The sequence below is a fragment of the Pteropus alecto genome, unplaced genomic scaffold (assembly GCF_000325575.1).
Source record: "Pteropus alecto unplaced genomic scaffold, ASM32557v1 scaffold173, whole genome shotgun sequence".
Taxonomy (NCBI): domain Eukaryota; kingdom Metazoa; phylum Chordata; class Mammalia; order Chiroptera; family Pteropodidae; genus Pteropus; species Pteropus alecto.
Genome location: NW_006433940.1, coordinates 408,364 through 480,452, shown reverse-complemented (window position 1 = coordinate 480,452; position 72,089 = coordinate 408,364). Strand labels below are relative to the sequence as shown.

The 72,089-nt window shown below is 35.6% G+C and overlaps 1 protein-coding gene and 1 pseudogene across 1 annotated transcript; both read right to left on the bottom strand.

Annotated features, from left to right (window-relative positions):
- Positions 1-36,079: 36,079 nt before the first annotated feature.
- On the bottom strand, positions 36,080-69,614 carry ZBED9 (zinc finger BED-type containing 9). Its single transcript, XM_025044336.1, is given in 20 exon segments — positions 36,080-36,483; positions 36,486-36,729; positions 36,731-37,014; positions 37,017-37,095; positions 37,097-37,254; positions 37,257-37,574; positions 37,577-37,678; positions 37,681-37,945; positions 37,947-37,979; positions 39,911-40,167; positions 40,170-40,397; positions 40,400-40,477; positions 40,480-40,522; positions 40,525-41,114; positions 41,117-41,246; positions 41,248-41,381; positions 41,384-41,398; positions 45,765-45,912; positions 68,505-68,921; positions 69,330-69,614. Coding segments are annotated over 20 exon segments (4,212 nt in total).
- LOC112477027 lies at positions 44,497-44,615 on the bottom strand (annotated as a pseudogene).
- Positions 69,615-72,089: the final 2,475 nt, after the last annotated feature.

Here is a 72,089-nt window from a genome sequence, read left to right as displayed (position 1 = left end):
TATCAAGAAATTAAAGGAAAAAAGTTATGTTCATCTCAGTACAGGTAGAATAAGCATATAATAAATTTCAATGTCACTTATGATACAATAATCTAGAAATAGAAAAAAAATTTCTTTAACCTGATTTTTAAAATGCAAAAAAAAAAAAAAAACCTGCAGAAAACTTAATACTTAAAGGCAAAAATTCAAAACATTCTGTTTGATGTTAGTAACACATGGAGTATACCAAGAATCAACAATTCTATTCCTTTCTAGATAAAAGGAAAGAAAAAGTGTAATAAAAGAAAGAAACAAACAGAACTGTCTTTAACAGTTTGCAGGCTCGTGTACAAAGATCGATTAATCAAACAAAAATAAATGATTATAGTTAGTAAAAGAGTATTAACACATTTTCCTGACAACTATAAAAATTTTCATATACTATAGACTCTTTTTATGCTTTCACTCGACATCGTTGTTTTGAGATTCTTGTGTCTCAAAATAATGTTGTTTGTATTGAGTTCATTTTTTTAATTGCTAGAGAGTATTCTGGGATAAAATTTCTCAGGCAAAAAAATTTAAGCAAATTTGTGGCCAGTAAACCTGCCTTGCAAGAATTGTTAAAAGATTTTTTTATAGAGGGAAAATAATATAGATCAGAAACGTGGATCTACATTAAAAAAGAAGAGCATCCAAGAAGGAATAAGTGGTAAAATAAAAATTTTTGTTTTTTTAATCTCAATTAATCCAACAGATACGTTTGCTCAAAATAATAATAGCAGCATGTATTCAATTATATATGCTTATGTATATATGTGCTTCTGCATGTTTATTATTAAGTAAACTGATTGACAGCAGTGATACAAGGGATATGAGAAAGGAATTAGAATTATTTTGCTCTTGTAGGGTACTCACATTATCTATGAAGTAGTATTGCATTATTTGAAAATGTACTTGGATTAGCTGTAATACATATGTATTATGTACTCTGAGGAAACCACTAAAAAGTGCTTTTTTTTTTTAATATAATCAATATGCTAAGAAAGAATAAAATGCAAACATATAAAGTGCTCCATTAAATACCATAAACGGCAAAATGGAGTGGAAGCCAAATTTAGGAACAAAGAACAAAGACAACAAAGAGAAAACAGTAATGAAATGGTTGATATTAATCCAACTACGATTGGCCTTTGAACAACATGGGTTTGAATCCACTTACACGTGAATTTTTTCCAATGCATATACATTTGGCCCTCCAGGTTCACATAGCAGATTCAATCAACCTCTAATTCAAAAATAGCATTTTTGATCCGTGGTTGGGAATCCAACTGTATGCATTGTTCTTTGCCATTTTATATAATGGACTTGAGCATCTGAGGATTTGGGTATCTGTGATGGGAGATAGGGGTGAATCCTGGAACCAATCCACTGTAAATACTGAGTGACAATTGTAGTTAAGTTTTTAGAGAGTCAAAAGTTGTATGCAAATTTTCAACTGCACAGGAAGTTGGCATCCTCAACCTCTGCGTTGTTCAAGGGTCAACTTGAACAATAATTATAGTATATCAATAATTAATTTGAATGTTAATGGTCTAGCTGCATCAATTAAATGACTAAGATTGTCAGGGTGGATCAAAAAACATGACCCAATTTTATGTTCTCCTCAAGAAACCCACTTTAAATATGAAGACGCATATGATTAAAAACAAATGGATGGCGAAAAATATACCATGCTATAACACTAGTCGAAAGAAAGTAGGATTGGCTATATTAATTTTGAACAGAGCAGAATTCAAATAAGTAAAGTTATCAGGGATAAAGAAAGATATTATCTAATGATAAAGAGGTTAATTCTCCAAGACATAATTCTTTACCTGTAAGCACCTAACAACAGCGTCAAACTATATGGGGCAAAAATTCATAGAACTTCAAAGAGAAACAGATGATCCACTATCATAGTTGGACGCTTGAACAATTCTCTCTCAGAAATGGACTGATCAGCAGGCAGAAATCAATAAGGATACACTTGAACTCAACAACTGAATATAATTAACATCTATAGACTAATTCATCCAACAATAGCAGAATGCACATTCTTCTCAAGATCACATGGAACATAACCAAGATAGACAATATTCTGGGCCATGAGAGATACCTTGAAATTTTTTAAATAATAGAAATCATACAATATCTGCCCATAGACTATAACAAAATGAAACTAGAAATCAATAACAAAGAAAAGTGGAACATTCCAAAACACATTGATATTAAACACATACACATCTAAATAACACATGAGACAAACAAGAAATCTCAAGAAAAATTAAGAAATATTTTGAACTAAATGAAAATGAAAACATATCTTAACAAAATTTAGGGGATACAGTAAAAACAGTGCTTAGAAAGAAATTTATAGCAGTGGATGCACATATTGGAAAAGAAAAAGATCTAAAATTGATCTTCTGTTTCCACCTTAGGAAACTAGAAAAAGAAGTGCAAATTCAAAGTAAGCAGAAGAAAAGAAATAAGAATTAGTGCAGAAATCAATGAAATCAAGAACAGAAAATCAATAGAAAAAATCAGTGAAATGAAAATCTGGTTCTTTGAAAAGAGACATAAAATCAAAAGCCTCTAATCAGATTAACTAAGAAAAAAAGAGACAGTACATTAATTACTAATATCATAAATAAAGGAGAGCATCACTATAGATCCTATGGACATTAAAAGGGTAATAAAGAAATAGTTTGAAGAACTCTTTACCCACAGTTTGGATAACCTAGGTGAAATTAAACAGTTCTTTGAAATACACATTCTGCCAAAACTCACACAAGAAGAAATAGACAATTTGAATAAGCTTACATCATTAAAGAAATTAAATCAATAATTAATAACCTTCCAACAAAAACAACAAGCCCAAATGGATTCACTGGTGAATTCCATCAAACATTTAAGGAAGAAATTATATCAATTCTCTACAGTCTCTTTAAGAGGATAGAAGGAGAGGGAATACTTCCAAACTTGTTCTATGAGGACAGCATTACCCTAATACCAAAACCAGACAAAGACAGTACAAGAAAAGAAAACTACAGACCAATATCTCTCACAACCACGGATAAAAAAATCCTCAATAAAATATTAGCAAATCAAATCCAATAATGTATAAAAGAATTACAAACCATGACCAAGTGGTATGCAAAGCTGATTTGACATTTAAAAATCAATTAATGGAATAATACCTCAACAGGCTAAAAAAGAAAAATCATATGATCATGTCAATAGATGCAGAGAAAGCTTTTGACAAAATACACCTATTCATGATAAAATAAATCAATAAAACTCTCAGTAAACTATGAATAGAGGGTAACTTTCTCAACTTCATAAAAAATATCTACAAAGGACCTACAACTCATACACTTATGGTAAGAAACATTAAGATCAGCTACAAGGCAAGGATATTCACTCTCACCACTCCTTTTTGACATTGTACTGGAAATTCTAGCTAATGCAATATAACAAGTAAAGAGGAAAAAAGTATATATATTGGAAAGGAGAAATAAAACTGTTTGCAGATGACATGATAATTTGTGTAGAAAATCCAAAAGAATTGACAAAAAAATAAAACCCTCTTGAAACTAACAATCAATAATAACATGTTCTCAAAATGCAAGATTAATTTACAAAAGTCATTTGCTTTCCTATATACCAGCAATGAAAGTGGAATCTGAAATTAGAAATGGGTAGGAAAAGTTAATATTGTCAAGATGTCATTCTTCCCATTTTTATCTATAGATTCAATTCCACTTGAACTTCCAACAAGTTATTTTGTGGATGTTGGTATCTAATTCTAAAGTTTATGTGAAGAGGTAAAAGGCCCAAAAGGGACAACACAGTATTGAGGAAGAAGAATAAAGTTAGAAGACTGACACTACCTGACTTGAAAATTTACTATAAAGCTACAGTAATCAAGACAGTGTGGTAATAGCAAAAGAATAGACAAATAAATTAATGGAACAGAACTGAGAACCAAGAAATAGACCCGCATAGACAACTGATCTTTGACAAAGGAGCAAGCAATACAATAGAGCAAAGAGGGTCTTTTCACCAAAGAGGGTCTTTTCAACAAATGGTGGAACTAGATATTCACTTGCAAAAAAAAAAAATGAACCTAAACACAGACTTTATGTCCTTAACAAAAATTAACTCAAAATGGATCATCGATCTAATATGTAAAATGCAAATCTATAAAACTTCCAGTAGATAACAAAGGAGAAAACTTAGGTGACCCTGGGTATGGATACTACTTTTCAGATATAACATTAAAGTCATGATTCATGAAAGAAATAATTGATAAGGTGGACTTTATTAAAATTAAATACTTCTACTCTACAAAAGATAATGTTAAGAGAACAAAACAAGCCACAGACTTATTTTGCAAAACACGTATCTGTTAAAGGACTGGTATCTAAAATATATAAAGAAATATTAAAACTCAACAAAATACCCCACCAAAGAAGGTATACTGATGGCAAATAAGCATATATAAAGATGCTCCACATCATAAGTCATTAGGAAAATGCAAATTTAAATAATGAGATACCACTGCACACCAATTAGACTGTCCCATGGATCCTGAGAAAGAAGATACCTGCTAAGAAGGGTGCCTGGTGGCTAATTGGGCTCAAATTTTTAAAAAATGATAAAATAAACAGAGCCTAGCACCCATTTCTGCACACAAATCGCAGGTCAGGGAGAAGTATGCCTCCTGCACTGTACTGCCTGCCTACATTGTGTTCTGCCACCTGAGCCAGTCCTTATAAAGGAGTTCCTGCAATAGTACTTCAACTACTAGGACTGAGGCTTTCCCCAACCAATTAGAGCTGTGCAGCGATATTCTATCAACATCTTCACTAACCAATCAGAGTGGCTCCATTCTGACCCATCAGGACAGTGCCTTTTTGACCAATCAAACTGTGAAGATTTGGAGCCCTCATTTCTGTGACCATGGACCAGTCAGGGGCCAGGGCCAGGGACTTCTGTCTATACAAGTCAACTCCTCTCTGGCTTATAGAGTACACTTTCTCTTTCAATTGAAGACCAAGCTGGAGCTGATACAATGAAGATATCTCGCCAGAGTGAAGCAGACCAGAGCAGAGCAGAGCTATCTGGCCAGACAGTCATCTGACCCAGGGCCATTTACAACCATGCTACTTCATAATTAAGTCTTAACACTATTGAGCTGTTCCACAGCTGTGTTGTTCTTATAGATGTGCTATATCACAATTGAGCTATTTGCACTGAATAAAGTTTCCTTCATCATCACACCCCAAATTGGGGATTCCTGTTGGTATTAAATTAAAGCCAACAACCATTGGTTGACAGGCCAAAACCCAGAACACTGACAACACCAAATGCTAGGGAGGATGGAGAGCAACCAAAACTCTCATACATTGCTGGCTAGAATGCAAAATGGTACAGCCACTTTAAAAGACATCTTGTTGGTTTCTTACAAAACTAAACATACTCTTACCATACAAGCCATTGGTATTTACCCAAAGGAGCTGAAAACATATGTCCACATAAAAACCTGCACACAGATAGATGTTGATAGCAACTGTATTCATAATTACAATACTTGGATGCAACCTACTTGTTCTTCAGTAGGTAAATGGATAAATTAGCTGTGGTACATCCAGGCAGTAGAATATTATTTAGCACTAAAAAGAAATGAGAATTCAAGCAGTGAAAATACATCAAGGAAACTTAAATGCATATTACTAAATGAAAGAAGCCAATCTATAAAGGCTGTATATTGTATGATTTTATCTGTATAACATACTGGAAAAGGCAAAACTATGGAGACAGTAAAAAATTCAGTTGTTGTCAAGGGTGGTGGGTAGAGTGAAGGGATAAATAAGCAAAGCACCAAGGATTTTTAGGGGAGTGATAGTACTCTTATGATACTGTAAGGATGGATACATGTCATACATCTGTCCAAACCTGTTGAATATACAACACCAAGAGTAAATCCTAATGTAAACTATGAACTTCAGGTAGTAATGTGTCATTGTAGGTTCATAAAACAAATGTATCACTCTGGTGGAGAATGTTGATAATTGGGGAGACTATGCATGGGGTGGAGGTCATGCACATATGGGAAATCCCTACCTTCCCCTCAATGTTTCTGTGAACCTAAAACTGCTCTAAAAAAAAATGCAGTCTTAATTTTAAAAAAGATTACTTCTCCACAATATTTTTCTGATGTACTCTCGTTTATACCTATATTATTTGTTCTTCATAACTATTTGTTCATAAATTATTTGTTCATTCAAATAATTCAAAGTAGTGAAATTTCAGTCTTATATATGCTTGATAAGATTAATTATATTTTAAAAAGTAAAGTTTAAAGCCTATATAATGTTATTCTGTATTATTATTTAATATTAAATATTTTATATACAATAAAATACATACAAATCAAAGTATATCACACAATATTTTATTTTTAAAAGTTTATGCATACGAGAGAGAAGAGAGCTAGTGACTCAAAATAAAATGGCAATTGAATGTTGCTTTCTGCTCTTCTACATATGCCAAGGTTTTGGTCTCATCTGATCTGAATGTGTACTCTCAAAAAGGACAATCACTTCCACGTTTCTGTGCTGCTTTGTGCATTGTATAACCATAGATATTGTAAAAAAAAAAAAATAGAATAATATCGGGTTCCTCACCATTTTTTGGCCCGCTTTTGTTTTCATTCTCTTCTACCTCTTAGAGCTTTCTATTCTGAATTTCATAGTAAAATATTTTCTTCTTGCCTAGAAGCCATCAAGCTCCAAATGGTCCTAACCTCCAGTTACTGACCTATATCCCCCAAGGATTCGCTGGGACCCTTAAATTCAGTTGGACAGGCCTTCTAATTACTTATCCCTTCTTCCCTCCCAACACAGAGCAAGGGTGGGAACTCTGAATGACCACTGCTTTTTTTTTTTAGGAAATAGTTACAGAAGGTTGTTGTCACTCCAAAACCTGAAAGATGTTAGAATTTCCAGTCCTTGATGGGGTCATGACAGAGTAGTTAGATAGGTAGAGATGAGCCAGAGAGAGAAGGACAATGAGGGGTTAACGAGGCCCCAAGACTGGTTTAGCAGGAAAATATACATAACAGGACATTGTAGTTAAACATATACCCAAAGCTAGACAGAAAAATAAAATATCTGATGACTTCAGGTGACTCCCTCGTTTTCCCGTTATCAGAAGCTAGATAGGAAAACAAGATATCTGATGGCTTCAGGCACCTCCCTTATACCCTCATAGTCAATTAACTACAGATGACAACTGTATGACCTTACTCTTGGGGCACTCAACCGATATAGGCAAAATTAGTTAACTGAGCCTGCGTCTACCCTCAAAATTACCATGACGCAGGCATATGACTTCCTATCTATGGGCATACACCACAAATGCCTGGACCAGGAATAGGACATTCAGAAGAATGAGCTGGGAATTCATCCATTCAAGGTGGGAGAGACGGAAGGAGAACAAAGAAACGCTATTGCCCATATAAACCCCCAAGACTGAACTTCTCTAGGCACTCAGTACTCTATAGAGGCGCCCACTTGGCTTTTCTCCCAAGTGTAATTTACTCTCTTTACTTAGTAAAGTTGCTTCTGCTTGCTACTATCTGTCATTTCTATCTTTCATCTCAGAGCGAGGGATCTTTACACAAATCTTTTGTGAGAGAACCAAGGACCAAACCCCAGACTCACACGATGCAGACGTTTAAGTGCCAGTAACAGTTTTCTGTTTTTAAATGTACAGAAATGAAATCATAGTGGAGAAATTGTTCTAAGTTGCTGATTTTCTTTCAATGTTACATTAAGAAATATATCTTGTTCTTAATATATTATTATTGCTGTTTTAAAACAAATTATTATTACTTAAAAGGAAACTTCTATTTAAAAGAGCAGCAACTCTGCTGACAACCATAAACTCATTCTGCCTCTGGGCAGTGAGAATCAGTTGAAGATGGAGAGGACAGCAGCAGGCAGCAAGTTAGGTAGTTGATGCCAAAAGAAGTGTTAGGCCTCTGCTTTCCAAATGTCTGCCAGTTTCTGAAACTGGAATTTGTGATCCCTTCTTGAATTTTGTGTACTTGCACCCCTAGACTCTGGGCCCTTTTCACCAAGTAGTCTCCAGCTTGTCAGTCAACAATGAATTATGTATGATGGAAGCAGAGAATAAAACCACCAATGAGAAGTGATGTTACAAGTATGACAGAGTGAGAGATGTTCCCAGATCTATCCACTTGAAACAAAAATAAGCTGAATATCTAAAACTCAATGCAGGGGCAGTGCCCAGGGATAAGGGCAGAAAGAAGAGAAGAGGTGATGGCAGAGAAGTAGCAGTTGATTATTACCAGCCATGGGTACAAAAATCAAGGCCTTCATTCCCCAAACCAGGCAGTACCTGCCCACATGTCATCCAAGACCAAATACCACAAAGCCCAAGGGGAATCAAAGCAAATGCTACCAAAACTGTCGCTAATGCTGACAGGGACTGAGGTTGAGGATAGTGAGCATGATTGAATATTTATAAGAAAAAAAAGGACATTTTTAAGACTTTAGATAAAACAGGTATCCAAGAGACTCAGACACAACCTACTGGAAAATGCCTTATACCAACAGTCTAAAGAGAGACCTTTATATAATAAATCCTCTTTCTGGAAAAATTATTTTAAAAAGCAGAATACACTTCCATTATTGCCCAGGCAGAGAAAAAGTCCATAAACACCATGAACAATCAAGATGACAAAGCATCTCAGAAATAAAGAGAAAAATATCCAGAAAATAAGCTTAAAGACATAGAAATTTGCAAATTAAATGACAGAGAACTCAGGATGGTGTACTTGCACCCAAAAATGCCTGAAAAAACTCAGTGAGATTCAAAATAATTCATATCGACAATTCAGAATTTGAAAAAACAACTAGGTCAGCAGAATGAGATTTTAGTAAGGAGATTGAAGACTTAAAAAGAACCAAATAGAACTTCTGGACATGAAGAACACACTGAAAGAGATAAAGAATAAAATAGCAAGCTCGTGAAATAGAGTCTACCAAATGGAGGGAAGGATCAGTGATATCAAAGACAGAAATATAGAAATAAATCAGAAGGAAGAAGAGAGAAACTGAAGAAGGAAAAATAATGAAAGAGAAATATAAAATCTAGCTGATACCATCAAGAGAGAAAATATAAGAATAATGGGCATTCTGAAGGGAAGGAAAAGGAGCAGGGATTAGAAAGCATTTTCGGATGAATAGTTGATGAGAATTTCCCCAATCTAAGAAATGAGCTGGAGCTTGAAATTCCAGAAGTCAACAGAACACCTAATTATTTCAACCCAAAAAGGCCTTTTCCAAGGAAGCTTGTATTAAAATTATCAAAAATCAACGACAAAGAAAGAATTCTCAGGGCAGCCAGGGGAAGAGAAGACGGTAACCTATAAAAGAAAACCCATTAGACCGTGAGAATTCTCAGCACAAACCTTACAAGCCAGAAAGGAGCGGAATCAAAAATTCAAACTATTAAGTGACAGAAACTACCTCTCCTTTAGATATGAAGGAGAAATAAAGACCTTGCCAGACATACAAAAACTGAGAGAATACTCTACTACAAGGCCTGCATTACAGGAAATACTGAAAGGGATCACCTCACCTAAAACAAAATGACAAAAATATGTACAACTATGAGTAAGACCACTAGCAGGCAGATACAAGCAGAGAATTGCAACCCTTAATAAGAATAGGGCATTATAAGCTTAAACAATAAGAAGAGATTTCTTAGTGCAAGATAGTAATGAATGTGCAGCATACATAGGAACAAACTGACACAATAATACCAGAAAAGGGGAGGATTCAAAGATCAAAATTTGCAAAGGGGAATGGAGATAAGGGACACAGAAAAAAATGGAATATATATATTATATATATTTATATTTACTATCCTTTACATATTTATAATGGTAACCATACACCAAAGTTTCAGAACTGAAACACATAACATAAAACAAAAAGTACCTGAGGAAAAATACAAAAAGCCCAACCAAAAGAAACAAAACAAAGCAAACAAACAAACAAACGAAACAGCAACACAAGGACAAAGAAGCAATGGAAACACTGAGCTACCAGAGAGACACATCTCAGCTCCAAAGAAAAATATAGACTCAAAGTGAAAGGATGGAAAATGATATTTCAAGCAAACGGCATTCAGAGAAAAGCGAGAGTAGCGGTACTAATATCAGACGAACTAGACTTCAAAATAAAAAAGGTAAAGAAAAATAGTGAGAGACACTTCATAATAATAAAGGGAATCATGCACCAAGAAGACATAACACGTATTAATATCTATGCTCCCAATCAGGCAACCCTGAAATATGTAAAGCAATTACTAACAGAACTAAAGGGAGAAACAGACCAAAACACTATCATAGTAGAGGATCTAAATACCCCACTGTCGGATATGGACAGATCATCCAAACAGAAAATCAATAAGGAAATAGCATTCTTAAATGACACATTAGACCAACTGGACATAATTGACATTTACAGAGCCTTTTCATCCCAAAAGAGCAACTAATACATTCTTCTATAGTACAAATGGAACAGTCTCAAGGATTGACCATATACTGGGACTCAGAGATAGCCTCAACAAATATAAGAGGGTTAATATCATACCATCCATATCTCTGATCATAATGCTTTGAAGCTAGAGATCATTTGCAAAAAGAAATCAGGAAGAATGAATACATGAAGATTAAACAACATGCTACTGAAGAATTATTGGGTCAGAGAAGAAATAAAAAGAGAGATCAAGAGATATATAGAAACTAATGATAATGATAGTACAACATATCAAAACTTTCGGACACGGCAAAAGTGGTCATAAAAGGAAAGTTCAAATCATTACAGGCCTATCTCCAAAAACAAGAACGAGCCCAAATAAACAACCTAACGCATCATCTTAAAAACTAGAAGAGAAAGAACAAATGAAGCCTAAAGGCAGCAGAAGGAAAGAAATAATCAAAATTAGAGCAGAATTAAATGAAATTGTAAACAACAAAAAAAAAAAACATAGAAAAAATAAGTGCAACAAAGAGTTGGTTCTTGAGAAGGTTAATAAAATTGACAAACCTCTGGCTAGACTCATCAAGAAAAGAGAGAAAAGACATAAATAAACAAAATCAGAGATGAAAAAAGAGAAATTATGACAGACACCATAGAAATACCAAAAAAAATCATACAAGAAAATTATGAAAGACTACATGACACTAAATTTAATAACCTAGAAGAAATGGACCAGTACTTAGAAAGATACAATCTTCCTAGACTGAATCAAGAACTAGAAAATCTAAATGGACTGATCAGCAGTATGGAAACTGAAACAATCATCAAAACCTACCAAAAAGTAAAAGTCCAGGACCCGATGGCTTCATCAGTGAATTCTACCAAACATTGAAAGAAGATTTAATACCTATTCTTCTCAAACTCTTTTAAAAAATCAGAGTTGAGGCAATATTTTCCAACTCATTTTATGAAGCCAATATTAACTCGAAACCAAAACCTGATAAAGATAATACAATAAAAGAAACTACACACCGATATCTCTCACAGACACAGATGCAAAAATCCTAAATAAGATACTAGTGAATTTAATACAGCAGCATATTAAAAGATTATACACCACGATCAAGTGGGCTTCATCCCAGGGGCACATGGATGGTTCAACATACATCAATCTATTAATGTGATACACCACATAAACAAATTAAAAGATAAGAATTATATGATCATATTGATAGATACAGAAAAAGCCTTAGACAAGATACAGCATCCATTTATGACTAAAACACTTAACAAAATCAGTATATAAGGAAAGTACCTTAACATAATAAAGGCCAATTATGACAAATCCTCTAAGAACAGTAACAAGACAAGGCTGTCCACTTAATCACCATTGTTATTCAATATAACATTGGAGGTCCTAGTGAGTGCAATCAGACAAAAGAAAGATATAAAAGACATCCAAATAGGAAACGAAGAAGTCAAACTATCGCTATTTCAGGATGACATGATTCCTTATATAGAAAACCCTAAAGACTCCTCAAGAACACTACTGGAAACAATAAACAAATACAGTAAAGTTTCTAGATACAAAATTAATGTTCAAAAATCCATAGCATTTCTATACTGTAATAACCAAGTGTCATAAAAAGTGGAAAAATAATTCTTTTTCAATTGCAACAAAAAAGAATAAAATACCTAGGAATAAATTTAACGAAACATGTGAAGGACCTATATAATGAACATTGTAAGACCTTATTAAAAGAAATTGAAGAAGATACGAAGAAATGAAAAGATATTCCATGTTCTTGGATTGGAAGAATCAACCTAGTAAAATTACCGTATTACCTATAGCATTATACAAATTTAATGCAATCCCCATCAAAAGACCGTCGGCATTTTTTAAAGAAATAGAACAAAAAATCATCAGATTTGTATAAAAGCACAAAAGGCTCCGAATTGCCAAAGCCATGCTGAGAAAAGGAACAAAGCTGGAGACATCACTCTTCCCAACTTCAGATTATACTACAAAGCAACAGTAATCAGAACAGCGTGGTATTGGCAGAAAAACAGACACACATACCAGTGGAACAGAACCAAGAATCCAGAAGTAAACCCATGTTTATGTGGGCAAATAATTTTTGACGAACCAAAAACATACAGTGGAGAAAGAAAGCCTCTTCAATAAATGGTGCTGGAAAAACTGGAAAGCTACCTGCAAATGAATGAAACTGGACTGTTGTGTATCATCATACACCAAAATTAACTCAAAATGGATTAAGGACCTGAATATATGACCTGAAACAATAAAATGCATCAAAGAAAACATAGGACCTAAACTCAGAGACCTTGAATTTAATGAGGATTTTATGAATTTGACCTCAAAGGCAAGGGAAGTAAAAGCAAGAATAAATGAATGGGACTACATCAAACTAAAAAGCTTCTGAACAGCAAAAGAAACAAGGTAAAGAGAGAACCATCCAAACTGGAAAATATATGTACAAGCAACGCCTCTGATAAGGGCCTAATATCCAAAATATACAAAGAACTCATACAACTTAATAACAACAATAACAACAACAATCTAATTTAAAAAATGGACAGAGGATCTGAACAAACACTTCTCCCAAGAAGACATACAAATGGCCAACAAACATATGAAAGGATGCTCAGCATCACTAGTTATTAGGGAAATGCAAATCAAAATCACAATGAGATACCATTTCACACCTGTTGGTATAGCTGTTATTGACAGGATAAGTAATAACAAATGTTGGAGAAGATGCAAAGAAAAAGGAACGAGGGTTCATATACTGCTGGTGGGATTGCAAATTGTTACAGCCACTATGGAAAACAGTATGGAGATTCCTCAAAAATCTAAGAATTGATCTGCCATATGATCCAGCAATCCCTCTACTGCGTATTTACCCCAAAACTTGAAAACCCATATCCAAAAAGGTATTTGCACACGAATGTTCACAGCAGTATTATTCACAGTGGCCAGGACATAGAAGCAACCAAAGTGTCCTATGATAGTTGATTGGCTAAAGAAGCTGTGATACATATATACAATGGAATAGTACTCAGCCATAAGAAGAGATGAAATACTGCCATTTGCGACAGCATGGATGGACCTCGACATAATCATGCTAAGCGAAATAAGCCAGACAGAAAAAGTTGAAAATCACATGATATCATTTATCTGTGGGATATAAACTTTAAAGCAACAAATGAACAAAGGACAAACAGAGACTCATGGGCATGGACAATAGACTAGTGGTTACCAGAGGGTAGGGGTAGAAGGACTGGGGAGGTAGGTGAGGTAAAAAGTGTCAAATATGTGGTGACAGAAAGAAATATAACTATGGGAGGTCAACACACAATGTAAACATATATTCCTTACTGTTAAAATGTACAGTTGAACTTACCAAATTTCATTAACCAATGTCACCATAAAAACATTAATTAATTAAAAATAAGAAGTTCCTGAAGATAAGCATGAAAAAAATAAAAATAAATAAATGATACCTTTGCTTAGTAGGGTTATCCTGGTTGTAGGTCCTTGCTTTTCATCAGTTTGAATATTTCATGCCGAACCTTTCTGGCCTGCAAAGTTTCTGTTGAGAAACCAGCTGACAGCTTATGGGAGCTTCCTCATAGGTAACTAACTGCTTTTGTCTTGCTGATTTTAAGATTCTCTCTTTGTCTTTAACATTTGACATTTTAATTTTGATGTGTCTTTGGGTGGACCTCTTTGGCCTCATCTTGTTTGTGACTCTGTGCTTCTTGGGCTTGTATGCCTATTTCCTTTACTAGAGTAGGAAAGTTTTCCATTTTATTTCTTCAAATAGATTTTTAATTTTTTGCTCTCTTTCTTCTGGTATCCTATGATGCAAATATTGATAAGCTTGATGTTGTTTCAGAGGTTCCTTAAACAATCCTAACATTTTTAGATTTTTTCTTATTGTTGTTCTAACTGGGTATTTTCTACTTTCTCTTGCAAATCACTGATTTGATTCTCAGCTTCATCTTATCTACTATTGATTCCCTCTAATGTATTCTTTTTTTCAGTTATTGTATTCTTCATTTCTGTTTTTTGTTGTTTTGTTTTGTTTCTATTTTTATTTTTTATTCATATCTTTGTTGAAGTTTCTCATGGAGATCACTGAGCATCCTTTTAACTGGTGTTTTGAACTCTGTATCTGGTAGATTGCTTGTCTGTATTTTATTTAGTTATTTTTCTGGAGCTTTGTTCATTTTTTCTTTGGGAACTTTTTTTGTCTCCCAATTTTGTCTCTCTCTCTGTTTTTGTTTCTATGTATTAGATAGATCTGCTATGTCTTCCAGTCTTACAGAGTGGCATTATGTAGTAGAGATCTTGTGTGACCCAGTGACACAGTCTCTCTGATATCCTAAGCCAGGTGCTCCTTCTGTGTTCCTTGTGTGGGTTACGTGTGCCCTCTTGTTGTAGTTGAACTTTGATTGCTGTTTGTACCTCAAAGGCAGATTGATTGTGAAGACTGGCCATAACTATAGTGAAGGAACTGTAGTATAGGCACTAACCATATGGAGCAGGATTTGTGTTAGCAGTGTTTTGGTGCCTGCTCAGTCTGACCTTTGGATATATTGTTTGTGTAGGTGGCTATGTGGTGCTCTGAAGCTGGCCACTGGGTGTTTGGGTTCTGGGGCCTTTGGCGGGGGGCGCTCTTTGGCCGGCCAAGTTCAGCTGCTGCCTGTGTCCTGCCCAGGGTCACCTGGTATGAGCTATAAAGTGATTTTCAGGTAGTTGGCACTTGTGCTTGGCTTGGAGATGCCTGGAAGAGGCTAAGCTGTGAAACTAGGTTGGCTGTCATGAGTACTGTTCTTGGGGCTGCTTAGCAAATGGTACAGGGCATTCCAAGGTTAGATGCTTCTTGTTTGGGGTTTCTGAACCTTTGAGAGATTTTATAAAAGTCTTTAGGAGTAGCCAAGATAGGCCATTTGTGTGGAAAAGCCACTGGAATCGGCTTGGGTGGGCCCACAATTTGGGGAAGGGTTTCTGGGAATCACCGGGGCAGGGTGAAAGGTATTAACCAGGTTGATGGTGACTCAGATATGGTGCCCAGCTGGGTGGTGGGAGGGCTCAACAAAGGAACAATGGAGAAACTGGGAGAAAGCCATCCCTCCAGCTGTTGCCTTGAAGCCAGACAATTCAGATCCTTCCTGCATATCCTTGGCACCTTTCAAGCTGCTGCCCCAATACTGGAGCTCAGAGTGACTGAGTCCGTATGCCAAGTAAGTTCATGAGTGGGTCCTTTAAGAGGAATTACTGTGACTCAAGCAACCTTCCATCTCACTCAGCCACAATATCTGCTGATTTTCACAGCCAGAAGTTTTGGAGAGTTCTCTCCAAGGCATGGAGCTCTGAGCAGGAGTGCCTAGTGCGGGGCTGGGACCACTTTGCTTCTCACAGTAGACCTCAGCAGCCAAGATATCCCTCCAAAGTTTTAATGGCCACACATAGGTGTGATATCAGCTCGATCGGAGTCTCAGCCCCTTTTATTAGTCTGGTAGTGGCTTCTTCTGTATAACTTTTGTTATAGGATATCCGTTCAGCTAGATTTCAGGTGATTATCAGTGATGGTTGTTCTATCGCTTAGTTTTTGATGTGGTCATGAGAGGAGGCAAGCACAATGTTAATCTACTCTATCTTTACATGAAGCCTAATCTCTCCATGGTTAAATTTATTCCTAGGGATTTTATTTTTTTGCTGTTATATTTTTTGGCTTTATTGAAATATAATAGACAATTAGTTGCTCACATTTACATTGTACAATTCAACGAGTTTTTGTTCAATTATAGTTGGCATAAATTAATATATTAGTTTCAGTTGTATAGCATAGTGATTAGAGATCTGTATAACTCACAAGCGATCACCCCACTAAATCTAGTACCCCTCTTCCCCCTTACATATTTATTACAACATCGTTAACGATTTTTCTTATGCTACACTTCACATCTCCATGTCTGTTTTGTAACTATCCATTTGTACTTCTTAATCCCTTTGCCCTTTTTCACCATCTCCCAATCCCCCTCCCATCTAGTAGCTCTCGAAATATTCTCTGTATCTATGAGTTTGTTTCCATTTTTATTGTTGTTGTTTATTTTTGTTCTTTAGATTCCACATGGACGTGAAATCATGTGGTATTTGTCTTCTTCTTACTTCATTCAGAGCAATACCCTCTAGGCCCATCAAGCCATGTCTTTTTCCATCCCCTTCCTTTTAGTCTGTTCATCTTTTTAATCTGAAGTGAGTCTCTTGTAGGTAGCATATGTAGGGGTCTTGTTTTCTTATCCATTCAGCCACCCTATCTTTTGGTGGAGCACTTAATTCTTTTCCATTTGAGGTACTTGTTGATAGGTATGTAGTTATTACCATTCTTTATCCATGTTTTCGATACATGTTTTTTCTTCTTAAAGAAGTTCCTCCAACACTTCCTTTAATACAGGCTAGGTGTTGATAAATTCCTTTAGCTTATTTTTGTCTGGGAAGCTCTTTATCTGTCCTTCAACTCTAAATGATAGCTTTGCTAGTTCAGCTAAAGTATTCTTGGTTGTAGATTCTGGATTTTCATCACGTTGAATATTTTGTGCCAAGCCCTTCTGTCTTGTATAGTTTCTTTTGACAACATAGCTGCCGGTCTTATGGGTAGGTAACTAACTGCTTTTCTCTTCCTACTTTTAAGATTCTCTTTGGCATCTGAATTATGATGTGTCTCAGTGTGCCATATTTGGGTTCACCTTTTGGGACTCTCTGAGCTTCCTGGTGTTGTATGTCTATTTCCTTCACCAGTTTAGGAAAGTTTCCATCATTATTCCTTCAAATTGCTTTTCGACTTTTTGTTCTCCCTCTTCTCTTTCAGGTACTCCTATGTTGTTACCCTTAATTTTGTCCCATAGGCTTCTTAAATTATTATTATAGTCTTGGCTTCTTTATTAGTGCCATTCTGCTTGGGTGTCTGGCTTCCCCATCCTCTGTATGGGTGGTTTTATCCTCTTCTTCATCCACTCTGTTTATTTCCTCTAATATACTCTTCATCTCAGGTTATGTATTCTTCATTTCTGACTGGTTCTCTTTTATAATTTCCATTTCCATTTTTATGTTTTTTATCTCTTTGTTAAAGCTCCCACTGAGTTCATCTACACGTCCCCTAAGTTCATTGAGCATCTTTACAACCAGTGTTTTGAACTCTGCCTCTGTTAGATTACTTGACTCCATTTTTCCTGGACCTCTGTCTGTTCTCTCATATGGTTTCTGCTTCTTTGTTTTCCCAATTTGCCTGCTTTTCTGTGTCTGTTTCTATGTACTAAGCAAAGCTCTTAAGTCTCCAGGTCTATTAGTGTGGATTTGTGAAGCAGGTGTCCAGTGGCACAGTCCTGAGATGGGTTCCGCTGCAGGCCAAATTTAGCCCGTGTCTCTACTCCTCTGGAGCCACCAGTTAAGATTCAGCATGCAATCCACAGAGGCTGTGCTTATAGTTGCCTCAAAAGGCCACACCAGAATCTGAGGCCTACTGCCTCCAGTGTGAGTCTAGGCACTGCTCAGCAAGGAGCACCTGACTCACTGAGAATATTACCTGGATGTGGCTTGGGTGGGACCACGAGTAGAGAGAGGCAGAGTTTTAGGGAGTCCTCTGGGAAGAGCGACCTTCATTATCCAATTTGATGACTCCTCAGCTTTGGTGGCACTGCATCGGCACACTGGGAGTGGGGAGGGCTCAACAGAGGAACAATGGATAGTTCCAGCACTCCTACCCAGCAGAAAGCCTTGCTTCTGGCCCTTGCTCCAACAACTCAGTGTCCTCCTATAAGTCCCTGGTCCCCCCCATGCAGTGTACTCTGCACTGGTACTAAGAGCAGGTGAGGCCATCACCTCAAAAGTCCAGTCACCAACACAGCCCCTTTAAGAAGAATCTACAGCTGCCGGTTGCCGCTGTCATAGCTTCTGTCCCACTCAGCCACTCAAACCGGGAAGCCTTGTGTCTTCACCCCCTCCTACCTCATACCATTGCAGGAGTTGTTACCAGAGAGTGTGGTTCTCCTCTCAATGGCATTATCCAGGCTCTTGACATCTGGGACAAAGAACTGAGCAAGACACCGAAGTACAGAAGAAAAGAATAGCTTTATTGGAAGGGAAAGTAAAGCAACAGTACAATTCCAGACATGGAAGTGGACCTGAACAAGAGATGAGTGGCTCAAACGTGTAGTAACAAAGCCTTTGGGGTTCTTATCCCCATTTACTGTGGGTGGTTACTTTTCTTAGAGGAGTGGGCTTTCTTGATGGACAACTAAGATTGACAGGACTCAGTGACTCATTATTTGCTTTCTGCGCATGTTCATTTCCAGAATTCAGTCTGCTGTAATGATATTAATGAACTTCCTGGCCTATACATTATATGATAATGATGGTATAATGAGCTTCAGTGAATCGAAGGTCATTATGGTCTTCACTGCACAGGTGTGAATGACTGGCTTCAACTAGTACCCAATTTTCTGCTTACTTGTTTCCTTGTATGAGTTACTTTTAGCCCAAAAATGCCTTTGGACTTGCTTAATTATGGGCGGACTGGGGCAGACCCTTTCTAGAATAGGATGATCTCAGGATTTTGCAAGCGGACCTGAAACTCCTTATCTAGCTTTCCTGCCTAAACTTTTTCTAAGAGCTAGGAACCCCTTCAGAACAGGGTCTTAAGTATCCCACTGAAATGTTACCTCTGTCCCTAAACAAGAAAAAAAGAAGATACAAACTTGTTATTTAAATCATACATTTATTAATTTTCTTATTATTTATTTGCTTGTTAAGCATGTAAAGGAAAACAGGCTTGATTAATATATTTCTTAAAGAAAACAACCTTGGACTCTCAGACTCTAAGGGCTTTGCCTGGCCTAAAGCCATTTCTGCCTACAATGGACCAAGAAGAACACTAAACTTCAATGATCCTTATCAATAGCCGGGTGACCTGAGCCACGTTTCAGGGTAATTATCTGAATTTCAGGGTAATTATCTGAGTAAGAATAAGACTTAACTAAAAAAAAAAAAACTATTAAAAGTTTGTATGTACATTTTGTAAATGATGGCCATATCAGGATGATTTCTTATTTCTCTCTCTCATTGTAGGGCTTCTGTTCATCTAGTGCCTAGGCAACTCTATTTGCTGTTTGCTCCGTGTTTCCATCATAACTTTGATTTGGTCTCAAGAGGGGATAAACAAAGCCTCTATCATCTACGCCACATTTCCTAGGTTCCTGCTTTCTTTTTTGCTGCTATTTTTAATAAAATCGTTTTCTTAATTTTCTTTCTGATAGTTCATTATTGATGTATAAACATGCAAGTTATTTTTGAATATTAAATTTATATCCAGCTACTTTACTGAATGCATTTATTAGATCTAATTGTTTTTCTATGGAATCTTTAGGGTTCTCTCTCTATAATATCATGTCATCTGCAAATGACAATTTTACTTCTTTCATTCTGATTTGGATGTTATTTGTTTGTTTGTTTGTTTGTTTTCGTCTGATTGCTATTACTTGAACATCCAATGCTATGTTGAATAAAACTGGTGAAAGAGGACATCTTCTTTTGTTCCTGATCTTAAGGTAAATGCTTTTAGCTTTTCCCTGTTGAGTATGTTAGTTGTGGGTTTGTATGTTGAAGAATGTTGAAGTATGTTCCTTCTAATCCCAATTTGCTGAAAGTTATTACAAATCAAGCTAAATTTTATTGAACACTTTTTCTGCATGTATTGATATAATCATATGATTTTTATTCTTCATTTTGTTTATTTGGTGTATCAAATTACTTGATTAGCAAATGTTGAACCAACCATGCATCCCAGAAATAAATCCCACTTGATTATGGTGTATGATCTTTTTTAATGTATTGCTGAATTCGGTTTGCTGATATTCTGTTGAGGATTTTTACATCTATGTTCATCAGGGATATCAGCCTATAATTTTCTTTCTTTCTTTTTTTTTTTTTTTTGTAATGTCTTTGTCTGGTTTTGGAATCAGGGTAATAATGGCCTCATTCAATGGGCTGGGTTCCTCCCTCCTCTTGAATTTTTTGGGATAGAAGAATTGGTGTTTATTCTTCTTTGAATATTTGGCTAAATTCACCTGTGATGCCATCTGGTCCAGGACTTCTTTGTTTTTTTGGGAGTTCTTTGATTACTGATTGAATTTCATCAGTAGTAATCAATCTGTTTGGATTTTCTGTTGCTTCTTGATTCAGTCTTGGAAGAATGTATGTTTCTAGAATTATCTTTTCCAGATTGTCCAATTTGTTGCCATATGATTGTTCATAAAATTTTCTTATAATTAATTCTTTCTATTTCTATGGTATCAGTTGTCATTTCTCTTTAATTTCTGATTTTATTTATTTGGGTCCTCTCTTTTTTTCTTGAAGAGTATAATTAAAATTTATCAATTTAGTTTATCTTTCGAAGAACAAGCTCTTTATTTCATTAATCTTTTGTATTTTTTAGACTCTATTTTGTTTATTTTCACTCTGATCTTTATTATTTTCTTCCTCCTACTCACTTTGGACTTTGTTGTTCTTTTTCTAGTTCCTTTAGGTGTAAATTTAGATTATTTATTTGAGATTTTTCTTGTGTCTTGAAGTAGACTTGTATCGCTCTCAATTTCCCTCTCAGGACTGCTTTTGATGTGTCTCCTAGATTTTGAGTCATTGTCTTTTTATTTGTCTCTAGGTATCTTTTGATTTCTTCCTTGATCCCATTGTTAACCCATTCATTGTTTAGTATCATGTTATTTAGCCTTTATGTTTTTGTGAGGTTTTTTTCAGTTTTTTTTTTCTTGTAATTGATTTCTAGTTTTGTACCATTATGGTTTGAGAAGATGCGTGATATGATTTCAGTCTTCTTAAACTTATTGAGACTTGTTTTGTGGCCTAATATATGGTCTATCTTGGAAAATGTTCCATGTGCCTTTGAGAAGAATGTATACTCTGCTTCTTTGGGATGAAACGCTCTAAAAATATCAATTAAATTTATCTGGTCTAGTGTGTCATTTAAGACCACTGTTTCCTTGTTGATTTCCCATTTGGTAGATCTGTCCATTGGTGTCAGTGGGTGTTAAAGACCCCCGCTATTATTATATTAGTGTTGATCTTTCTCTTAATATCTTTATTTGTTTTATATATTTTGGCACACCTATGTTGGTTGCATAAATGTATATTAAGGATTATATCTTCTTGTTAAATTGACCCCTTCATCATTCTGAGATGTCCTTTCTGTCTTAGTATAGCCTTTGTTTTAAAGCCTATTTTGTCTGATATAAGTATTGTCACACAGCTTTTTCTTTTCATTTCCATTTGAAAGAAATATCTTTTCCATCCCTTTACTTTCAGTCAATGTGTATCTTTTGATCTGAAGTGGTTATCTTATAGACAGCATTTGTATGGGTCTTTGTTTTCTTATCCATTCAGCTACCCTATGTCTTTTCTTTTGGAGAATTTAATCCATTTACATTTAACGTGATTATTACAATAAGGTAGTTATTGACACTTAATTATTCATATTTATGTTCTTTTGTTCTTTTTACCCCCACTTCTTAAGGAAATCTTGTTTACATTTCCCATAATGCTGGTCTGGTGGTGATGAACTCCATTAACATTTTCTTGTCTGGGAAGGTCTTTTATCTTTCCTTCAATTTTAAATGATAGCCTTGAAGGGTAGAGTAGTGTTGGTTGTAGGTCTGTTCTTTTCATCACTCTAAATATTTCATGCCAATCACTTTGGCCTGTGAATTTCTGTTGAGAAATTAGCTGACAGTCTTATGGAAGCTCCCTTGTAAGTAACTAACTGCTTTTCTTTTGCCGCTTTTAAGATTCTCTCTTTGTTTTTAAACTTTGGTATTTTAATTATGATGTGTCATGTTGTGGGCCTCTTTGAGTTCATCTTGTTGAGGACTCTCTTTACCTCTTGGATGAGTATATCTATTTTCTTCACCAGGTTAGGTTAGTTTGCAATCATTATTTTTTCAAATACATTCTCAGTTTCTTGCTTCCTTTCTTCTCTTTTTGCTTCTCCTATGATGAGAATGTTGGTGCATTTGATATTTGCCCAGAAGTCCCTTAAACTAAACTATTTTTTAAAATTCTTTTTTATTAATATTTTAATTGGGTGTTTTCTGCTACCTTGTCTTCCAAATTGATGATTTGATGATCAGCTTCATCTAATCTGCCATTGATTCCTTCTAGTGCATTTTTTTGTTTGTTTCATTTATGGTAATCTCAATTCTAATTAGTTCTTTTTATGGTTTCTATGTCATTTTTACACTATTTCTTTGTTGAAGTTCTCACTTCAACAAAGTTGAAGTTCCTCAAGCATCCTTATTACTAGTGTTTTCAACTCCGTATCTGGTAGATTGCTTGCCTCCATTTTGTTTAGTTCTTTTTCTGGAGTTTTGTCCTTTTCTTTCTTTTGTAACATCTTTTTTTGCCTCCTCATTTTGGCTGCCTGTTTGTTTCTATGTATTAGGTCTGTCTCTCAGTCTTTGTAATGTGGCCTTGAATAGTAGGTATCCTATGGGGCCCAGTGGCACAATATCCCTGATCACCTGAGCCTAGTGCTTTAGGAATGTCTCTGAGTGGGTTGTGTGTGCCCTCCTTTTGTAATTAAATCTTGATTACCATTGTTTCATCAGTGAGTGGGATTGACTATGAGGCTGACTTGCTGTGAGAATTAGCAATGACCACAGCATGTGAGCTACTGAGTTGGGGCTGACCCCATAGAGCAGGATTTATCCCAGCAGCTTTGGTGCCTTTTGAGATTACCCTTTGGGTTCCACTTGTGGAGCTATTCAAGTGTTTCTCTGTTGTGGTCTAAAGCCAGCTGATGGGTGGGCTGGTTCTGGGGCCCCTTAGGAAGGACTCCATGCAGGCCATGATCAGCCACTGCCTATGACAGGCCAGGGGCTACCTGGTTAGAGCTTCAAAAAGATCTGTGGTTGGTCACTGCCTGTGGTAGGAGAGGCCATGCTAGGATCTGAGGCAGGCTGCCACCAGTAAAAGGGGTAGGAAATTCAACAGAAGGCATAAAGCATCCTGAGACCTTCCACTGCCTACCGGCTGCCAGTAATACTCAGCACCTGAAAAAGTCTAGGACAGTAGGTGAATTTGTTGAAGCGGAGTCTCAAGGAGTCACTAGGGTGGGGCAAGTGGTGTTCATCAGGTTAATGCAGATTCAAATTTGGCTCCAATGCTGAGCCTGGGTCCACTCAGCAAAAGGCTCAGGGTACTCCAAAGCCTACTGACACCCACCTGGGGCATGCTGACCTTTGAGAGTTTATTTAAAAAGACCGTTGTGGGGCCAAAACTTGCCTGCCACCAAAAGTGCCTGTTGTGGTTGAGGGAGTTGGGTGGGGCAGGGCCTCAAGGAGTCATCAGGGTTGAGTGAGTGGAGTTCACAAAGCTAATGCAGATTCAGATTTGGCTGTGTGGCAGGAAGGCTCAACACAGAGAAATGGTACCTGCCTGCCAGCTGGCTGTGTAACAAAAGGGCTCAACACAAGGACAATGGCAGCTGTTTCTCCAGTTCTTGCCCTGTAGTCACCTATCTCAGTTTCTTCCTGTACATCTCTGGCAACTCCCAAGATGCTGTTTCTCTGCCAGAGCCCAGGATAAGTGCCTGGAGTAAATGAGTCTGTGCACAGGCTCTTTAAGAGGAATTCCTGGGTTTCTAGCAGCCTTCCATCTCACTTGAATGAATGGAATCCCTGCTGGTTTTCACAACCAGATATTGTGGATGCTTCTCTTCCCAGCACTGGTGCTCTGAGCTAGAGGGCCTGGTGTGGGGCTGGGGCCCCTTGGTCCTCAAGAAGTACCTCTGCAGCTGAGATATTTCTCTCAATTCTCAATGCATAGGTTTGAGGTCAGCCCCTCACATGTCTCCACCCCTCCTACCAGTCTCTATGTGTTTTTTTGTTCCTTAGTTATAGGATTTCTGTTCAGCTAGTCTTCAGATGGTTCTCCAGTTGATATTTCTATAATTTAGTGGTAATTTTGATGTGGTCATGGGAGGAGGTAGGCACAGCATTTATCTACTCTGCCATCTTGACTGGAACCAGAAACACACAATCTTGAACCTCATTCAGATCAACAGAATCAGAATCTGCATTTTAACAACTCCCAGGTGATTCATATGCACATTATAGTTAAGAAGCATGACCCTAGAACAATGGTTATCAATCTACTATTTCTCAGAATTACCTCGATGGCTTGTTAAAATATAAATTGCAGTTTCTGATTCAGCAGGTCCTGGCGTGGGGCCCAAGAATTTGCATTTTTAACAAATTCCAAAGTGATGCTGATGCTTCTGGAACCACACTTTGAAAACTATGTCTTATAGCTTATAGCATATTAGGGATCCTTTTTAGCCCATCCTCTGGTCTCTACCCTATTTCCCGATAGATATTTGACCTTCAATACCTGGATATGAAATTGGCAGCAATGACAGGGACTTCTGGAATGGAGCATTCATTTAACATGTATTACTTAAATTTTTGTTGAGTGCTTACTGAATGGTGTTGCTACAAAAAAAAAATGATAGAGTCAAGGGAAGTATGAGAGAGGCTACTCTTACTGAGAATGTATCTTCATATGAATAAGAAAAATTTATATTCCTTATTTTCAGTATTGGTATATTAGTAAATATTTGTTTTCCTGCTCTCTCCTTCCCTTTGCATATAAGGAGACAAGATATACAGGTAGAAGTGCTCACAGAAACCAGGATAGTCTCACTATTTTGAAAGAGGAACAGCCATTTAATAAGACATAAAGTAAGATTAATTCTCCCAGCAACTGCATGCAGAGAACTTGATCTCTAAACTGATTACAAGTAACCCTCCTTATTCAAAGGAAGATTCTTCCTCGTCTAGGTAAATCCTTCTACTTGTGACTTTGACTATATTCTACTTGCTTCCTTGAAGTCTAGATCCATCAGCGATCTCCACCCTGCTTCAAATCTCTTCCCGTCATTCTCTTTCCCCCTTCCTTTCTTGTATTTATCATTATAAATAGCTTCTTGTCAGTTTCCTTGTCTTCCTTGTCTTAATGAATCAACTCAATTGCAATTTTTCTCATTTCTACTATTCCACTGAAACCACTATGAATAAAGTAATCAATGACCTCTGTTTATACAAAATTAAGAAACCATAATAAGATCTTTGGTGGCAAATGGTAGAAATCCTGCTTAAACTAGGTTAAAGAAGGAAAAGAATTTATTAGTTTCTTTTAATAGAATGCAAGAAAAAATCAAACAATTGAGTTCTGGAAAGGATAAGAATACAGTTGAGCCTTGGTAACAGCCGAAACCTGGGACTCCAGCACTGTCTGCCAAGGACTCTTATCATATCTGCTTTTATTGTAGATTCTCTCACTGTAGAATGGCTATCTTTACATGAAAGAGAAGCTATCATTTTATGTCTGGGCTGAAGCCAATATACAGAATGTGTCATAATGCTTTTATTTCCATTAATGTCCAAAATTCTTGAAAAGGAAGTCAGTGGCCTAGTTATTATATCAGGTGTGCAACATGGATCAATCAACTCTGATCAGGTTAGTGGATTTGTATAAGATCCACATGGATGAGGGTAGGTTAAGAAGAAGAGAGTAAGAGTTCCCAGCAGAAGGGTGGAAGAACTGCTAAACAAACTGTCAATAAGTATTCACTTTAGACTCTCAAATTTTACCAAGAATTCATCTTGCCAGCCTTCATTTTACCAGGGATTTTATAGAGTTGACAATTACTTGCATATATATCTCTCATTCCTTGGCTACCATTAAATTATTATTCCCACTTCTCTTCTTAAAATTCTTTCTCCATATCTTGTTGCATCCTTTTTCTGTCTGACTCTGTATTCCAAGTGTTTGGTCCTCAGAATTTCTCTTATTATTTCACACATTCTCCTTTAGATTTTATCCTGTTTCATGCTAGTCAAAAAATTTTCACCCTGGTTCCAAACTCATAGTGTAGTCTTCCATTGCAGCCTGAATTCCCTAATACACACTTCAAATTCATCAAATTAAAAAAAAAAAAAAGTTTATCATCTTTTGTCTCTCTATTCCTCCCAAACAGACCTTCCTTGTATCTTGATCCTAAACCGATGAAATAACTGCCCTCAGGTAAAATATAGGCCACCTGGGAATGAGACAAAAATTTTACACTGGTATTATGGAAGTATCCTTTTAAAAATTGGGTATTTTGAAATTTTCAAAAGAAATCACTAACATATAATTAGACATTTTCCTCATGAAATAACTTAAGATTTTATCTCTGCAACAGTTACTTTCAGTTTATTATCCCACAACATAAAGAAAACATCCTTCTTTAAAAGGGAAGGATCTGTATTTCTATTAAAGGTTTGGACAATACTTTTCTTTAGCCACAGAGAAGTTTTAGTTTTATAAATCAGTGAAATGAAGGATAACAAGATCAGTAAATTCATAGTCAGTGGGTTCATTAACCAGCATCAGCATGGAAATTCATTGGGAAGAAAAATGCATAATTTGTAAGTTTAAGGAACAAGCTTAATGTCCTTTAACATGTATCCTTAATAAATGCAGTTTCCTGTAACGAAATATTTTGTTAACAAGGCAATTATTATTAAAATCTTTGAATTTGACTGGAGAGTTTCTTGCTCATTTAAAAAATAAACTAGCCAGAAATTCGATTTCTTGATGACAAGATGAAGATTATATATCTAACTTAAATATCACTTTAGCCCCATCTGATAAATGCTCTATATTTTCATGGCAATTGGAATGTATTTTCTAATCTTCTCTCCTTTCTTCATAACAAAAAGTAATGGCTTTGTACTTTCAAAAGTTCTTGAGTTCACCATAATCCTTTCAAGATTTTTAAATTAAATTCTATGGATTATACTTTATTTTGACCAAAGTTGAATTAGAGTATTTTCAAGTTTATAAATGTATATTCCTAGATACATTCATAACTTGATGCAACTCTATTGTTGTAGCCTTGACATCTGCTATTAAAGTTTAGAGAAATAACTTTTCGGACAATGTTAATACACATAGAATACAATTTCCAAATTAGGATTGTAATACATAAACTGTTTTATAATCTTTTTTTTTTTCAGGTAATACAATATTTTGACAAACTTCCCATGGAAGAAAATACATCCAATTTTTTATTATCAAGACTGCTTGGTATTTAAATGCATCAAGGAAATATTACTTGAGTAAATACTTCCTCTAACATTGGCCCTTGGATGGTTTCCTTTTCTGATCTAGGGTAATAATATAAATGATCCTCATATATTAATCTCATAATTAGATTTGGGGTATATATTTCATAATTTCCTAAAAATTCTAGTTCAGTCAAATGTTACTAACTTTTTAGACCTTTACATTCTTATTTCTAAATTGTTGTCATGGAAGACTATAAAAATGTCTCTCTCCAGCTAGTATCCAGGAAGTGTTTATCCACACCTTTATCAATATTGGCAGACACTGAAGGTTGCTTCTCCAGCAGCTTTTCTCCATTCTTCTTGATAACAGAATTCCTATTGCATGGCAATGTACCCCTACTTCAGGGGATAAATCACGATTTTTCTAAGCCAGGAGTGGCAATCCTTTTCCCCATAACCAATGATCTGTGTAAGTTAAGTTATATGACCCAGTTATGGCTTTTTAGTTGAAGGAGGAAATTCGCTGGAGGCTTTTGGAAAATACTTTTTCTTAATGATGGAAGAGTTTTGAGGGATTCTTCTCCCTAATTTCTCTCCCACTCATAATTGTTTTTGTTTTGTTTTCCTTTTATGACAAGTTGATGCTGGGAATGGCAAAGCACTTGTGATCTCTAATGACAAACTTGAGGACAAAGACCAATAGACAGAGAGGGAGAGAAACATGAAAAAAATCTGAATCCCTGATGATATTTCTGGGCCATTAAAATAATCTTGAGACCACTTTATCTTGTTATATATTTTTTAAAAATGGGTTTATGATTTAAATGACTTTTAGTCATTTAATATTGTTTTATGCTGCCAAGTACATTTTAATGAAGTTACATTTTTCAATCTTTATTAATCTAGTAAAATATTTAATCATTGTTTCTGGTGGCATTTCCTAAATTGAAATTGTTTTCTTATATGTGTTGACTCTTTGTACTTATTTCCCAGAAAAAGTATCTGTGTTGGATATTATTTTGCATAATTCGTCTTTCTCTGCCCTTGATAAATCTTCCCTGTGGGTGAAGTATACTTTCCCAATCCACTGACATTGAGTTTAGCAATATGACTTAATTTGACCAATGGAATGTAGTGAGGGGGAGGAGAAAGTGTGGTTCTGAACTAAGGTTTTGAAAGTCTTGGCAAAGTTTCCCATCCCACCTTCATCTTGTATTACATCAGAACAGCATATCAGGTAACTGCTGGTTTGGAGTGAGGAAACGTACTGAGACACATGGGTAACACAACAGAGCCCAGCCAATCCCTGAGCTCAGCAGGGCCTAGACAAACAAGGGGCCTGTAAGGGAGAAATAAATGTATATTACTTTAAGCCACTGGAATCCTTAACCCATTTTTTTCAGGCGGTTCAATACTTTTCTTATTTGAAAGATCACTGTCAAATTTAAATTATATAAATATAGTAGACCAAATTAATTTTACCTTTATATTTATTAATATCTTTTTTCCAATGTAGAATTATAAATTTTCAGTGGGGTTAAATCCAGTAATTTGCTTCTTTGTGGCAACTTTCCTGGGAATCATTCTCTGATTGTCTTTTTCTTCCCATTATTTACACAACTATGCATCTATCCTAACATTGAAAAAGTACATTTAAACAATAATATATCCAGAATTTGTTTTGGTGAAAGTAGTGAATAAAGACCTTAATTTGTTCCAAAGGGTTAGCCTTTGGTCTCATGGAAAATTTTTACTTACTTTTTTGAAATACCATCTTTATGATACAACCTTCTATTGACTTATGAATTTGTGCATGAAAAATATAAGGCAAATTATACATGGAATTAATATTACCACTTATTAAAATGGAAAATATTCATACATTTGAGTCTCTGAGCTGACACCTATTTATCCATTTGTTCAAAAAATACTTACTGAGCATTACCATGTGCTAGACATTTTCTAGGACATGGGGATAGAACAATTAAAAAAAAATAGATTTAACCCATCTTTTCATGGATACTATATTCTAGTGGGAAAACAGAAAAAAAAATTATAAGATAAATTGAGAAAAATAAATCAGGAAAGGAGAATAAGGAATCAGGGCAGGGAGAGGATAGATAGTATAAGACATTCCAAGTTGTAGTCTTTGCATTTTACTTGGAATGAGATAGAAGCCACTGGAAGGTTTTGAGCAGAAAGTGACATGATTTAATTTATATTTTAAGACGATCTGACAGCTGAATTGAGAATAGATGGTAGGAAAGCTACGGCAAATTCAGTGAGATCATTGTTATTGTAATAATACAGAAATCTTGGAAAGAAAAGATGAGGGATGACTCAGTGCTTTCGATAATATAAAGGAAATCATTATTTGTTGTAAAGGAAGATTGGAATATATTAATGTGCCAATTACTGCATAGGTACAGAACGCATTTACCAGATGGAGTTAACATCATTAAAGGTTAAATATATGTATAATCTGCATGTCGTCATCATAAATTTGAATTTTTGGCTAGTTTACTTGCTAAGGTAAATAAGAAACTTTCCTTTCAAATTCAAAGATTTTTAATAGTAATTGCCATTAGGATTTTCAATGAAATATTTTGTCATTAGGAAACTGCATTTGTTGGATATAAAGTTTTAAAACTTTGTGTTTGTTCCTTATATTTTAGAAAAAATTCTAATCATGCTAATGAAATAATCAGACTGAAACAGTTGAGAACCATATGATTTCACTCAGATGTGTGATAATCAAACTGAAAGCAACAAATGAACAAGACAAACACAAAATCTCATAAACACAGACAACAGTTTAGTGGTTATTAGAGGGAAGTGAAGAAAAGTAAAGTGTGAAGGAGGTCAAATATATGGTGATATTAGATTTGACTTTGGGTGGCGAACACATCATGCAATAAACATTATGTATTATTAAATTGTACACTCGAAATCTAAAAAAATATCACTAACAAATGTCACCCACAATAAATTTAATAAATAAGTAAATAAATAAAATTATTACCATGCTTTGCCCAGGTTACTTATTGTTGCTGTTTAGTGCTTTAAGTTTCTTCTTGATGTTTTACCACCAATGATTATATATTATTACTAATATTATTTTACAGATTTTTACTTCCATTGCTTATCATTCTTTATTGAGCTCAATTTTTCCTTCATGATTTAATTTTATTCTTTCTCAATTATGTTCTTAATAGTTCTTCCAGTGAAAATTTATTGGTAATCAAGCCTGAGATTTCTAAAACTATTTTTGTTCCTCTGTCACTCTTGAACACCACAGTGATCAGTGGGTTGATCTATATAGGTCAATTGTTATTTTTTCTCTGCTCTTTAAAAATATTTTTTAACTCTGGCTTTTGTCATGGCTGTTGAAAAATTTGCCATAAGTCAATTTATTTGTTATTTATCTCATTTTTTTCTATATTTTTCCCCATTATGATGGATCTATGTATAAATTTAGTTTCATTTATCTTGCTTTCAGTTGGTCAGTTGCTTGAATTTGAGAGTTCAGGCCTTTTATCAATTCTAGAATATTCTTATGTTTTATCTCTTCAAAGATTGTTGCCCATTTTCTTCTTATAAACCAATGTTGGAACGTCTCAGTCTCTTCTTCATAACATCAGCTTTTTCATAATTTTCTGTTTTTTACTCTATTCTACCTTCAGCATAATTTTGGTTAGATTTATATTCTATTTTATGTTTTAAACTTTGAAAACTATTCATAAAAAAAAATTTATAACAAAGCTACAAGGCATTAAAAACACAATAAGTGTTTTAGCCACTGTTATAGCCACCACTCATGTTAAGAAACAGAATATGACCTGAGTGGCCCTATCAAAATCACAATCCCCTCCTTCCTTCTTTAACTGAATACAGATAATCCCTGTCCAAATTCTGTGTTCATATTTTGTGGCTTTTCTCTTTAGATTTTTACCACATAGTAGTTCTAATTTATGCTGTTTAGGTTTACACACTTTTAAAACTTTTTATTAAAAAATTTTTATATAAATGTCGCAATATTTGAATATTTTTCTGTAACTTGGCTTTCTCTTTCAATATATTCTTAAATGTAATCCATATTAATATGTGTAACTGTAGGCCACAAATCTTTAAAGTCAAGTTTATTGGGGTATAATTTACATACAGTAAAATGCAACATTTTAATTACATAATTTGATGAGTTTTTATATATACATATATACATACACATATACATATATAACCACCACAATCAAGATATAGAACATTTCGTCACTCCCCCAAATTTTTTCAGCAATGATTCATTTTTAGTATTCTAGTTGTTGAATAAACATAAACATTTTATTCTGCGAATGGATATTTGCGAATGGGTTGTTTCCCATTTGGACCTTTATAAACTTTGATGTTAGAAACATTCAAATACATGGATCCTGCAGATGTTCAACATATAACTAAGTGTGGATTTGTAAGACTGTAAGGCATGTATGTCTTCAACTTTAATAGGTAATAACTTATTTAATCAATTTTCTTTTCTACACTGAGCAGGAATATTTCTGTCATTTCAAGTTTCCATATATCTATAGGATTCTTTCTGGGATCTCTATTCTATTCCAGAGATTTATTGTCTATTGTTATCTTAATACCACCCTGTTTTAAACACTATTGTTTTATTAAAAGTTGATGTTTTATGTGAGAATAAGCAAGTTTTCTCACTTTTGTTTTTTTTAAGTGTTCCTTAGCAAGTCTGACTCTTTGCTCTTTATAAAATTTTAGATAGTTGTTACTTTGTATGAAATCTCTATTGGTATATTCAATAGAATTGTAAACTGGCACTTTTATATCAAGCCTTTCAATTATGTCCATCTTCTTTCATATCTACAACCATTTCCCCAATTCAAGTCATTATCATTAAGCTATTTCATTACAAAATTCTTCTTGGTCTCCTTGCCTCTAGCACTCCAATTTATTTTCTACATTGTAGCCAGAGAAATCTTGCTAAAATATAAGTCAAGTAGCCTTCTACTTATCACCCTTGTAGTGACTTCTTGAATGCCTCCAGGATTAAGGCTAACCTCCTCAACTTGGTTCATCTTTATAAATCAGTTTCTGTTCACCTGTTCATGCTCACCTCTGGCCACCTTTTCCCAACATATAGCACCCTGCATTCCTTTGTGCTTCTATCACTGAGTTCATTTTTGGCTCCTCAAGTTAACTATGACAAATTTTTTCAGATAGGAAAGAGAAATTTGGAAAATTTACCTTCCTAAAGAGGCAGAGATTTCAGTTAGAAAGTAATTTGCATTTAAATATTACTATAATAAAGCACATCATAATCATAATCATACTCTTAAGAATTATACATAACAGACTCATGCTCTTTTCTTATATTTTTTAACATAACCTTAGGTTTAAGGTTTAATTAAAATCATAATTGTATCAATCATAATAATAAAAATTGATTGTCAATTTAACTTAAAACAAATGTATCAATACAAAGCACATAGTATGTTCTTTGAACCAGTGTTTTATTTCCTGATTATAATAATTTCTAATTGTATAATGTTTGGAACTTTCACAAACATCTTTCTATCTTGGTGAACACCAGAAAAGATATTCTGGAAGTTACTATTTAGGAGAATCCAGGAAGAGTACAAATTGGGCTAGTTTACCCATCCATTCTTCAAAACTCCTAGCAGATTCACTGCAGAAAGTACACAGCCAAATCAGAGAAGAGGGTTCTTTCTATCAGGAATCCCTTTGGCACCTGACACAAAATCCTTTTCAGTCTCTGAAACATCACAAGGAGCCAGCCAACTCAGAAGTCTCCAAAAGTACCACTCAAGTACTACCTTCCTACTTTCTTCTCCTTGTCACAAAGCCCCCCTCTGCTTTTCTTCCTCACTCCAGTTCTTTCTCAAGCTTCTCACCACCAGAACTGAGAGGAAAGAGGTCCTCTGATCCATGCAAGTCTATGGAGGACTCATGGGTATAAAGTTGAGCAGGCCACCTGGTCCTCAACTGCAACTCCCTCTTCTATCTTGCTTCCTCTAAAGGTGTATTCATAGCAGTAAACCTTGCTAGGAGGCCAAGTTTCATCTAAAGACTCCAAAATATGTACACACGTACACACACACACACACACAAGGTATAAATTGGTAACTTGTCCTCTAAGCTCTAAAATTCTGGCTTTCTCATGGGGTACATGTGAGAATTTTTCAGGACATTTGTGGGGGACTTGCCCCACAAATATATGTATAGAAAAATAGGTAGGTAGATAGATTACATAGATGATATAAGGTGATATCTATATCTATCTATCTATCTATCTATCTATCTATCTATCTATCTATCTATCTAATCATTTAATCTTCCTGCTCAGGTAGTCAGAGAGCAGATGTCTGCTGCCTAAACTAACACCCAATCTGGAAATGGAATGCAAGTCTCCTCTTCTTGAAGTCGTCTCTACAAGTAATTTCTTAGCACAAAGCACTACATTGGAAGCCAGTTCTACCACTCCTTAGTTATTCTTCAAGGTATGTCTGTGTGCTGTGCGTGTGCATGTAAAGGGGAGGGGGATATTTCTAGTTCTAGTCATTGTCAGACTTCTTTAGCATATGAGGTCTCCTTGACCCATCCCTAGTTGTTGTTCTTTGGATAATAGGGAAAGTTCAACACAACATCCCATTATACACAAATAACAATATATACAATTAAAAACAGCACATACATAAATGATAAATGGAAACACATAGTAGTTGTGTGCATACAAGGAAATATGCAATTACATTTGCAGTGTATGCATATACCACATATCTACAGGCATGTGAACCAACTATAAAACAAGCAGAAAATAAGAAGAAAAACAAGGTGATCTACAGAATCACTAGTCATCAAATTCATGTTAAGATTTTATGGTATGAAAACTATATCTCAATAAAGCTGTCGAATATAAATGTACAATAAGACAAAAAAACAGAGAGGTAGAAGGAAGAAAAGCAAATATTCCTAAATTTTAAAAAGGTAAAGATAAATCAATTCAGCCTCCTGGTAGTGAGTCATCTGCAGGAAAAATAGGCGTGAATCTAATTCAGATATCTGAGGCTTCACACCAAAAGTCTTGTCCAGATGATTCTAATTCTGTTCTCAGATATCTGATACTTTATATTTCTTAGAGAGAAAATAAGTAGATTTATTTCTCTTTTCAAATGTACTATTTGTCCCTTTCAGCTTATTTTCTACCAGACCACTTTAGGTATCTACAGAAATAAATATAAAATCACATACACTGCTTTTTAAAATTAAAAATTGGAAGCACGATACTTTATTAATAAAAACAAATGATAAAATTCTAAAAACATAAATGCCTTAGTTCTAAAATACAGTCACATTAGGTAGACACATGAGATGTAGGTGGGCAGAATTAAACCACTGTCAAGTACTTACTGTAACTTGCTTTCTTGTCTAGGAAAAGACTCATTTTCTTCAAGGATCCTGGAATGTTTTACCTTAAGGAGCCTGCCTCATGCTAATAGTCTGTTTTCAGTAATCCTGAGTGAGTACACAGATGGGAGAGCAGATAGGAGTGGCATTTTTCTGAATCATCTCCAAACGATAACAGAAGTTACTAAATATACTTCAAGTGTCAATAATACCTGACTTTGTCCCAGAGAATCTTAAAGGCAATCAGCTCAAGCAAAGTCTAAAAAATTTTAACTGATATAAACTTGTCATTATGGCCCAAATACCATTATGAAACCAGAATTATCAATATGAATTCAAAGCCATATAACAACTTACAAGATTAGTGTTTTCCCTCACTTACCCACTTAAACACTGCATCTAAACATGCACCTACAAAACAAACTTAACATCAGCTTCCAAGCTAACCTCCCAGGATCAGCTTAAAAGGCTTAACATTTTATTGACCAGGTCCTTCTCTTACATTTAAATTCTAATTCTTCCCCTAGAAGTCACTTCTCTTCACTGATTAATTCTGCTATTTCAAAGAAATCACTCCCCATCCTGAAGTCATCCTATAATCTTAATATCATAATGAAATACAATAATAGAAAGACTTATAAAATACAATTTTTAAAAATTAAACAAATATAACATAAAAAATAAAAATATGTATAAACTCTACACTTTCTTAACTGGAAGTACACCTATAGGCCACTTAAATAGAGAATTGCTATTTTAATCATAACTTTTCATATTTCTATAATGCCTATATGCGTGCTTTGAATGAATACCTAATATATCGATATTTAAAGTTTTTAACATGATAAGTAAGCTTGCTTCTTGTTTGTCAATTTGTCTAATCTAGGGTGGATTGATGGCAACACTATTCTCAGAGCATGATGTATATTTAAACTGTTTCTATGTTTTGTTTTAATAACATTTATAGTAGAGAACCCAGTCTCACAGAGATATGTTGACGGGAAGAGAAGAAGAGGTTTTAAAGCAATCTCAACAAGCTCAGGATACTTATTTTTAATTTTTATCCAAAATGAAGCAAGAGACACTGTATTTTCAAAATTCATTTTTAATCTTTCATCAGTAGCAAGTTTTAACAACTTATCCTGTAGAGTTATAGTTAAATTTATATTATCTTTTGATGAAAGAAATGGATTTTGAATCCATGAATTTCCTATGCGTAGATTTTCTTTTGATGGAAAATACAATCTAACCAATTTGTAAGATGTTCACTGATAACTCTTCTCAGATATGCAATATCAAGATCATCACCTACTTCACTGATAGTAGTTGTTAAATTACGGAACATATCATAACAATCTGTAGAAATTCTGTTTCTCCAAGCTTCCAACTTTTGTTTTTGTCCTTCTATCTTATCTTCCATTGAAAAACATGTTTTCTTTCCTTGATTGGAAACATTAAGATTAAAAATACTGAAGATATTTAAATAATAAATAAGCAAGTCTGGCTGTCCAATTCACATCTTTGTAAAGTTGGGACCAAACTGGCTTCTTGCTTTGTAGGAATACTAAGAGTTCATTTCGTATTTCAAACATTCTTGATAGAACTTTTCCCTGTGATAACCACCATATCTCAGCATGCAATAACAGTTATTTATGATCAGCTTCCATATTATCATATAATAAAGAGAATAATCTGGAATTTAATGCATTAGGTTTTACATAATTCACAATTTTTACAATGTCAGTAAGCACACTATTTAGTTCAACTGATTTTTTTTCACAGCAAGACTTTCTCGATGAATAAAGCAATACATTATTTTACATTCTGGCGCAAGTTCCTTAATCTTGGTCACATTCTTCAGAATGTTTTCCTGTCATTGAAGCTGAACCATCAGAATATACTCCTATACAAAACTTAAATTCCAAATCACATTTGTTGACAACATAATTCTTCACAGCTTCATACAGTTCTGAACTAGTTGTGTTTGTTGGTAAAGAGGCTGAAAAAAAAATTCTTTTATATCATCATGCCCAAACCTCACATATGCTAAAAGAATTATCATGTTAGCAATATCTCTGCATTCATCAAGTTGCAATGAAAAATACTTTGCTACTTTTATTTGTTCTATGAGTTGGTCTTCCATATCATGAGCCAGTTCCTGAATACATCGAGCTATGGTGTCATTGGAATGCGGTACTTGAGCTACCTTGTTTGCTGCAGATTCACCCAACATTTCCAAGCAAACTTCTTTGATGCAGTCTTTCACTAATGTCTCAGCAATTGTGTATGGTGTTTTAGACTTGGCAACTGGAAGTGCTACTTTATAAGAGCTCGCAAAGCACTAATGTTTATATGAGAGACACTGAACACCTGTTTTGGTTGACTTTTCAATTCACTACTCTTTTTTTCAAAAAATTCTTTTGGTTGTGAACTTATTTATGTTTTGAATATAAATGACGCTTAAGTTTTGATGGTTTCATTGCTTTATTAGATAGTACATCTCCACAAATAATACACTGTGGTTTTAACACTTCACCACCAATTATGGCTGCAAAACCAAATTCGATATATGAGGGATCATACTTCTGAGTAAAACTAGTATGAATTCTTTTTGTTTTCACTTCTTCAGAATGACTTCCATTGTTATAATTTCTTTTATTACTACTGCTATAGTCAGAAAAGGTGTATCTTTTTTTTTTTTTTGATAAAAAAGTCCAGTGAAGCTTGTTTAGCCATCTGCAAATTAGGATTAAAAAGAAATAATACAAATTCTTCTTTCCTACTTTATCTAATTAATGTTAAACTACAAATTACAAACTAGACTTGATTGAAAAAATGATTTTAAAATTAAGTTATAAAATTTTATCTGAGTTTATATACTTTTGAGTTACAGGTGACAAACTAAAATATCACACATTATAACATGAACCTATTGTGCTTGACTAGTGTGCAATTACCACCACATGTGACTCACCTTGAGAGTTTAACAACACCCAAAGTGGTCTGTATTCTATGCAAAAAGATAGATTCATTAACCATGTGCTTGGGTGTCAGAGCAATGTCAAATTGTTATCAGTTTCTAAATACTTTCTAAATACTCATTATAGACTTATAGTTTTCAGACCAGCACTGGTGGTACTCTGAATGCCACTATACCAAATCATTTGTAACCTCTATATTTCAAAATTCTAACCTGAATACACAATAACTCTACTTTATAGAACCTACTGATTTAAAATCTCGTTGGCCTTATCTTACACTATCTATTTAAATCTGGAAACTAAACTCTTTTCCAACACAAACCCATATCTCCCAAACAAATTTATCATCCCCTGCTCTTCCAAAATATTTCTTTACTTGATCTGAGATGTCCTTTCTTAGCTTTATACAGTTCTGAACTAGTTGTGTTTGTTGGTAAAGAGGCTGAAAAAAGGAATCTTCCTTTATATCATCTTCATGCTCAAACATCACATATACTAAAAGAATTATCATGTTAGCAATATCTCTGCATTGATCAAGTTGCCCCCAAACTCACATACAATTAAAACAAAGTAGCATTAAATTCATCTGTACACAAATTCATCCTTCAGCATAAACATTTATCCCCTGAATGGTAGCTTTCTCATCCTCCCAAGAAACGCCCAACATCAGAAAGTAATAAAAAAAAGATGGTATGCAGCACCCCAGGACAATAAATAAGACAGCATTCAAGGTTACAACTTCCAACATGAAAAAGGTTGGGGGGGAGGGGCATTAAAAGTAATTGGCCTTCAAAAAGCTCACTGATAGGGTCTCAAGTATCTGCAAAAAATTAAGCAAATCATGGGGGTCTTGGTCTAAAATTTGGAACTGGGTATCCTGGTTTCTTCCCTGTGCAGAAACAATACTGAACCGATAGCCCTAGTGTTCGGACCCTGTCTATTAAATCTTTTAACAAAGTTTGTTTTCTTCTCACCTAGAGGCCATCAAGCTGCAAATGGTCCTTGACATGGAACCTCGAATGAACATATCCTTCTGCCGTGGACCCTTAGATAGACCTCTGGACCACCCCTAACTGCCGTTCCTTTCAACGTCCTTCCTCGGCATGAAGCAGCCAGAGAGGTCCCTTCACCCTAATGGCGGTTAGGGTTACATGTTCAGAGGGGGAATAGAAAAGTTAGTAAATGTTAGGCAGAACAGGGCAGTCCATGGTAGGAACACGTAGTTCGAGGGCACATCCAGTCAAGGAGCCCACAGTACACCCTGGAGTGCACCCTGGACTGCGGGGTGGAGATGTGCCAACCAATCAGAAAAAAGCTCCTAGAAACCTTTAAACCAACCAATCAGAAAGAGGCACACCTGTCAGACCGCCCCCCCACCTCCCATCTTGTCAGACCAGAAAGAGTAGCTAGCATATAAACTTTTAAAAGAAGGAGCTTTTTTTTCTATTCAGGGGCATCCCACTTTCAGGTATCCCCTCTCGCAAGAAAGCTGCAACTCTGCGCTTCAATAAATCCTATCACTTTACCTCTTAAAAAAAAAATAATAATTGGCCTTTCTTTGGAGAAAAAATTTACAAAATGGCTATAACTGTGCTTTAGTAGAACACAGCAAAAAAATTTCATTCATCATGATCACAGTAAACAAGATTTTCCCCCTGCTTTGATCTATAGAAGATAGACTCTTACCCAATCTCCTACTTTGTCTGATGAAAATGGTGTCTCTGATGGCTTTAGCATTTTAGAAGGTTGAACAGTCAAACTCTGAATTTCATCATGTTTCCTTTTTATTGTAGTGGTCTCACAGCAAAGACTACAAGTTATTCTGTGATGGTAATCCTTGGTCTTAGGTTGAGAGGGCACTCCACAGATTGCGTGGACATTTCTGTTACATGATATACAAATATTAGCACCCGTACATTCTTTTTCACAAACTACACAGGAAAAAATTTTAGTCTGTTTTTAGGGGGGTTTTTTTGGACCACCTTAGGAGTAATAAAAAGATTCTCTTCAATATCACTACTATCTGTTCCAGTCTCAAAGTTTACTTCATAGTGGGTTCTTAAATTGTTTCCAAATTCTCTGTTGGCCTGCTCTAATTCATTTTCTGTGGTCAGGCTAGCAACAAGTTCTTTAGTTAACTGAGAATGACACAGGTCGTTTAGTTTCAGAACTAAAATGTACCTTCACATGGAGTCTGTTGCATGCCTCTGTGGTAGGGTTGATTTTGGGTCATCTGAATGAACCACAAAAATCAGCATAGTGTGATGAATTGTTAGTTTGTATACAGGAGATAATCCTACTTTGGATACCTTATTAGTTTGATTTATAGAACTTTGGCTTTAGCAAGGCTGAGGCTTCCCATGGACAATTTTCAATTCTGGCCAAATGTCACTGAGTTCATTGACAATCCATCTTGAAAACTCCCTCCCATTATCAGATTGCAGGACACTGGGTACTCCAATAATTGTAAAAATATCTAATAGAGCATGTGCAACTTCCCGAAGCCTTTCAGATTTTAATGACCGCAAAAAACTCAACTTCATATGAAGGTCTTGATAATGCATTATAAATTTAAACTCTCCATCAGGATTCAATTGCATGTTTATAAGATCTACTTGGCATCTTGAGTTAACTTCCTTAATTGTTTTTGATATTAGAACTTTCTTGAGTTTTGAATTTTTCTGTCGGCATGGTTTGCAGAGTGTCAAGTACAGCATTATAACTTCTTTTGTGATGTTCTTGTATTTTGCTTGTAACTCTTTTTCCATGTGGGTATGTCCACCATGTCCAATGCTAAGATGTGTATCATGTAGAATGTCAAATAAGTTCTCACCGTGTAAATAATACCATATTTTATCTGCTTCCCCACTAATAGCCTCAATCAGCTTCCACTTCCTATTACAAGGATCACATCAAATCTAGCCAAGCAATGGTAATCAACTGATTCCTTTTATGCCTTAACTTTAGCCTCTTTCACTTCCCTTATTAATTGACAGTACTTTGCTTTAGAAAATATCTTGGTAGTTATTACTATTGTTTTCCAATAACACTGCTAGACTTCTGAAAAATTTTTCTCTCATGTTTTCTAGTTCAATTTCTGCTTCATTAATATCTAAGCTACTGAGATCATCATCATCCATCCATTGCAACATCATAGAAACCACAAAAATGACTCTAAAATATAAAGATAAAAATCAATTAGAATATTTGGAAATATAATTTAAAATACATATATTAACCAAATATATGTATTTTATATTTAATACACTAGAGCTTAGGGTAGAAGTAGAAGCTATGGACACATAAAGCAGGAGGATACAATTTTGGCTAAAGAGTCTAGTTTTAGAAGAATAAAGAGAGGGTAAATGAAGAATTCTAGACAAGAACAAAAAGTTCTAATACAGCAAAGAGTAGAAAGCCAGAATATGACTTTCCAAAGTAATACCTGAGGTTAGCCTCAAGGTAAAGCCCTGTTTTACGTAAAACAGGAAAGCAAATTGATGTTATTTTTTTATTAACTACACAAGAAAAAAAATTTTTTATTTTTGGCTAGAAAAGCCTCAGCAATATAGTAATTAATTTTTTAAAAGCCCCAGACTATACCATATTTTGTTTTATTCAATCAGGTTAGCTGTTACAGCAACATCTGGGGTTAAGTTTCAACATTATATGTTTACATCAGCTGCCTTTCGGGGTTTGTGAAACTATGACTCCAATTCAAATATCCTTATTACTAATTTTAATAAAGAAAGAGTTGTAGATGAGTCTGAAGTAATGAAAAATTTCTGACAATAGAGCATATTAAAATAGACATTTAGAATATTTATAATAACAGAAACATTTAGAAAAATTCAAACTTGGCTAGACTTAAGGAAACTATTTTTAAAAAATCAAAAAGAGAGGGGAAAAAATGGTGTAGATGATAGAGGCTCTGTTCATCCCTCTGGCAACCAAATCAAAGTTGTGATGGAAACAAGGAGCAGCAGCAAGGAAAAATTCCTGGGATCTAGAGGAACAAGCCATACAACTAGGGAGAAATCCAAGAAATCGCCCAGCAATAGCAGAAGATAGGATGGGGTGAGGACGTGGGGCTGCCTGGTCTTGAGCAGCTGAGTGAGATGGAGGCTGCGGCGGCAGCAGAAGCCTCTTAAAGGGGCCGCGTCCTCAAGTAGATTTTCGTGGTGACAGACTAACTCACTCTGAGCACCAGTGCCGATTTGGCTGTGCGCAACGGGCAGCAGGGACTTACAAGGAGACATTGTCGGAGTGAGGACCAAGACGAGAGTCTCTCTGTACAGAAGTGCCGGCGGTATCCATTGTTCCCTGTTGAGCCCTCGCCCCTTATCAGGGTTTGAACACAGCACTGCCATAGCCAAGATGTCATCGAAATGGATAACAGAAGTCACTTCACCCAGAGGATTCCCTTATACTCCACTTTCCCCAACTCACAGCCCCATCCAAGCCACATCCAGTATATCCTCAGTGAGTCAGGTGCTCTTTGCTGAGCAACACCTAGACTCACACTGGAGGTAGCTGGTCTCGGTTTCTGGTGTGGCCTTTTGAGGCAACTATAAGCACAGCATCTACGGATTGCATGCTGAATCTTAACAGGTGGCCCCAGAGGGGTAGGGGCTTGGGCTAAATTTGGCCTGCAGCTGAACCCCTCTCAGGACTGTGCCACTGGACACCTACTTCACTAATAAAACCTGGAGACTTAAGAGCTTTTCTTAGTACATAGAAACAGACACAGAATAGCAGCCAAATGGGAAGACAAAGAAGCAGAAACCATATGAGAGAAGAGAACAGAGATCCAGATATTAATGAAGTCAAGTAATCTAACAGATACAGAGTTCAAAACACTGGTTATAAAGATGCTCAATGAACTTAGGGGAAGTGTAGATAAATTCAGTGAGAACTTCAACAAAGAGATAAAAAACATAAAAATGGAAATGGAAATTATAAAAGGGAACCAGTCTGAAATGAAGAACACATGATCTGAGATGAGAAGTATATTAAATGGAATAAACAAAGGAATAAAAAAAAGAGAATAAAGAAAAGGACCAAATGCCCCACCCAGAGGACAGGAAAGCTAAGGACACAGAATCAGAATGGCAAGAGATAAGATGCCAAGACTATATTATAACTTAAAGAGCATATGGGACACTATTAAGGGTCCAAATATCCTTCTGATCAGCGTAACTGAAGAAAATCAAGATGTTGAACAGCTGTTTGAAAAAATAATGATGGAAAATTTCCCTAACCTGGTGAAGGAAATGGACATAAAGCTCCAGGAAGCTCAGAGAATTCCAAAAATCAGGGATCTATAGAGGCCCACACCAAGACACATCATAATTAAAATGCCAAAGTTTAAATACAAAGAAAGAATATTAAAAGCAGCAAAAGAAAAACAGATAGTTACTTATAAGGGAACACCTGTAAGACTGGTAGCTGATTTCTCAAAAGAAACGATGCAGGAAAGAAGGGCTTGGCAAAAAATATTTGACAGGACGAAGACCTAGGATCTACAAACAAGAATAATTTATCCAGCAGAGCTGAAGAAGAGATAAAGAGCTTCCCAGACAAAAATTAGCTAAAGGAATTTATTACCACCAAGCCAGTATTACAGGAAATGTTAGAGAGACTTCTTTAAGAAGAAAAAAACATGTATCAAAAACGGGAATAAAGAATAGTAACAACTACAATCGATAAGTACCTTAAATGGAAAAGAATTAAGTGTGCCAACCAAAAGACAGAGTGGCTGAAAGGATAAGAAAACAAGACCCCTACATATGAAAAGGAAGGGGATGGAAAAAGATATTGCTCTGATGGACCTAGAAGGTATTTAAGTCAGACAGAGAAAGATAAACACTTTACGATTTCACTTATACGCAGAATCTAAGGAATACAAAGAACAAACTAATCAAAAACAGACGCACAAATATAGAGGACAATTTGGTGTTGGACAAAGGGCAGGGGGATTTAGGGGGCTGGGAGAATGGGGTGAAGGGCTAAAGAAGTACAAATTAGTAGCTAATGGATGGTCAAAGGGATGGGAAGCATGGCATAGGGAATGCAGTTAGCATTAATACGTTGGGTAGGTGGAGGGTCAGGGGAGGGAGGGTGCAATTGGGGAGATCATTTTATGATGTGTTCTATTTGGTTTTGTTGCCTGTTTTTTTAATTGGCCTCTTTGTGGGCTTTTTTATTTTTTTTTTTCCCAAGCGAGGCAACCCTTAGTTGACCTCATAGATTGCAAGGACCTTGTCAGCTTACACTTACAGCACTTGGTCTTCCTAGGTGGTCTCCCATCCAAGTACGAGCCAAGCCCAACCCTGCTTAGCTTCCGAGATCAGACATAATCGGGCTTGTTTGGGACAGAATGGCCATAGACACCTCTAGACGGTCTTACAATTGTTTGGAAAAAGTACATTCTCTCAAGTCAACATTGTTGAAACCACCAATTTTCATATCAAATATTGAACTGGTAAATTTAAATCCTACTCAAATGTTCATAATTTCCAAAACTATGTTCAAATTAATGATATGTTACTGTTTGTTTTGGCCTCACTTAACTCTCTACTGTTCTAATAAGACTTCCCTGATCATTTATTTTAAGCTCACCTTGAGTTCTTGAAAAACAATTTATTCATAACACAAAGTAGCAATGTAACATTTTCTTCTTTAACTGTTTCATATGTAAAACTAACAAGATTGTCAGTTGCTAAAGAAGCAAGGATCACTATTTCTCTAGTATCTTTTCCATTATCTAACACATTATTACAAAGAAAAGTGTTGGATAAAAATTTGCTGACTAACTTTAAAATGAAGATAACAATACAATGATAAGTGCCACCTCATATGTGAATGAAAAGATCATTATATGGATAGTATTTCCTTCGATGCTGATACACTTTGTGCCATGCTATGGAACCATGAACAGAAAAGGAAGGTAAATAACTACGAATTTGGAGGAAGAAAGGAATATAGAGCAATGAAATGAGAACCAGGAGAATATAAGCTCCAGAAGGTAGTAGAATCAGTACTAGTAGGTATAGGACAAACAGGTAATAGAGAGTTGCTAGGGCTATAAGAGAAGAAAAAAATTGTATTGAATATACTTAAGTCTTTTGGAAAAGATAGCTGCTCCAGAACCAGGCTAGCCTGTGCTCCTGCCTCCACTACACTATTACTAGTTCTTAGAACTCATACATGACAAAAATTGTGGCAAATGCAATAGAAATGGGACCTACGGCTACATTGATAAGTGCTCAACATTTGTATACAGAGGTAATTTTGATTTATCCACAGGTACTTAATTCCACTGCAAAATATCCATAAAAAAATCTTGTGTTCAATTTTTTTTTACATTGCCTGACTGTTTAATTCAACTCCTTTAATAACATTACACTATATTGGTTGACATTTCCTTCAGTTAAATTCAGTAGAAGATGCAGTGGAATGGGATTTGATAACTTTTCGATAGCTAAACCCCTTACTCTCCCGAGCCTCATACTCTTTCCAGAGGCTAAATTATCCTCACCATTATCTTGAAGTGGGTGTGGCTCTGGAGATTCACATTCCATTCTGTCTTCAACAGACTGGAGCTGGGTACCTAAGGACTCCTTTGCAATATCCAGAGGAGTCACTTCTTCCATAGGAACTTCCAGCACATATATGCCCTGTGAGACCTGGGGACAAACAGGTACAGTGGGAAATTAATACAAATGATCATTCAGAAATCATAGATAAACCTCAAAACATTCTTTTACTGAAATAGAATTAAAAAGAAAAAAGTCTTCTTGAATTCTTTAGAGGAGTGCAAGAGAGACAAGAAGAGAAAAAAAATGCTGAGATTAAAGCCAGAGCCATACAACAGAAACTGTCTTCATTGGCTAGGAGTTAATATGTGTCCCTGTGGTTTCTGTTTTGAGGAATAATAATAGAAAAACATTAGAGAAACATGGCAGAGTGAGAGACATCCAGATCTCTCGCCTTGAAACAACAATAAGCTGAATATCTAAAATTTAAAAAAACAAAAACAAAAAACAAAAAGCAAAAAAAAAACACCTAACCTACACACCAGTGTGTCTGAGTGTGGGATTTGCGCTTAAGAGCTACCACAGGTCAGAACTCTAGGAGTAGGGAGGTAGAATGGAAGAAACAAAGAAGGTTCCTCTAGCAGCACCCAGAGCTCCCTGCAGGAGGAGGGGAAAGGGAGAAGGTGCAGCAGGTTCCCTGAACAGCCCTGCCTGGGAGTGCTGGGAGTAGCACCCAGAGGCAGTGACCAATGATCAGGGCAAAAAGCAGAGAAGTGGAGATGGCAAAGAAGTAGGGATGGCAGAGAAGCTAAGCAGATTATTAGCAGCTGTGGTTGCAAAACTTGAGGCTGAGCTACAGCCCCGTCCTCCAACCTAGAGGGCCCCTCCCCATATCTTCTGAGATCAAACATAATGGAGCCCCAGGGAATCTCAGCAAATGCTACCGAAGCTGTCACTAACACTGAAAGCGACAGAGATAGAGGATATCGAGTGTGACTGAATATCTGTAAGAAAAAAAAAAAGGCATTGTTAAGCCTTTATTTAAAGCAAGGATCCAAGAAGCAAAGGCAACACCTACTGGAAACCAAAAGAAAAACATATACTTTGAATAGGCTAAAGACAGAGCTTTATATAATAAATCTTCTTTCTGGAAAAAAAAAGTAGAATACAATTCCATTAATGACCAAGCAGAGAAATAGCCCATTAAACACCATAAAAAACAAGGTGACAAGGCAGCTCAGAAAGAATAAGACAAATCTCTAGAAAATAAGCTTAAAGACATAGAAACTTGCAAATTAAATGACAGAGAATTCAGGATGGTACTTCTGAAAAACACTCAACGAGATCCAAATAAATTCATATCAACAATTTCAGGAATTGAAAAAACAACTAGGTCAGCAAAATGAATTCTTTAGCAAGGAAACTGAAATCTTCAAAAAAAATTAAATAGAACTTCTGGAGATGAAAAATATACTGAAAGATATAAAAAATGAAATAGCAAGCTTGGGAAATAGAATCGTTCAAATAGAGGAAAGGATCACTAATATCGAAGACAGAAGTCTAGAAATAAATCAGAAGAAAGAAGAGAGAAACTGAAGAATGAAAAATAATGAAAGAGAAATTTAAAAACTAGCTGATACTATCAGGAAAGAAAAAATAAGAATAATGGGCATTCTCAAAGGGGAGGAAAAGGAGCAGGGATTAGAAAGCATTTTCAGACAAATAGTTGATGAAAATTTCCCAAATCTAAGGAATGAGCTAGAGCTTGGAATTCAAGAAGTCAAAAGAACATCCAATTATCTCAACCCAAAAAGGCCTTCTCCAAGAAACCCTGTATTAAAATTATCAAAAATCAATGACAAAGAAAGAATTCACAGGGCAGCCAGGGAAAAGAAAACCCATTAGATTATCGTTGGACTTCTCAGCACAAACCTTACAAGCCAGAAAGGAGTAGAAACAAAAAATCAAATTATTATGTGAAAGGAACTACCAGCCAAGAATAATATATATAACAAAGCTCTCTTTTAGATATGAAGGAGAAATAAAGACCTTTCCAGACATACAAAAATTGAGGGAATTCTCTGCTACAAGGCCTGCATTACAGGAAATACTGAAAGGACTGAGATGGCCTAAAACAAAATTACAAAAAGAAAAATATATAAATATGAGTAAGGGGACTAGCAGGCAGATAGATGCAGAGTAGTGTAACTATCACTAAGCACAGGGCATTATAAGATTAAACAATAAAAAATGATTTGCTATAGCAAGATGGAAATGAATGTTCAGCATACATAGGGACAAACTGAGGCAACAATGACAGAGAAGGGGATCCAAAATCACAAAGAGGAATGGAGATAAGGCACACACAGAAGAAAAAAAATATATATATCACTATCTTCTACGTATTTGTTATGATAACCACACGCCAAAGATTCAGAACTGAAGTATATAACATAAAACAAGAAGGACCAGAGGGAAAATCCACAAAACATGATGAAAATGAAAAAAAATAGACACATAAGGACAAGGAAGCAATGGAAACATTGAGCTACCACAAAGTAAGAGATAAAATGGCTATAAGAAGACTTCGTATTTCAATAGACACCCTAAATGTAAAGGATCTCACCAATAAAAAGGCACAGAGTTGTAGACTGGATCAGAAAACAAAACCTAACCATACGCTGCCTCCAGGAGACATATCTCATTTCCAAAGACAACTATAGACTCAAAGTGAAGGGTGAAAAATGATATTTCAAGCAAATGGCATTCAGAGAAAAGCAGGAGTAACGGTACTAATATTGGATGAAATAGACTTCACAATAAAAAAGGTAAAGAAAGATAGTGTGTGACACTTAATTATGATAAAGGGGAAAATGTGCCAAGAAGGCAGAACACTTATTAATATCTAAGCTCCCAATAAAGAAGCCCGAAAATATATGAAGCAGTTATTAAGAGAACTAAAGGGAGAAACAGACCAAAACACTATTGTAGTAGGGGACCTAAATACCCTACTGTCAGATATGGACAGATCATCCAAACAGAAAATCTATGAGGAAATAACATCCTTAAATGACACATTAGATCAACTGGACATAATTGACATTTACAGAGCCTTTCATTCCAAAACAGCTGCTTTTACATTCTTCTCTAGTGCACATGAAACATTCTCAAGGATTGACCACATACTGGGACACTGAGATAGCCTCAACAAATATAATGGAGGGGTGAAATCATACCAACCATATTCTCTAATCAAAATGATTTGAAGCAGGAGATCAACTGTAAAAAGAAAGAGAGAACAAATACCTTATTCTTCAGTAGCTTGTTGTTTAACAAGTGGGTCGGAGAAGAAACAAAAAGAGAGATCAAGAGATACATAGAAACGAACAATAATGATAGCACAACATATCAAAACTTTTGGGACATGGCTAAAGCGGTCATAAGAGGAAAGTTCATATCATTACAGGCCTATCTCCAAAAACAAGAATGTGCCCAAAGAAACAACTTAACACCTCATCTTAAAAAACTAGAAAAGGAAGAACAAATGAACCCTAAAGTCAGCAGAAGGAAGGAAATAATCAAACTTAGAGCAGAATTAAATGAAATTATAAACAAAAAAATAAAAAAGTAAATGCAACAAAGAGCTGGTTCTTTAAGAAGGTTAATAAAATGGGCAAACTCCTGGCTAGACTCACTAAAGAAAAATAAAAAGGAAACAAATTAACAAAATCAGGGATGAAAGAGGAGAATTCATAACTGATATCACAGAAATATAAAGGATCATACAAGAATATTATAAAAAAGTATATAACACCAAATTAAATAACCTAGAAGAAATGGACCAGTACTTAGAAAGATACAACCTTCCTAGACTGAATCAAGAAGAACTGGAAAATCTAAATGACTGATCAGCAGTATGGAATTTGAAACAATCATTAAAAACTACCAAAAAAGTAAAACTCTGGACCAGATGGCTTCACCATTGAATTCTACCAAACATTCAAAGAAGATTTAATACCTATTCTCCTCAAACTCTTCCAAAAAATCAAAGAGGAGACAATATTTCTCAACTCATTTTATTAGGCCAATATTACCCTGATACCAAAATCTGGTAAAGATACCACAAAAAAAGGAAACTACAGACCGATATCTCCCATGGAGATGCAAAAATCCTAAATGCGATACTAGCGAACCAAAAACAGGAAAATATTAAAAAGATTATACACTAAAATGAAATGGGTTTCATCCCAGAGGCATAGGGATGGTTCAACATACACAAGTCAATTAATGTAATACACCATATAAACAATTTAAAAAATAAGAATTATATGATTATATGGATAGATGCAGAAAAAGCCTTTGACAAGATACAGCATTCATTTCCTCTACCAACATTATACCTAATGGTGAAAAACTAAAAACTTTCCCTCTAAGATCAGGAACAAGGCAAGGCTGTCCACTATCGCCACTGTTACTCAGTATAACACTGGAGGTCCTAGCTAGTGCGATCAGGCAAGAGAAAGAAATAGAAGGCATCCAAATAGAAAACAAAGAAGTCAAACTGTCACTATTTGTGGATGACATAATTCTCCATATAGAAAACCCTAAAGACTCCACAAGAACACTACTAGAAACAATAAGCAAATACAGTAAATTTTCTGGATACAAAATCAATGTTCAAAATTCCACAGTGTTCCTATACTCTAAAAATGAAGCATCAAAAAAAGAAGTGGAAAAATAATTTCTTTTGCAATTGCAACAAAAAGAATAAAATACCTAGGAATAAATCTAACGAAACATGTGAAGGACTTATATAATGAAAACTATAAGACTCTATTAAAAGAAATTGAAGAAGATACAAAGAAATGGAAAGATATTCCGTGTTCTTGGGTTGGAAGAATCAACATAGTTAAAATGACCTTACTACCTAAAGCATTATACAGATTTAATGCAATCCCCATCAAAATCCCATCAGCATTTTTTAAAGAAATAGAACAAAAAATCATCATGTTTGTATGGAAGCACAAAAGACCCCAAATTGCCAAAGTCATCCTGAGAAAAGGAATGAGGCTAGGGGCATCACTCTGCCTGACTTCAAATTATACTACAAAGCAACAATATCAAAATGGCATGGTATTGGCAGAATAACAGACACACATACCAGTGGAACAGAATAAAGAGTCCAGACATAAACTCATGTCTGTATGGGCAAATTATTTTTGACAAAAGAGCCAAAAACTATACAGTGGAGAAAGGGAAGCCTCTTCAAAAAATTGTGCTGGGAAAACTGGTAAGCCACCTACAAAATAGTGATACTAGACTGTTGTCTATCACCACACACCAAAATTAACTCAAAATGGATTAAGGACCTGAATATAAGATCTGAAACAATAAAATGCATCGATTAAAACACAGGAACTAAACTCATGGACCCTGAATTTAAAGAGGATTTTATGAAGTTGACCTCAAAGGCAAGGGAAGTAAAAGCAAGAATAAGTGAATGGGGCTACATCAAACTAAATAGCTTCTGCACAGCAAAAGAAACAAGGTAAAGAGACAACCATCCAAATGGGAAAATATATTTGCAAGCAATGCCTCTGATTAGGGCCTAATATACAAAATATACAAAGAACTCATACAACTCAATAACAACAACGAAAAAAAACAATCCAATTAAAAAATGGACAGAGGACGTGAATAGACACTTCTTCCAAGAAGACATACAAATGGCCAACAAACATGAAAGGATATTAAACATCAATAGCTATTAGGGAAATGCAAATCAAAATCACAATGAGATACCATCTCACACCTGTTAGAATAGCTATTATCAACAGGATAAGTAATAACAAATGTTGGAGACAATGTGGAGAAAAAGGAACCCTCATACACTGCTGGTGGGACTGTAAATTGGTACAGCCACTATGGAAAACAGTGTGAAATTTCCTCAAAAAACCAAGAATTGATCTATCATATGATCCAGGAATCCCTCTACTGGGTATTTACCCCAAAGACTTAAAAACAGATATCTGAAAAGCAATTTACTCATCGATATTCATAGCAGCATTATTCAGTGTGGGCAGGACATGGAAGCAACCGAAGTACCCTTCAATAGATGATTGGATAAAGAAGCTGTGGTACATATATACAATGGAATATTAGCCGTAAGAAGAGATGAAATACTGCCATCTGTGACAACATGGATGGACCTCGAGATAATCATGCTAAGTGAAATAAGCCAGACAGAGAAAATTGAAAATCACATAATATCACTTATATGTGGGATATAAACCTAAAAGTCACAGTCAAACAGGATAAACAAGCAGAGACTCATCAACATGGACAATAGACTAGTGGTTACCAGAGGATAGTGGGGAAGGGCGGGAGGGGCGGAAAAGGGGTCAATATGGGGTGAGAGAAAGAAATTTAAATATAGGCAGTGAACACACAACGCAACGTATATATTGCCTTACTGTTGAACTGTACACCTGAAACTTATTGGATTTCATTAACCAATGTCACCATAATAAAAATAAAAATTTAACAATTTAAAAAAATATATTGAAGGACTCTCTCTTAAATTATGATAATTGTAAGAAAATTATAAATGAGTTTTAATATCAAGAATTAAAAATAAATACTTGGGGTGGGGGGCACGCACATTATCTAACAAGGACTAATGAGATGTTTAAACCAGGAAGGAATGTGCCAGTTGTTTTAGACCAAATGTGAAAAATAGCCCAGTGTGTTATGGATGGGGGCGGGGGGGAGCCAATTAAGTTGGATAACTGTATTGTGTGAAAAGAAAACATTATCTTCTCCTTATACTAATCATCTAACATATGGTTTATAATTAAATTTTCCCAATTGTCTCCTAAGTATATTTTGTTTTTTTCCTAAGTCCATGATCCAATTATTATTTATTCATTGTAATACCTCTTGCATCTTTTAATCCAAAATAGTTCCTTGCCTTTTTTGTGATATTAAATATTGAAAAGAAAGAGCCAATTGTCATATAGAAAATTCCACATTAGAGATTTATCTGATTGTTTCTTCACAAATAGATGTTGGTTAAACATTTCTGGAAGAACACTACGTAAGTGATGCATATTTATTATGCCATATCACAAAGTACATATTATCAAGTTATGTCATTGTTGATAATGCTAAATTTGTTCACTTAATTAAGGTAGTGACCACCAGATCTGTCAATTGGAAAACTACATTTTTCCTACTATAATTTATAAATCAGCTAGGAGGTAAAGATTTGGAACTTTGTAAATATCCTATTCCCCAGTGATTTTAGCATTCATTGACTTTTGCTTGCTTGAATAAAATTTTATACTGGGGGTTACAAAATGGTGACTTCCTACTTTTATAATCCTTCTACATTTTTAAATAGCAAGAGCTTTCTGTCCCTCAAGAGTTTATCTGTTTGTCTCCCTTTCTCAGTATCACTATTGACTTATTTCATAACTCATTCCACCCTTATTCACTTTGATGCTCAAACTGTCTCAAATTTGGCCAGTGGGAGCCCCTTTGATCTGGCCCCTGTATCCTTTGATATGACTCCACTAGTTTTTTTTTTTAGCACATCCATGCTTTCTAGAATAATAAACAATTGCAAGGACCACATTGTATTTTCTCTGTCCCAGATGTAGTTTCAACTCTTTTTCCAAGAAGTCTTAATTCACTTTAGAAGGCAATGGTGTTTAGTAACTAGATTGAGTAGTAAGTAGCCTCATTGTTAGTAAGACATCATTGCCTCTAGGCCTTTTCATGGATAGAGCTGGTAAATGCATTTTATGAAATATCATGAATTCAATTCAATTTCAACACCATAGGATTTTCCTCACCTTTCCATATTCCATGTTAACATCTCCCTTCTCCTACAATGAAAAAAGAAACAGTTCAAAACAATGTATATATACTCATTTGCTCTAACCTACGACAAACACAAAATAGTTTCAGAAGTATGCTTTGTGTCATAAAACACTTCCAACATATCTATTAAGTAAAATTCAACATATTGCCGTAGCTTTATATGTCCATAGTCAGTTTCCCACTAAGAGTATATGTCACCTGAAATATTTTTTCCCTCTGTGTTAATTTGATATACAATTGAGTTCATTTTTTCTGTTTGTTTTGAATTTAATAGTTTTTTAGTACTTAAAACATTTACATGATATCAAAAATCAAAATATATATTCAGAGAAGTCTTGCTTGTATTCACATAGTCTGTATTCTACTCTTACCTACTTCCACAAGAAACTATATTTTTGTTGTGTTGATACTTTACCCTGTTTATTTTTGCAAAAGTAATTATATATATATGCACACATATACATATAAACACACATTTGCATGTATATGTGTATATATGTTTTATGTGGATGCATATATTATATACAAATTAAATGCAAATGTGTATACTTATTTTTTCATATATATTGTAGTTCACACCTTCCTTCTTTCACTTAATATAAAAATATTATCCAGAGATCATTTCATACCAGTTCACAGATATCTTCCTCATTCTTTTTGTATACATAATACATTATATTGATGCACCATAGTTTATTCGATCACTCTTAGATGGATGGGCACTTTGTTTACCTTTAGCTTTTACAAATCCTGCTGCAATGAAAACCTATGCCTATGTTGTTTCTTATTTGTAGACATGTATTTTCAAAGTAAATTCCAAGAAGCAGTATTACTGGGTTAAAGGGTAAGTGCACAGATAGGTGTTAGAGGGTGCCAACATCCCCTCTGTAGGGGATGGTACCATTTTGTACTTCTATCAGCAATGTATGAGAGGACCTGTTTTCCTAGTCAGGCAACAGACTGTGTTGCCAAGCTCTTGAATTTATGTCAATCTGATAAGTGACAAATGGTACCTCAGTGTAGTTTTGGTTTGTTCTTATGATTGAAGTTGAGCGTATTTTCATATAGTTAAAGACCATTTGTTTATGTTTGTGAAAGGTGTTCATGTCCCTGGATCATTTTTATTGCATTTCTGTTAAAGGGATTAGCTTTTAACTATGCTATATTTTGCAATTATTTTCACTAATTTATTATTTTGATATACATGTGGGGTTTTTTTCAGCCTGCATTTAAAAAATGTTTCATATAGAAAATTTTTTTTGTGATATTACTTCTGAATTTTGAGTAATTCTACATACCCAGATTATAAAAGAAGTAATTCATGTTTTCTCCTAGTTTCTGAATGTTTAAAATTTTATATAGTGATATCTGACACATGTAAAGTTTATTCTGGTTCCGGTAATATGATGTAGGGTAAAGATGTGATGTTTCTTAGAATGACTATCCCTTTGTCCCAATATCATTTATTTAAAAGTCCATTTTTCCCCAGAATGATTTTAGTTGGCACTTGTATACTCAATTTTCATATGTGCTCGTCTACTTTTGTACTTCCCATTATTTCATTGATCCATCTATTCATGTACCAGTACCACAATTTTACCTGAAGAGGCTTTATAATGTTAGTATCTAGTAAACTATCCTCTTCTTCACTCTTGAAGTTTTTTCCTAGCAATTCTTTCATGCTTATTTACACATATAAAGTTCATGTGTTTTAACCCTTTTCTTTTAATAACTAAGCAATTAGTTTTGTTTTTCCTAAGATGGCGGGTAAAAGTTCACTTTCTATTGTCTTTAACCTTTGGGTTCTAGGCAGCACAGGTATCTTTCCTGGGTATAGATGAACCTATAATATAGTAATATCTCATTAAGTTATTGCCTAATATGGTAACCTCTTTAGAATTCACTTCAATGGGCATTAACTTCCCAGGTTTCGGTTTGCTTACTTTGTATATCTCAGCTTCCCTGGGCTCTATTTGCTTACTTCACTTCCTTATGTTATTCATTACTGGCAGGTGATATATTTTGGACTCTGTTATTTTGTGTCACCCCCAAATTCCTAACACCCAATTGAAAACTGAAATCCTACTATCCAATGTGATGATTTTAGGAGGTAGAGTCTTTCAGGATGATTAGGTCATAAAGGCAGAGTCCTCATGAATGGGAGTAGCCCTCTTTAAAAGAAATCACAAAGAGCTCCTTAGATCCCTTCTGTCATGTAAGCATACAATGAGAAATCTGCAACCCATAAGAGGGCCCTTATCCAATCATACTGGCATCCTGATCTCAGACATCCAGCCTCCAGAATCAGTTTCTGTTTTTTTACAAGGCACTCAGTCTGTGATATTTTGTTATAGCAGCCAGAGTGATCTAAGACAGACCAGTATTTTATGATTATAAGGTTAAATAAGGAAGAAGTTGAATAGAAGAGGACATCAATGGTTACAAATATGTTTATCTTGTAGGAATATTCAGAAGTTATTACCAGTAACTTTGAATAAATACTGCCTTTACTTTAAAAGCCTGTTTACCTCCAAATTATCAATATTGCACTGTTCGTTACACTGCTGTTTGGTCAGGTTTTACTTGGGAAACCAAAAGAACCTATTTAAAGCTCTAATGTATTTCTTCTTTCAGCTTTTGTGTAATTTAATTCATTAAATCTTTGTAAAATATGAACCTGTAAATTCAGTTGTCACATCATCCAACACGTATATTCTTCTGAACTGCTGGAGTCAATTCTTGATTATGCTAAGCCTAGAAATGATAGTTAGTGTGAAATAGAGGACACTTGTAATAATCTGGGAAGGTGGCTAACAGCTTACTGTTTGGCACAGTTTGTTACTAGTAACCCTGAATGTTCCTGTGTGGCATTTCAATCATTAAAACACTGTATTTATGTTATCAACTTACTATAACTTTTCCACTGCAATAGTATGTCTGCCTTTTAAGTTTCCAGATGAATTGTGAAGCATCAATACCATTCACCAAAAGAAAAAAAAAAATTATGTTACAGTGTGTTGTCTACTTTAGTTTAGGAGAGCTTTTAATAAATAGACCTTCTACTCATTTCTACTTATGGTTCTTTGTTAGTCATTGAAGCAACAGATACACTGGGAGTGAGGACATACTAGGTAAATTGTATTCTGAATCTCCCCATTGTGAAATCTAATGAAATAGATTAATGAAAATAAGTATTCAATAGCCAATAACCTCCCAAAGCTATCTTAAGAGAATAGATAGCCTCTGGGATTAATCAAACATCCATAGTTATTTCTAAACTGAACAAGAATGAAAGTTACTTAAAAAAAAAAAAAAAAGCTATTATCTCCCTTAGAACAAAAATTCTGATTTATATTTATTTAGTATACTTCACAGTGAAGAGTATGGCACCTGACACCACCTCTCCGAGTGTGCTAGTTAGAGTGGAAGTAGCCTGGCCATTTCACATTCTTGCCAAGCCTGTTCTCTTACAAATAGCCTTGTAGCAGTCATACTGCATTCAAAACAACCATTTCAATTGTTTGCCCTGCCAAATATTATGGAGGACAAACAAAGAAAACAATTTGGTCTATCAATATATAAGAACCTCATGTGGAAACCTAATTAACCCATGCTTTGTATCTACCTTACAAAATCCAAATTAAAACTTAGCTCATCCTCTGGTAGGCATTTATGAATTTGATTAATTCTGAAAATTTCCCTTAGTAGGCCTTGCTTTTACAAAAATAATTTCTCATTCATATAACATATGAATTTAAGAATATGCATATAGTCAAGTACCCTAGCCTATTATGCAAAGGACATCACAATGGGATATAAATCTTTTTCTTAATACAATTTTTTACTTAAGTATTATAAACTTAGGAAAAAGTGCACAGCTCAAAAATGTGAAGCTCAATGATTTATCACAAAGTGAACCACACTGGTCAAAGAACAGAATATTACCAGTATTTCAGAAGGCTACTTGTGCCCTATCCTCTTCCTCAAAAGTAACTACTACTCCAACATGTATCACCACAGATTCATTTTGCTTTTTGAACTTTACATAACAGAACCATACAATATATATTTTTGGTCTGGCTTCTTTTGCTCAACATTATGTTTGTGAAAGTCATCCACATTGTTGAATGTAGTTGTTCATTCACTTTCATTGTTGTAATAGTATTTAACTGTGTAAATACACCATAATAAATTCATCCATTCTACTTTTAATGGGTATTTGAATTATTTACTTTTGGGCAATTATAATAACGTTCGCTGCTATAAATATTATCCTACATGTCTCTGAATGTGTTTCTGTTAAAAATAAACCTTGTAGTAGGTTACCTGAATTATGCAGTACATTTATACAGGGTAGATATTTCCAAAGTGGTCATAACAACTTATTCCTACCAGTAGTACATATGCATTCCAGCATCTCAACATCCTTACCAAAATTTGGTTATGTTAGCACTTTTAATTTAATCCCCTCTGATTGAAATAAAGTGCTATTGCATGATGTTTTAATTTGCACTTTCTGATTACTAAGATTGATTAATTGTTTTAAAATTTAATTGGCTAATTGGTAATACTTTTTGGGAGAAGTGCATGTTCAGGTCTTTTGTAAATTTTCCACTGGGGTATCAGTGCAACGAAATAAGTACAAAAGTCAATTATAATGCACATGTAAGTTCTTAATATTGCCTTAGAAATGTTATTCATTAATCAATCTAAATTACAGAGTCCCGAATGAAGTTGTGACACAACCTAAATTACCATAAAATACTATTGATTTGCATGTTCTAATTTATTTAAATTCATTTACTGAATCTCCATTTGTGTACAATGAAAAGAAATGCTGGTTTAAATAATCTAGGATTATCCTATAATTCACAATAAAGCAGAATTATCTAATTTTTGCTGGACTAGGAAAGTTAATATAGGTATTGATTTGTGTATTTGCAGGTGTCAGCTAATGAAAATGTTATGCTTTAAAATGTATAGTAGATTACAAATAATTGTATACTCTTCAGCAATATCCATGGAAAGAAATTATTTTGTTTCTATCATCATCCTAGTCTCCCGAAATTTATCCTCAACTGAATAAAGAAGTTTCTGAAATGACTTTGGTACATAGTGATTAAGATTAGAAACATAAAACATTATGGAGAAAACTTTTCTGAGCCACTAATATTAAACCATGACTATTTTAGATTGTATAAAAACAATGTTGATGTTTTTTCCCCCTCAATTCTATAGACCAGTGGATCAGTGGAGAACAAATACTGTCGGAATATGAACTCTAATAATACAGATTCACCAAGCAGAACAAGATGCTGAAATAGTTTAAAGGATTTAAAAGATGTCAGGGATAGAACCTATTCTGCTGTATGGCTGTATGTCTGTCCATAGATACTGAATCCAAATTGCACAAAAACCAGAATGTTACAAAAGGAAATATTCATTGATATTGGAAATGAAATGAAAATATGAATTTTGATCAATGAAATTCAAATATCAATTTGAAAGGAAATGAAAGTGAAGGTGTATTAAATATCATGGCGAGATTTAAGGAATTTATCATGCTCTTTTCCCTCAATCTGGACACCATATTATAAATTTACTTCCTCTCCTTAAACTTATAAAATATATAAGAAACCGAGTCGATTTTCTTTTAAAACAAAATTCAGAAAATGGTTCAGCCAGTTCCCTTTGGTAAGATTTTCCCTTCTCTGATTCTAAGACTATCTCATGTAGCTTGCTTTGTATAATATAATAGCATGCATTTCAGTTTCCCCAAATCTTTTCATAACTAGGGCAAACAGGACCCTGGAGTGAGGGATGTAAGTCATCTGGGAGAAAGGGTAACCCACTGCTTGTAAGTAAACAAGCTATCAATTCTGTAAAGTTAGTTTAAGCATAAACAGCTCTTAGAGCTGAAACCGAGGGTCCTCATAATTTGATTTTATTTGTGACTATAGCTTTAGAAATCATTTTCTCTTCCTACACCTCCTAGACCTAGCTTCTCCCTGAGGCAGCAGAAGACAATAGGCCAAATGTGACTAGTGGTCACTAGGTCTGGACCTCTGGCAGGCTAAAGATAACATCTTGACCTAACTTATGTCAAATGAAGCCTATGCAAAATGACCCCCTGGCTATTTTTCCATGAAACCAGACAGAGGGATACCAAAGCAGACCTCAGAGCTGTCCTCAAGACCTGAAGAAATGATTTATTACCATTACTTCACCTCTGCCTAATCAAATCCTAACACAAGCTGAATACCTACCCCACAATGTCTTGTGATTTTGCCCCATTTAATTTGTAACCTACATGCCACACAGAATTGGGTCTTTCTGATCATGAGCTTGCCCACACTTCAGATTGGCCAGTTCTATAATAATAACCCACTTCTTTTCTTCACTGTGAACTCCTGCTTGAGCATTTCTCTCAGCCAGTGCACACAGGCAGATGGACTCAAAAAATTGGGTTTTAGTAACAAAGCAACTAAGATATGAGACAAAATATGAATATGGCTCATTGTGATGCACCCACCACACAAGCTTATGTGTGCACACACACATATCTAGCCTGTTACTTCCTCTACCATCAGAGGGAACAATCCAAGGCAGGTAAGCCTGTTCTTGGAATAGAAGGAATTCTATTCTGCCTCTACCACAGAAATGTAAAGGGGATGGTAATAACAAATTACAAAACTGAAATTACTTTAAATTGGTTATGACAGTCATTTATCTTTCACTATACAATTCTTAGATTTGATTTTTAAAATTTCTAATAAGAAACTCTTGGTTTTAAAATGGTGGAATAACTATGGCTGTATTCATTAGAAATCCACATATTTCCCAATTAGTTAGAACACCCAATTTATAGTGGCTTAAACAAATAGGGGTTTATTTTTGTCACATGAAGTTTATTTCTGTCACAAGAAGTCCAGAGGAGGGCAGTTGCTGGCAGTGACTCACCTAACTGTTCTTTTCAGGGACACTGCATTTATATTTCTGCTCTGCCATTCTTAACATATCAGTATTTTTCCTTATGCTTATCATCACTTCATGGTCATAAGATGGCTACTACAGCTCCACATATTACATTCATGTTGAAGACAGGAAATAAGAAAAAGCAGAACTAAACACATCTGTCCCATTTTATAACACAAGTAAAAGCTTCCCCAGAAAATATGCTTATTTCTCCCTGGCCAGAAGTATGTTCCATGGACAACTCTAGAACAAGGAAAGCTGAAAAAGTATTTAATTAGGTACACTGCCAACATGAACAAAATAGATATTGTTTAAGAAAAAAAGAAGGAAGACTACATATTGGATTGGCAGCTAAAAGTATCTGCAACAATGGCATTTCCCTCCTTCTTTCAAAAATCACAGAGGAAAAAAATATGAAAAAACATTTATGAGAACCTGATACTCAACAAGACTAGGCAATATCTATAACTCTGAGTCATATAAAAAGCTATCAAATATGTTCAGAATATAATCCAGGATTGCTCAAACACCAAGTTCTAGCAACAGCTGCATTTTTCAACAAAGCTAGAAGAAGAAAACTGTAACGGAGACAAATATATATTGTTTATTTGAAACAAAGGGAAAAAATGTGCTGATTAGAGAAAACAGACTGCCCGTAGAGGCATCTATGCTATTACATAACATATAAATTCATTAAAAAAAAAAAATGTTTTCTGCAAAACTGCACCAAAAATACAACAGAATTGGAGTTCTGGTCAAGACAGCAGAGTAGGTAAACACTGTGCTTTCCTCATCCTGTGACCACATTAAAATTACAAGTAAATTATAGAACAATCGACCTGGAGAACCATTTCAAGACTAGCTGAAAAGAAGTCCTATAATTAAGGATATAAAGAAGCAACCTCAACTGGTCAGAGAAGCGGAGATGCAAAACAGGCTGGCCCCATACCCACGTGTGATGGTAGAGAACTGGGACTGATATCTCAGTTGCAGAGGTCCTCCTGAAGAGCAAGGGGTCTCAGCCCCGCACTGAGGTCCACATCCCAAAGCACCAGTGTCAGGAAGAGAAGTCCCCACAACTACTGGCTGTGAAAATCAGTGGGGATTCCATCCATCCGGTGAGACTGAAGGCAGCTACAAACCCAGGCTTCCTCTTAAAGGGCCCACACACAGACTCTCTTATGCCCAGGAACTCAACCTGGACTCTGGCAGAGGGACTGAGGATCAAGAGGTAGCAAAGACATACAGGAAAAGACTGAATTGTGTGGCTACAGGGTAAGCTGGAGGGAAAGCTGCCATTGTCCCTGTATTGAGCTCACTTCTTGTGTAGCTGGAGGGCAGATGCCAAACTTCTTGTGTTGAGCCCTCCCCCAACGTGGTCAAATCTAAGCTTTCATTGGCCTGGTGAGATCTGCTCACTCCACCTTGGTGATTCCCTGGGACCCTGCACCACCCAACTTGCAAAACACCAGAGGTTTTTCCCTGGTTGGCAAGAAGCCAGTGTTGGCCCATGCTACAGTCTTTTCTAGAGAACTCTTAGGGGTCCACAGGCCCCTAAGGTAGGTGGCGACTGGCCTCAGTGGGCTCTGAAACTTTTGTGAAGTGAACCCAGGCTCAGGACTGGGGTCAAATCTGAATCTGCATTAACCCATTGTAAACCGCTCATCCCAATCTGGAACTCCATCCCGCCATATTATACACCACCAGAGGCTGTTTTGGCAACCTGCAGGTAGCCAGTATTCACTTGCATGGTCTTTCTTAAGGAGTCTTAGGCCCCATTTAGGTGGTAGCAGGCCTCAGGGTCCCCTGCACATTTGCTGAGCTACACTAGGCTTCGAATTGGTGATGGCCAGACTCGGTTTGCAGCATGGCCTGTCCAACACACCTCCAGGTCTAACATAGGCAACAACCAGCCACAGATCACTTTGTAGTTCCTACCAGGTAACCCTGGACCAGTCTCAGGCAGTGGCTGACTTTGGCCTATACAGGAGCCCCTCTCAAAGGGCCCTCAAACAAGCATACCTGGTAGTCAGGTTCAACCACAAGAGAACACCACCCAATTAGCCTCACAAGTGGTATACCCAAAGAATGTTCTTTGGAAGCACCAGAACCTGCTGAGGCAAATCCCATTCCATGAGATCAGACACCACAAAGCAGCTCATATGCTGTGGTCATGGCCATAGTCAGTCAACGTGAGAGTCAATCCCACCCACTAAAATGCCAACAGCAATCAAAGCTCAATTACCAAAGGAGGGCACACACAACCCACACAGGGGATATCCCTGGAGCATCCAGCTTAGGTGATGAAGAAGACAGAGCCACTGGGCCCCACTGGACATATACTACATAAGATCAGCCTACAAAAATGGGGATACATAGCAGATCTACCTAATACATAGAAACAAATAGAGAGGCAGCCAAAATGAGGAAACAAACAAACAAAAAAAAACATGTCTCAAATGAAAGAACAGGACAAAACTCCAAGAAAAGAAGTAAATGAAATGGAGGCAAGCAGTCTACCATGTAAAAACTGTAAAACACTGGTTATAAAGATGCTTAAGAAATTTAGTGAGAACATCAACAAAGAGATAGTAAGCATTAAAAAAATACACAAAACCATAAAAAAGAACCAGTCATAAATCAAGAATACAATAATGAAATGAAGAATACAATGGAAAGAATCAAGAGCAGATTAAATGAAGAAGAGAGTTGAATCAGTGATTGAGAAGACAAGGTATCAAATAGCCAAAGGAAAAAAAAAATTTAAATGAGATAGTTTAAGGGACCTCTGAAACAACATCAAGCATAAAATCATTTGCATCATAGAGGAACTAGAAGGAGAAAGAACAAGAGATTGACAACATATTTGAAGAACGGTGATGAAAGACTTCCCTAACCTGGTAAAGGAAATAGACATGCAAATCCAAGAAGTGTAGAGATACCAAACAAGATAAACCCAAACAAACACACACCAAGACACATTATAATTAAAATACTAAAGGTTAAAGACAAACAGAGAATCTAAAATGCAGCAAGAGACAAGTAACTAGTTACCTACAAGGGAGTTCCCATAAGACTGTCAGCTGATTTCTCAACAGAAACTTTGAAGGCTGGAAGGGATTGGCTGGAAATATTCAAAGTGATAAAAAGCACGGACCCACAACCAAGTTTACCATTTAAAACTGAAGGGGAGATAAACAGCCTCCTAGACAAGAAAAGCTAAAGAAATCCATCACCACCAAACCAGTATTATAAGAAATGCAATAACTGCTTTAAATGTAAATGGATTAAATGCTCCAATCAAAAGACATGGGGATAAGAAAACAAGACCCATACATATGCTGTCTATTAGAGACTCACTTCATATCAAAAGACGCACACATGCTGAAAGTAAAGGGATAGAAAAAAATATTTCGTGCAAATAGATTTAAAAAGAGCTGGGATAGCAAGACTTAATCAGACAAAATAAAGTTTAAAACAAAGCCTATAATAAGAAAGAAAGAAGGATATTTCATAATAATAAAGCGGTCAATACAACAAGAAGATATAACACTTGTAAACATTTATGCACCCAATGTAGGAGCACCTAAAAACATAAAGCAAATATTAACTGACATAAAGGGAGAGAGTGACAGTAATACAGTCATAGTAGGGGACTTTAACACTCCAGTGACATCAAGGGTTAGATCTTCCAAACAGGAAATCAACAAGGAAACTAAAACCTTAAATGACATACTAGACAAGATAAATTTAGTTGATATTTTTAGAGCATTTCACCTAAAAGCAGCAGAATATACATTTTTTTCAAGTGCACATGGAAAATTTCCAAGACAGATCACATGTCAGGCCACAAAACACAGATCAATAAATTTAAGAATACTGAAATCATACCAAGCATTTTCTCCAATCATAATGGTATGAAACTAGAAATCAATTACAAGAAAAAAAAACCCCACAAACATAAGAGTCTAAGTAACATGCTAGTAAACAATAAATGGGTTAACAATGAGATCAAGGAAGATAATCGAAAGATACCTTGAGACAAATGAAAACAAAAACACAATGACCCAAAATCTATGAGACAGAGAAAAAGCGGTCCTAAGATGGAAATTCAGAGCAATACGGGCCTACCTCAAGAACAAGAAAAATATGAAATATTCTGACCTTATGCCTAACAGAGCTAGAAAAATAAGGAAGGAAATAATAAAGATCAGAGCAGAAATAAACAAAATAGAGTTTAAAAACCAATACAAAACATCAATAAAACCAAGAGCTGGTTCTTTGAAAAACAAACAAAATTAATAAATCTTTAACCAGACTCATCAAGGAAAAAGAGAATCCAAATAAATAAAATCAGAAATGAAAGTGAAGAAGTGACAACTGACACAACAAAAGAATTACAAAGAATTATAAGAAAATACTGCAGATATATGCCAACAAATTTGACAATCTGGAAGAAATGAATAAATTCCTAGAAACATACATTCTTCCAAGACTGAATCAGAAAGAAACAAAATCTGAACAGATCAATTACTACTAACAAAATTGAATCAGTAATCAAAAACCTCCCCAGAAACAAGTCCTGGACCTAATGACTTCACAAGTGAAGTCTACCAAACATTCAAAGAAGAATTAACACCTACCCTTCTCAAGCTATTCAAAAAAATTTAAGAGGATGGAAGGCTCCCAGCCTCATTTTATGAGGCCACCATTACCTTGGTTCCAAAGCCAGACTAAGACATTACAAAATAAAAATAAAAAATTATAGGCCGATACACTTAATAAACATAGATGCAAAAATCCTCAACAAAATATTTCAAACGAATTTAACAATACACATACCATAATTAAATGAGATTTTTTTCCTGGGATGCAAGGTTGGTTCAATATTCGCAAATCAATTAATATGATATGCCAAGTAAACAAAATGAAGTCTAAAAATCATATGATCATCTCAGTACATGCAGAAAAAGTATTCAACAAAATCCAGTATCCATTTATGATAAAAATTTTCAGCAAAGTGGGAATAGAGGGAACATACTTCAACATAATAAGGCCATATATGACAAACCCACAGCTAACATCATATTCAATGGGGAAAACCTAAAAGCGTTTTCTTTAAGATCAGGAACAAGACAAAGATGTCCATTTTCACCACTTGTATTCAACATAGTATTGGAAGTCCTAGCCACAGGAAGCAGACAAGAAAAAATAATGAAAGGTATCCAAATTGGAAAGGAAGAAGTAAAACTATCATTATTTGCAGATGACATGATACCATATATTTAGAACCCTAAAGAGTCCACCAAAAGAAAACTTAGCACTGATAAATGAATTCAGTAAAGTAGCAAGACACAAAATAGTATTCACAAATTAGTTGCATTTCTATACACCAATATAATGAATTATCAGAAAGAAAAATTAAGAAAACAATTCCATTTACAATTGCATCAGTAAAAATAAAACACCTAGGAATAAATTTAACCAAAGAGATAAAAGACTTATACTAGGAAAATTATGAGACATTGAAGAAAGGCACTGAAGACGATACAAACAAATGGAAGTATATACTGTGCTCACGGATAGGAAGAATTAACATCATTAAAATGTCCATACTACCCAAAGCAATCTAGACATTCAATGCAATCCCTATCAAAATACCAGCAGCATTTTTCACAGAATTAGAATAAATAATCTTAAATTTTATATGAAACAACAGAAGACCCCAAATAACCACAGCAACCTTGAGAAAAAAGAACGAAGTAAGAGGTATCAGAATACCTAATATCAAACTGTACTACAAAGCTATCATAATCAAAACAGCACGGTACTGGGATAAAAAACAGGCACATAGATCAATCAAATAGAATAAAGAGCTCAGAAATACACCCACGCCTATATTGTCAATTAATCTATAACAAAGGAGGCAAGAATTTACAATGGAGTGAAGACAGTCTCTTCAATAAATGGTGTTGGGAAAACTGGACAGACATATGCAAAGAAAATGAAACTAAATCACTTCCTTACACTGTATGTAAGAATAAACTCAAAATGGATTAAAACTTAAATGTAAGACCTAAAATTCCTAGAAGAAAACAGTAAACTCTCTGACAAGTGCTCTTAGTTTTCTGATATGTCACCTAGGGCAAGGGAAAGGGAAAAAAATAAACAAATGGGACTATATCAAACTAAAAAATTTCCACACAGCAAAGGAAACCATCAAGAAAATAGAAAGACAACGTACTGAATGAGAGGAGATATTTGCAATGATATATACAACAAGGAGTTAATATCCAAAATTTATAAAGAACTCACGCAACAAAACACTAAAAAAACTAACAACCCAACTTAAAAATGGGCAGAGGATCTGAATAGACATTTCTCCAAAAAGTCAATAGATATATAAAAAGATGTTCAACGTCACTAATCATCAGAGAAATGCAAGTTAAAACCACAATGAGATATCACCTCACACCTGTCAGAATGGCTATCATCAGTAAATCAACAAACCGCAAGGATGTGAAGAAAGGGGAACCCTTGAACACTGTTGGTGGGATTGCAAATTAGTGCAGCTGCTATGGAGAACAGTATGGAGGTTCCTCAGAAAATTAAAGATAGGACGACCTTATGACCCAACAATTCCACTTCTGGATATTTATCCAACAAAATCCAAAACACTAATTCAAAAAGATATATGCACCCCTATGTTTACTTCAGCATTATTTACAATAGCAAAGATATGGAAGCAATCTAAGTGCCCATTAATAGACAACTGGATAAAGAAGAAGTGAATGAATGAAATATTATCAGGCCATAAAAAAGAATGAAGTCTTACCATTTGCAACAACATAGATGGACCTAGAAGGTGTTATGCTAAGTGAAATAAGTCAGATAGAGAAGGGCAATTACCATATAATCTCACTTATATGTGAAATCTAAAAAACAAAATAAGTGAACAAACACAACAGAAATAGACTCATAGATGCAGGGAACAAATTGATGGTCACCAGATAACAGAGGATTGGGGGGTAGGATGAGAAATGTGAAGGGATTAAGAAGTGCAAATTGGTAGTAACAAAATAGTCATGGGATGTAAAGCATAAGAAATATAGTCAATAATATGGTAATAACTATATATAGTGCCAGGTGGGGACTAGTCAGGGGGATCACTTCATAAATTATATAAATATCTATGCTGTACACCTGAAACTAATATAAAATAATATTGAAAATCAACTGCAATTGAAAAATTAAAAAAAAGGTGGGGGTGAAGGAGAATAAGAGGTTCAAATTTCCATGTATAAAACAAGTCTTGGGGATGAATGTATAGCATAGGAAATATAGTCAATAATACTGTGATAGCATTGAATGGTTGTCAGATGGTTTCTGGACTTATCGCGATGATCATTTCTTTATGTATATAAATGTTGAATAATATGGTGTATACATGAAACTAATATAACATTGTATGTTAGCTATATTTGAATAAAAATCTTTAAAAAATAAAAAAAAATTACCAGGGCTTTAAAGAGGAAAAAAAGGATTTATGGAGAAAATAAAGCTACTGGGTAGACTATTTAAAATCTATACAACTTTGCCACCAGAGCACTAATAACACTATAGCACCCTGGTAAAATACACAAGGATAATCAAAACAACATTAAATAAATATTAAACATAGGATTTTACCTTAGACAGGTGAAACTATCTTGTTAGAAAGAGGCATAAAGAAAGGGTGAGGCATGAATCTATTCATCTACACCAGTGATCAAATAATACCCAAAACCAGAATTTGCAGCTACCAGTGTGGTTAATCCCACTTGCTCCACCTTGGACCCATGCACTCAAAATTTCCACAGAAGATGGCACCTCCAATTTCTCACCTGCTGTCTAGGTTCGTCAATCTCCTTCTCCAAATCCCCCAGCACAGTCACTACCTCCTCTCCACTCTCAGGATTGTGCTCCCACACCCAAACCTGGAGCTCCTCAGGCAAAATGGTCAGGAACTGCTCCAGCAACAACGATTCCAAGATCTGCTCTTTGGTATGTATCTCTGGGCTCAGCCACTGATGGCAAAGTTCCTGCAGTTGGTTCAGAGCCTTGCTGGGTCCAGGTGTCTCCTCATAGCAGAACGGCCTGAAACGCTGAGGAGAGAGTTCTCTGGTATGAGACAAATTCTTCTGTAGGCAGGATTCTTGATCCCAAACATGACCTTCTTCTTTAACCTTTACTTTGATAATCTCTCCTTGTTCCTCTGAAGCCTGGCCAGCCAAAGCTGGGCCATTGAGGTTGCCGCCATTCTGAATTTGAACAGCTCAGAGGAAGGCTCTCTCCAATTTGGGTCTAGTCAGATGGGTAATTTTACCTGAGGTTCCCACCTAATCTTTGGTCAGAAAGTCTTCAGTATAAAAAAAATTAAAAAATAAAACAACAACAACAAAAAAAAACACTGTTGACACAGAAAAATTACAGACGCAGTTTAAAAAAAAAAATTTGTTTACAACACAGGGCAGTTAATCAAGCAATTCTGACAAGACCAGAAATAGTACAGAACTACTCACTAAAAGGTGCAGGGTCACAAACTGAGCGACAGGTTACTTGCAAGACAGAAAACAGGTTTTCAAGGATACTTTGCTCCTAATTTAAGCGTGGTTACACAAGCCAAGCAAGGAAACCAGAGACAGGGTCGCTCAGAGTTCCCTGCAGGCCTGGCCCGCGGAGAGAGGGGCTTCTTCCACACCACAAGCTGTCAGCAGAGGAGGTCGGTCCGATTGTCGCCGCGCAGACTGACCCTTCCCCTCGACCGCAGCTTCCGCCTCGGAGGAACTCTGACCCTCTAACAAAAAGCCTGAGGAGTTGGCGTAGGGCAGCCCTCCCAGACGGAGGCGTCGGCTCCTCGAACACCCCCAACGCAAGCCACTTTTCGTTCCCGCCCGGCTGGGTGAGACGCGCAAACTTCCGGTCCGCTCTAGGATGCCCGGTGGTACAATCATCTCGGTGGTCGTGATAACGCCGGTTGGTAAACCCAAGGAGGCAAGTTCTCCGTAAACTGTACAGAGACTTAACTCCCGAGTTACTCAGTTATCTGTCATCAGTGGACAGAGTCACGATGTGAGCAGAGCTGGTATAGAGGCTGCCCTGGGCTTCCATGTCTCGGTGATAAACCGCCGTCCGCAGTCAGATTAGCGGTACTCAACGCGGCATTCTAAAGACAAAACTAGAAGAGCTTCCCAAATCAGTTAGTTTGTAGGTTCCCCTCTGAACTTTATCTAGTTAGTTTAGGGCCAATCTTTCCTTTCCAGGTCACTGTAAGTCAGATTTGAAAACGAACTGTGAAATCTAGTCCCATCTTTCCATTTTATAGATGGGGAAACCAAGATCCATAGAAAATGAGCTTCTCCCTAATCCCAGTAATAGCTATTTTTGCTCCTTCTGGTCCTATGAGTTGTGACTGTAAGTGGTGTGGGAAACTGGCCCCCAGAAAACTGACGAGAAAAATCTGACGTCTCTTCAGAGCCTAGTAAGTCACTTAAGTGTGGAGCAACCAGAAAATTCCCACCTGACACATGCTCCTTCAGGCAGCGCCAAGGCAAGGTATGTGAAGGTGCACGGAGCTGGCAGTGTTAGAGTGGATGGAGTTAACTAAAGAGAAAACGCCCTTGGCAAGAGGAAATGGCTGCTACCAGAGGTCTGAAAGTGCAGGAATCACTGCAAGTGTCACCCTTGATTCGTCTTCCTCCTCCTCATCACAGCCTTGTTTAGAACACTCAATAAATAATAGATGCCCAAGGAATATTTGTTTAATTGCTTAATGGCTCCACTTCCCTACTCTCTCTTTCCTCCTACTTCACTCATATTTTGGCATTTCTTATTTGAAAGGCTTTGAAGAATCAGATTTCTTTTGGAAATTTCTAAATCAAAAATTCTTACCCTCAGTGTCTGTGAATTGTCTTGAGTGAGTCACTAAACCCAGTGAAATTGTATATAAATTTTTTGTCTATATGCCTGAGGCATCAGATCTTCAAAGGACAGAGATGCAGCCTCCTCATTTATTTTCCTAGCCACTATGAACACATTGCGCTTATATTTGGTGGTTGTCCCCTGATCAACCGTTAAGCCTTTGCAGTCAGTGATTCTGTCTTCTACCTCTTTCATTTTCTACACAGTATGATCACGGCCATGCTGAGCACAGCAGTAGGCAGTCAACATGGAGTAAACATGATTTCTAAATCCTCTACTGAAGGACATTGACTTTTTTGGTAGATTTGCACTTTTAATTACTAAAGTGATATATACCTGTAACAAACTGTATGTATCGCAAAAGTGAGCATGGCAAAAAGTAAAAATCTCCATCCTGAAATTTATTTCACAGAAAAATTCATGCCAAGAGTTTGGTATATAGTCTTCGAACTTATTTAAAATTGAATACATAAATTCACAATTTGTGACTTATGAAAATTAGATCATGCTATATATTACAATCAAGCAAATTGTTCAGTTTTGTTTGTTTGAAACTTAAACTAAAACTGCCAAGCCAACATGTGAGTACCTACATATCCCATTTTTTTTAGTAGCTGTATATTATTTCTTTTAAATGGATGGGCATATTTTCAAGTTTTTGACATTGCAAAATATTACGATGAACATCCTTAGACATATATTTTTATTTTTTATTGTATTTCTGTAGGATGGCTTTTTAAAAGAAAAAATTGGTGAGCTAGAGGTTATTTTGTTAGATATTGCCAAACTGCCCTTCAGAGGAGTATTTATCATGTGCCTCACTAAGTGTAAGACCACTCACTTTTACAGGCTCTTTCCCAAGGCCCTGGCACTGCCTTGTATGAACATGCTTTCTTAAAATTTGCAAAAGTATATTATAATTAAAATTAGTTAAAACTGCTGCCCCTTTCTATTCCAATTTATTCTCAGATACCTTATATATGACTTGGAGTAGCCATATCTAATTTTGTAGCTATTCTTTTTCTTAAAGAGGACCCTCTAAGTTATGTAAGCTTCAGGCCTCACAAAACCTGGATCTGCTCTGCTGTTTTCCAAAAGCTAATTTATGCTCCCAACAGAAGTGCAAGAGTGTTCCAATTGTCCTGAATTACATTTTGCCTATTGTCTCTTCTTCAGCAATAACAAAGCATTAGATTTTATTATCAGATTGATCTAATTGAATCCAGACCTAACTCTTCTGGGTTAGAGCTGCCGTAGTTATCCAGGAAGTACTTAAGTAACAACTAGGATTGTGCACGTTATTTTTACATTGGTCCTATGGTGTAATGGTTAGCACTCTGGACTTTGACCACAGCCATTCAAGGTCAAATCTCCATGGGACCTCTTAAGAGAACCTTTTATATGTTCTTGAGATGGCATATGAACATGAAATAACATTCCTCTGCTTTACACATTTGTAGTCCTATGCAGCACTATTCCATTCTCCTCAGTTCAAACAGAAGAACCAA